The sequence below is a fragment of the Phalangium opilio genome, unplaced genomic scaffold (genome assembly GCF_054372755.1).
Source record: "Phalangium opilio isolate 3A_F unplaced genomic scaffold, DU_Popi_V2 ptg000031l_1, whole genome shotgun sequence".
Lineage (NCBI taxonomy): Eukaryota > Metazoa > Arthropoda > Arachnida > Opiliones > Phalangiidae > Phalangium > Phalangium opilio.
The window spans coordinates 3,849,259-3,921,347 of record NW_028324158.1 but is presented as its reverse complement, the minus strand read 5'-3'; the positions used below and the strand labels follow the sequence as shown (position 1 = coordinate 3,921,347).

The following is a 72,089-nucleotide window of genomic DNA, read 5'->3' as shown; positions in this document are numbered from 1 at the left end:
CTAATTTTAGCCTATTATGTTAACATTAAAAATTGCTACAATGGATTTGGTAAAAAATGAAATAATATTGAGATTTAGATTGAGACTAAAAAACAGTACTAGACATTATTAGTAACTCTTGCATGCATGAAAGTAAATGGAATTACGAAACCAGCTTTAACTTCTATAATCCGTTGTCTTATTTACTTCAATTTCTAGACCTCTGTTTTTAATTATAGCAATTAGAAAGCATAAAAAATACCCAGAAATATATATTTTTTTACTTAATCTTCATAATATTTTAGTTATTTTAATGAATTGTTTAATTAATGGTAATAAAAATAAGGGCGTGGCATTTTTACTAAAATTCACAGTTGTTGTATTCCTGAATTTAAAAATAATTACGGAAGATAGACTCACAAACCAAAAAAGTGGTTTAAAATTAAATTTTCCTACTTATTTGATTTCGTAGGTGTCGTTATTTCTTTGTTTCAAACTAATTTTTATTTAAAAAAAAAATATGTTTTCCCACGCTCATTTCATCGAAATCCTACTCAGTTTTCTATATAGATATTTACGTTGGATTAAAATTCTTTAGCTTACTTTCACTGGGCTGAAATGAATCATTATATACAGAGTGTTTCTGAAAGATCTGTCGGAAATTAAGGGGATCATTTGTACCTTGGGCGATTTTGAGTCGAAAATGTTCTGCGACATTTTGCAGTCCAGGCCACAATTTTCTAATTAAGATTGGAGTATTTTATTTATGACCAGTTAAATTTAATCAAATGTGGATGAGAGGGAAAGTATGACAATGGCCATAGAGCCTATGTTAATAAACGCGGACATCAAAGTTTCGCCAATAACTATTTAGTTTACTAGTGACTGATGGACTTGCAAACTCGCAACTGAAAGTAGTTCAGACATTTATGCTCCTTGGTTTAACCATAGCCCACTCGATCACGCGCATCACGACGCAAGCTGCTCGCGCTATAGCTAAATTACCGAGATTACACAATAGCAGACGACGGTAACCGCGTAACCGCGGATTAACACAAGACCTATTTTAAGAGAGTGAACAGTCCCAGTATAGCTACGCCAAAAAAACGGTCAACTACGGCGAAACTCTGATGACTCGCGACTTTTGGCCATTTTCATACTTTTCCTCTCATCCACTTTTGATTTAATTAAGAAACTGAAAGACAATGATTTCTAATTTAATTAAGGGTTCATCCCTAAAACACTCCAAACATAAGTTGAAAACGGTGGCCCGGACGGTAAAATGTCATTGGAGTTACATTTTCGACTCGAAATCGCCCAAAAACATCCCCCTTAATTTAACACTAGCTGTTACCCGCGGTGTCGCTCGCGTGTAATAAGAACTTCCATCAAAATGATATAAAGAATGGATAGATTTTACTGATGACTAATATTTTTGTAGCACCCTAGGAGCGAAGGCACTCGGCTTTGCCCGTCAGCCCGTCGGGACATTTTTTACTACATGCATGCGTACATTATTCCATAAAGAAGGGTTTTTAAATTTCTGGCCGCCATTTAAAAAAATGACAACAAATCGAACCCAAAAGACCATTCAGCCCGTCTATATATTAAAGGAAACCAGTGTACTAAATATTTGTGAAATCAGTTGAAACGCGCGGACTTTGTTGCATAGAGAAAACTTTTTACATTTCTGTGCGCCATTTATTAAGATGGCGGCCGATTGGTAAAATCTTTATTAGTACGCGCCTACTACATATGAGTAACGTTCCTAGAAATTTTCAGCCTTTTAGGGAAAGCGGTTTGGGCTGGGCGTTGATTATCAGTCAGTTAGTCAGTCAGGACTTTGATTTATATAGATATAGACCAGACCTTACAGAAACACCCTGTATAGTGGTTCATAACTGAACATTCAAACAAATAATTATAATCTTTAAAATTGTCCTTGTACACTCTGGTCTAATCTAGAGCATTAATGTTTATTTCTTTATAAAGGGTGTGTAAGATTGAAATTCATTTTTTCTTTTGAAACGGCATCTATTCAATATTTTGATAGGATTGTATTTTTTAGTAGGGCAAATATGGGTAATTTTTACCGTTATAAAGGGTGAGGCATTGCCAAATTATTATTAGTTTTTATTTTATTTCTTATATAGGGCTTTAGGAATGTATCGTAATTAATGGCCTTAAACGCTTAAACTAAGAAATCACTTTGAGATTGGATGAGATCGGGGCCCTGCAGTTGGTAAACGGTTTCGATAAATTTTTTAGTTGCGCTCCAATTCAAGAAATAAGTTTTAACTGAGAGGAAAGGTAACCTAGGAGTTCTATTCCATTTGAATTTAATTGCAGTAAAAGTTTATTGGTTTAATGACTGGCGATTTTAGTGTTAATTGATTCTTTACAAAGGGGGGAACCATAGCGTCGTCTGCTTGACATAAGGTTAATAGTCTACTTAGGACGGAACATTGAATAGTATGAGGATCCATAGACGTTAGAGAGGGCTTCAAAGTTACCAGTCCACCAAATTTGGTCCGTATTATTTGAAGCCATATCTGTCGTATTTGGATCCACATAACAATAATTATTCCACAGTCCACACTTAAGAAAGCAAGGTGGTTAAACAGCACACTATTTTACTCCCCACGTTTGAAAAGGGGTCTATTTTTAACCTTTGGAAATTGAATTCTAATGTTAAATTGAAAATTGTCCATAATGCTAAAAGCACAAGCTATTTTCTTAAATTTTCAAATACATAGAAGTATTTTCTCCTATTTGGAAAAGATTTTGTCTCCCTACGTAACGTTTCCTAAGCCGTTCTCAAAATCAAAACCATTTTTTCTGAGACCACGGCTGTGATATTACCTAAAAATTCTATTAACCTAATCTACCTGATTAGGGCAATCATCTATTTACTGTCGTATCTCGTCGGTATCATTTCCTACAATCTCGAGATTGGTTTTAATGGATTCTCGATGAATCGGTGATATTTTGTGCACTTTATTATTTTATATGGAAACCCCAGCTTTCTAAATATTTGAGAAATCAGAAACAGTTTTATTTAAGGATTTTTATTTTCTTTTAAATAATTTCAAATGGTCTAAAACATGCATCAGTATTAATATGGCCATAAGTTGCGTTTCTACCTAAAATATCTTTGTGATATTTGTAGTTCCATGTTATAACATGACTATATTAAGTACCTGATCTAGTTTTGTAAGTTTACAGGAAATGTATTAGTATAATTATTAGTTTTATGCAGTCAAGAGGTTAGTAAAACATGTAATAATTGATACCGTTACGAAATAGCGGGGTCATAATGTCTAAAAATATCAGTAAAGACTTCGCAGAAAAACGAGCGGAAAGTGACAGATTTTCAAACTCAATTTTTCCTCATAATATAAATCTTTGAAAGACTGGGGGAAAAAACAACCGAATTTATCGCGCTTTAGCAATAAATGAGCGTAAAAAAGCAGATTCTACAACGTTTTTTTTGTTTATCCGAACCCTTTGGGCCACATAAATTAGATTATAAAATTCCAATTTTATAAGTGTCAATTTTTTCAGCTTTATAAATCATAGTAGAGTCTTTAATTTCGACACGAAAAACGTAATTCTCAGGCTCTATTATTCTTTACACTGAAATAACTTTATAAAGAACAACATCACATGGCATTAGACACATTGAAATGTCGGATAGTTGTCATTTTCATTATAGTAAATTTCCCTTATTTTTTTACTTCGATATTAGAAGCTAATAAGACATATTATTCTTCTGTTTTCACGAAAGTGGTTTGTTCACAGTCACAATTCGTTACTAGAAGTCTGAATTTGAGACCAAACTACAGGGTTTTTATCAGGGTTCAAAAAAACCTCCAGCCCACCGGATTTTATTGGGTATTTGGGTTTTTTATCTTTAGCAGTTGCGAGCATTATAGAAATTGTCATTCAAAAGTAACTGCTTAAAATGTTTCATTAAAAATAATAAATATTATTAAATAGTATTTTTGAAATTGAAACAACTTTAAAATGAAATTATTCTAGCATTCAAATTCATCAAAATTGTAGATCTTAGTGATTAGTTTTATTAAGTGGGTTTTTTATGGTGTATAAAACCCAATAAAACCCGCGGGTTTTTTGGGCTGGTTTTTTTTAGGCCTGTGCGGGTATTGATTTTTGGGTTTCGGGTCGGGTACGGGTAGTTGAAAAAATTTCCAATCGGGTATCGGGTCGGGTACCCGGATTTCTAACGGGTATTCGAATAATTAGGTCTAGCTAAACAACCATTAGTCGGGTGCTTTTCGGGTAGCAAAAAATCATATCGGGTACTTATCGGGATGAAATACTTTTATTTGTGAAAAAAATAAGTGTCATGAAAGACTTTTATGGCGAAAAGTACAAAAATAAGACGCTAAAGGTGGAATTAATAAACTTCGGACGCAACGCAATTTAGTACAGGCAAAGGCAGGGCGTCGTGCGCAAACTTCCGCCTTTTGCGCACGACGCCCTGCCTTTGCCTGTACTAAATTGCGTCCGACGTTTATGAATTCCACCTTTAAGCTATTAGCGAGTATTGAAATAATGAATAATACTGAGCATTGTGGAAAAGTTTACTCAAACTTAAGTTCTTCTAAGTTCAAGAAACTTTGCCAAACCAATACCAGATTGTCCTAAGCCTTGTCACGGGTAATGAGCGGGAGAATTTAAATATTCGAATAATGTCGGGTATTAAGAAATTAAGTTTTCGGGTACCGGGTACTCGCACAGGCCTAGTTTTTTTAAAATTCGAATCCGGGTTGATATCAGTAGCAATAGGAGAAGGTTCATTAAAAGTGGTTTGGTTGAGTTCCTCAAGGTTGGGACCGCGGTCCCCTAACCATTAAGCCTGTAAAGAACGTCCCCTCCTAGGCCCGTAACAGTTAGCTCTGTTGAAAGCCCTAATTAAGCATAGTTTTATTCAATTGAAATATTGCAAAAGCGTTTGTACAAAACTATATAACGCAGATTTTTCATATGGTGAATGTAAATGTTTTTTAGTGAATAGTAGATAGGAAATTTTTGGTGTCTTAAATAGTTTTGGTAGGTTTTGTATTTTTGGTTCAGAATTCTACACCTTTTGGCTTCGAGCCTTAACGTAATTTGCGTGATTTTCAGGGAAGCGTCCTACCTCTCGTGTACCCACGATTCTATCACGAAAAACGTGTGAAAAATTTAAATTGCTCAATATCGGAAAGCTCAATTTTTTTCTCGGTTAAAGTTTGGCGTGTTTCAAGCAGGAAAATAAGGAAAATAATTCGTTTTAAAAATTTATATTGATGAATTGATTTAATATATAACGATCAAACACTAGTTTACATTACACGATGTTTTTTTAAAATAGTAGGGAATCGTGATTTTCATATTAGATCATTAATTTTGTTGATATGTTGTGGCGCATGCAAATTAAATTTTTATACGCTTAATTATATTGTTTTGGGGGCGGCAACAATTAAGTTTTAAATAATATTGTGGATCATAAATATTAATTTATATATAATCTATTAAATACAAAGTATAGGTTTAAATATTCTTCAGATTATTTTAATTAGAAATTAGCGGGTCGTGAGATTAATTAAAATTTATTTTATTCAGTTTTCCTTATTACTTATGATTATAAAAAAATGTAATAAGTAGATATTATGGAATTTGAACAAGTTATTCACCATGAGAATTTGATAATTAACCCTGGAGTATTTTAAATATTCAACCTAATGGATCGTAAAGTTGGAGGAATTTTAAAATTAGCCTAATAGGTCAATTAGAAATCATTTTTAAAAAAAGTGCAAGAAAATTGAAAATAGGTCCATTCGAAATAGTCTTGAAATTTTGGGAAATTTATGAATTGTCCTAAAACCTCTATTCAACAAATAATAAGTTAAATGCCATAAAACCTGTAAAATGAAAAGCAACTTGAAATAAAATAATATCTGCTAAATTCTGAGAATTTGAAAGGCTATGGAAAACCTGGTAAATTCAAGGAATTTGATAATATGCCTGAAATTTATAAATTTTAAGAAAGTGGTACTCGATAGGAATAATTAATTTATTTACTATTGTAAATTTTCACAAAATATTTTAACGATATTTTAGCCACATCGTATGATGTATATTGATGAGAAGGTATTAGTTTGACATGGGCTGTAATTTATTGTAGTATTAGATGTAGTACCGGTATGTTCCCATTTTCCCCAATCCCATAATCCCCAAAAGGAATATTTCGCCCAAAAGATTTTTTTCCCGTTTCGCCCAAGCCCGGAAGTTGAGATCTAATTTTAGCCTATATAAATTAAAAAACCCTGGAAAAAATTAGCCTTGTTGGGTTGGGTTAGGGTGGGTTAGGTTGGGTTGGGTTGGGTTTGGTCGGGTTAGGTTGGGTTTGGTCGGGTTAGGTTGGGTTTGGTCGGGTTAGGTTAAGTTGGGTTGGGTTGGGTCAGCTTGAGTTGGGTTGGGTTAGGCTAGGTTAGATCAGGTTAGGTTAGGTTGTGTTGGGTAAGGTTAGGTTGGGTTGGGTTAGGTTGGGTTAGGTTAGGTTGGTTTTGGTTGGGTTAGGTTGGGTTGTGTTGTAATCATTCAGTTTGCTTTTATTGCGTTACTTTAGATATACAGTGAAATACGCGCCGAGTTTATTAAAGCAGTGGAATGCACGGTTCGAGAGGATATTTTAAGGGAAATTAATAGCCAATGTTTCTGTTTTGGGGGAAAAATATTTTGGGAGAAATGAGTTTGGGAGAAATGGGAATTGGGGAAACTGTTTTTGGGTGAAATGGGGGAGAATCGTAGTACCATCGTCATTTACAAACGATGAGAGAAAGGTTTTAGTTGACGTTACAACTTACTTGTAGAGCTCACAGGTGTTACAATTCGTTGCATTGCTACTTACTAACGTAAGAACTAAACTACACCATGTAATCATCTTCCACACAACAACGATAAAACGGCCACAAATTCAACTATGATTAAATTCAAATTGAAAATAATCTTTATCTGGATGATTGCATCAATTAACTTTAAGCATTCAAAGTCGAGTTGTAAAAAAACCAGACGGATATATTCCCCAAATTTACTTTACCAAGATGGTATAATTTAAAACCCGAAATTATTCGGGTGTGGTAGGATCAACATTTACTTACGGTAAATTAAAAAAAAGTTACCGTAAATTTACCTTCGCATATTAGTTTTAAAGTTCAATTCTACCAGATTTAAAAACTGTAATTCAGCGTATAAAACATTATAATTTCTTCCTTTTAACGAGGGGTAATTCACTCTCAAAAATATTTGCACATTTGATGACTAATTGTTCTTCGAATTTATAATTCAAAGTTTTTCTTAGAATTCGAGGAAAGTTTCAATAGACCCTTCGTCCGCAGTATTGTCTCCTTACATAGGATTAAGTATGTGGGTACAAATAAATAAAAAATATATAGTCGAGGTTTTTCTTTTAATAAGCAAGTGTTAACGTGACTTCAGCTCGATATCTACAGGAATTTCAGGAAAAATTTGTAAACAGACTGCATTACTACAAAACCGCGGGGACTAACTCAAAACAAGAAGCGATATCTAGTTTACTAGGGAGAAGGTATAAATTGGCCACATTTCTAGCTTTATCTCCAGTCCAAACGTAGGTTCGGAGTTAATCCACGCCTCGAAATTACAACCAGCATCTCATTGGTTCTTGAAAACTCACTTGACGCTACGCGAATGACAAAAATTACGTATTTTCCGACTGAGGAGGGGCAAAATAGCCCGGCCTCCTTTTACCTCCCCTTGTATTTTGAAACGGGAACTGGGACTATGGTGCGCGAATACTTAGTCATCTTTAACCTTCTCCCTAGTAAACTAGATATCGCATCTAACGGCATCTTGCTCAAAATAAGTAAAAAAATTCACCTGAAATAACATTCTTCGAAAAACCTTTCGCTATAAAATAGTCACATTAGCACTTCGAGAGTGAGTTATCCCTCGAAATAGACCTACTCTAGTTTTGAATTAGTTTTTATCAAATTAATATCACCTTAAGGCCCGAAGAAGCCCATGGCGATGAATTACCCCCTTTATTAATCAAACGGGTTCAATTTAGTGTTTTGATTTCATTTGAAGAAAAAAAAGTTAAATAATTTCATTCGAGCTTCGATCTGCCTAAGGGTTATTTAAGTGAAAGTAGGAACTCTTACCGAACTCGCTCTTGTAGGTGTGCGACTTGAAAAGAGGGTTTTATTTCTTTGGTTGCGAAAAAGGAGTGTTAATGGGTGTTGGCTACTTCGTAATTTCACCTTGCCAAGTTTACTACCATGTTATTTCTTCGGTAAATTTTTAACTGGTCTTCCGCAAGTAATCCGGGGTTTTTAATTTTCTTTCCTAAATATATTATGGATAGATAAAAAGCGTAACTTTAAAATACTTTTAAAAGGTGCGGTATTGGATTTGATTACTTTTTCAGGCGTCATGATTTAAGATGGCCTCGGATAATTCAAAGCAAAAATCATAAAACCCTCGCACAGACCCTTAACTAGTTTAGTAGATAAATGACAAACTGGAAACATCTTTGGTTCGATTCCAAATGCATCATTTTTATTTGTGAAAATGTTGCTGCATTTTTGTAATTGCTTGTTAGTTGCAAACGTGCTTTTAGTAAATGTATTTCAAAATTGTAGTCAAAAGTGCGCCATCATGTACACTTCTTTCAAAATGAGGCTGAATGGATTCATAATTTGAAATGAGTGCTTTATTGAACTTTGAACCCATTATTTTTATTTTTGAAAATGTGGATGCGTTTTTAGAATTGTTTGCTAGTTACAGTTCTGCTTTTAGCAAACATATTCAAAATTGTAGTCAAAAGTGGGCCGTCAGGTACACATACCAGATGGTTTTAAAACGAGGCTGAACTCATTCATATTTAAGACGAGCTTCTATCATGAACTTAGAACTTTGAACCCATTACATTTTAGAGATGACTTTCGCTCCTTGTAGACTTAAGTATATAAACATATGACAAAATATGAACTAGTTCATTTTACGATTGCTATCAGAGAGAATAAAAACGGGAGCAGAGACTTGGGGGAATATGTTGCTCTAAAAAACCACGTGATTAGAAGTAATAGGCCAGATCGAGTTCCGGTACGTCTGCTCTTGGTTGAAGGCGTTAGATTTGTCATATGACCTGAAATTAACCTGACTAGTTATTCGAGACGCACTCTATCATTTTTCGCTACATCTTTTTTCGTATTATCAAAGGCCAGACCTTCCGCTCCCTTTCTTAATTCTCTCTGCGTTGTATATTTTGCATTTTGGATCTTTGCGAAGGTGTAAGTGTAACTGGGACTTTAGAGGGTTTTAAAGTATTATTTTTTTGTCTCCTGCTTCTTGAAATTTTTATTCTTTAAAAGTGTTGGTGTGGTTTTGCCGTTAGGCGTTTAATTTTCTTTTTAAAGGTGGGAAGAAATGAAAGAAAGTACTTCCTGTAGGATTGTCATTCAAATTTTTTTGTTCTATTCTTAATTCGTGAACTAGAACTACTTTAAATTACTTCAATTTAATTTAAACTGTGATTTAAGTACAGTGCAAATGGAAAGGAAATGGAAATATTAGTTCATCACCATGGGCGTCTTTTATCGGTAGGAGTTTCAGGACATTTTATATCGCAGTGCATTTACTACAGGTGAAGAATTCGACAAGAATCAATGTGAAAAAAATATGATAAGGCAATATCTACAACCATGCTACAAATATAATTCATGAAATCGAAATATAAAAGCTTTACCAACTCAATTTAATTACAGTTCGAAGCATATTTGACTGTGTTAATTTCCGTTCGCAGAAAACTTCGCTCTAGAATGTTTTTTTTTTATTTTTATTCCGAAAAAATGTACAAAATAGTGATGGTTTCAGATTGAAATTATGTATCCATCTGTTAAATTAAAAGCCATACGAGCAATCGAGCTTTGTTAATGACCTGTCCGTGAGGACCCAGACCAGTAGATATGGCTATAGAATGTATCCATCAGTCGTTAAATAGCTGAAGTCCCCGGTCTGGCGTCATCTTCACAGTGAGGCTACGCATAGTGTTCATTAAGGAATCTTAATTGATCCTACATTCTTTAATTTCATAGGTGAATATGAAATATTGATTTATTTTGAATAAAAATGAAAAAGCTTGTACAGCGAAGTTGACTTTTTTTTATTAGTTTTCTGGAAGCCTTTTGAAAGATAATGACAAATCGAACCCCAAAAGCCAATAAGCCATAAGACCCATCCACCTATATGATATAAGGAACCAGTGCACTAAATATTAGTTAAATTGGTTGAAACTCCATAGAAAATGGTTCCTACATTTCAGCTTGTAATATTTCAAGGGTAACGTCCCTGCAAATGTTTAGTTCTGCAGTTTTGGTTGGGCGTTGATTATCAGCCAGTCAATCAGTCAGTTAGGACTTCGACTTATATTGATGTAGATTGATAAAGAACCAATAGAAAATATTTTTTCACGCGTCACACTAAAATATGTTCCAGTGTGAATGTGTGATACTGTTATTTTAAAGCGCTTTATACAACTATGGATTTTAAAAATTATGTGGATCAATTTGAAATTTTTATTGATTCATTATTTTGATCAAAATTTAAACAAATAATTTAGATATCCTGCCTCACTTGGAAGTCTCACATACAATTTTCTTAAATACTCATAGACGACCTGACTATAGCTCATTTCAAAACCGTTAAATGCATTGCACGTCATTATGGCTGACCATTTTTCAAACCGCAAGTTATTAAGAAAAGCGAAGGTCTCCATAAATAACTCGAGTTTTAATCCTTACGGCGCTGCCCTTATCTTAATCCACACGTAAAAAAGAACTACCGGCATTTTTAGCTTCCTCATCAGCCTCGCAATCAGCTACGAATAATATTGACACAGTTTTCATTTTAAACTCTTTAATGTAAGACACTGGTAATCGCTGCAACGCCGAAGCGACATCGAGACCGAAAAAATTGAAAACGAACGATTAACTCTACATTTATTATGTATCAAAACCGTTATAATTACAAATTATCTATCGACTTCTACCACTATGGAAAATCCATTTCCTGTAAGATGACTGGAAATATTAGTTCCCATGTGTTATAATATAAACTGTGAAAGGGAAAACTTAAGTTTTGAGACGTTGTAGGGCATTATTTGGAGCCAATTACTTTGTCAAAATTGATGGCCAAATTAGACGCTTTCAGTCTCAGAGAAATCACCCACGGTCGTATTATTGTCAACAGACCCATTTTCGCCCTTAATAGAAATATATTACACTGAGGTAATTAAGTTCTTTAAATTCGCCTCAATATAGTGGTGGCTCTCTACATATACAAAGACAAACTATTTCACCTCAATATCCACAGATTACGCAAAGACGAACTATTTACAAAGCGTCCATTAGGATTTAGGTGGACTCAATATTTACTAGCAACAGAGGCACCTAGCGTTTACCATCCTGAGACTTTTATTACTTTTCAGGCCGCCATTTTAAAAGATGGCGGAAAATCTAACTCAAAAAGCCAGTCTGCAGGATATACAGGGTGTTTCTGATAAGTCTGCCATAAATTGAGGGGATGGTCTTTGGGCGATTTGGAGTGGATAATGTGTTATGACATTTTGCCGTCCGGGCCACTGTTTTCGAGTTATGATTTGAGTGTTTTAGAGATGACCCCTTAGTTAAATTAGCATTGTATTTCAGTTTCTTAATTAAATATAAGGGGGTCATCCGTAAAATACTCCAAAATTAACTTGAAAACAGTGGCCCGAACGACAATTGTCATAGAACATTTTCGACTCAAAATTGCCCAAAGAACGTGCCCCTTAATTTATGACAGACTTATGAGATGTCAGAAACATCCTGTATAGTACCGTGTACTGAATATTAATGCAATCGGTAGAAACCCGTGGACTTTATTCTATAAAGAAAGTTTTCTGGCCGCTAATTTTCAAGATGGCAGCGGATTTAATAAAATCTTTCTTAGTCTCTCCTACCACTTATAATCAATTCAAATTTTCCGCCTTCTAGGGCTAGAGGTTTGGGCCAGGCGTTTATTATTTGTCAGTCTGTCGGGTATTTTATAGGCTTACTAAAGCGGATGGTCAACAAAGAATGTAGTTTTTAACTTTAATTAAGTGGTTTATACAAACCTGTCAGATATACTTTCACCCATGTATTACAATATTTTCGCTACTGGTTATGGAAATTTCATCAAACTCTTGTCTTACATTATAAAGGTCGACGAAAAAGCTACAAGATAACTTCTCCGCTAATCTACTGCTAGTCTTATCGTGACTAAGACGGATTTGCCTCAATCCAAAGCTTTTAATACCACTAAGTAGTGTAAAGTATGTCGTGAATAATTTTTATCACTATTTTTTCTTTTTGGTGTTTATTAGAATATCATAGAATGTGATGGCTTATATAACACCAGTTGATGTTTTATTTGTGAAAGAGGTATACATTTGATACAGTTTTGAAACTACTTCTCTGTCACTAACATTAAGATATTTATTCACAAATTTTCTTTTGACTTCCGGAGAGAAAAGTATCTATCAAATTTAATCCGTGTGTCAATCTAGATCATGAAATAAATGTACTTCATTTATGCAGTTCACGTATAATTGGACTTTTTTGATTTTAAAGAGTTTTTAAAGTCTATATAACATTTTATTAGAAATTTGGTCATGTCCAAAAATCAGATCAGAAATGTTCCGTGTGGTTAGGACAGTCGAAGAAAAATTAACATATTCTTCAGTATTCACAAATGCATGGGTCCTATTACGTGACTAAAACTTCTAGTTTAGACCGTTTTTTATCGCAGCTTATACTTGCATAAGCTTGAATAGAAGAGCTCCACCTACATGATCCTTTGAGCGTTTCTTATTGAATTTGAAAGTTGTAAAAAATTCGTTTCCAAGAAACAACTTCATGCAGATATAATTTTATAAGTATGGGTCCAAGACTATTTGGTATTTAGTGTCTTAATAAACAGAAAAGTCTTCACGGTTTCCACACCGACGCAAAGCCGGGTAGCTTATGCTAGTATGTAGCGAAAAACAAGAATTTATTAGCTTATTCTGTAATGCATATCAAATTTAAAGAATTAACACATCATCTATAAAGCAGACCACATAATAGTGATATGATATAACTTGAAGGCATGAGTCGTATAGTCAAAAGTGTCATCGATAAGACTGAGGTTTTCACTTGATTGAAGGTTCAGATATTGAATTTTTTAAATTAAAACTTATAGACACGCTTAGGAAAAACAATTAAAACGTCCCATTACCGTATTCCATTGAATATACTTATTTTACTGGTAATCAATTTATTCCCTCTGAATTATTTGAAAAATTTATTTATCTCGACATTTCAATCACAATTAAATTCCCTCAAAACATGTTTTCATTACATTAATTATTTTCTGTAATATATTTCAAATTTAGAGAATTAACACATCATCTATAAAACAGACTACATAATAGTGATATGACATAACTTGAAGGCATGAGTCATATTTATTTTAAAAAATGTTTAGCATATTTTATTTATTTTTTTATTTTGACGAGACATGGCTTCAATTTCACTTCCTTTTATTCTAACGTAGCAGACTGATATAATATCAAAACACAGACATCCACGTAGGATATCACTAAATATTTAAGAAAAAGAAAATTATCTATACTTGTAACTTTGCCCTCGTCTTGTCATATCGCTGTGTGAAAAGGGAAAGTGACTACAACTTTGAAATTCCTTCCATAACACCCGCAAATCGACCTATATAATATTTTACCTCTTATTAAAATTTACCGCCCAAGTAAGTTACATGAAATCAAATATTCTCAAAGTAACCTTTAAGAAAATGAAAAAATAAAGTGATTAAAATATATATTATAAAGATTAATAACATTTTGTTTGGATCATATTAATTACATCATATCGGATTAAAATATTAGTCACACGGGGGATGGAAATTTGAACTTTCTTCGGCGAAAAGCCTCGATGTTGGTTATATTGGTAGTTCGAGAACGACAAGCGAGAATTGACTACACTCGGTTTTGCAGTCCATCTTCCTATTTAGTCTATACTAAGCCTTTGACAGCGCCTCACCAGGCGTCGCTTTACGAGAACCTATGACATTTCAACTACGTCACTTCAGGACAAACTCTCAGTAACCAGTGACAAACTTATGGAAATTATCTTATGAACTTATGGTTATATGCAGGTAAATGTGCGAGCAAGAATACATAGATTTCTTCAACTGGTCCTTTCTGTTTGAATTAAAAAGGAGAAGGTGTAGAAAAGGTCACAGTGACGTCAGACATAATTTATATGAGCTTAGAAATCACGTGATATCGACGCAGCTTGCGACCAAAGCGCGCCGCAACAGAGTTATCAAAAAACATCATATACATTCGAATAACCAATGAGATGCGAGGAAGGAGGAGCTGGTGGTTTAACGAAGTTTTTACCCCTTCCCCTTACCTTCAATCAGATGTTAGTATGGAATCTATGGGCGTTTAAAGATTCCAAGTAGTAATTTTGATCGGAGCCTCCGGGATGAACTAGGCCCATGCGTGTGGCGAAGCGAGAATATTTTTTTAACTAATTTAGTTCGCCGTGTTTTCCCGTTTGGGGCGCTGATACGACCGAAAAAAAAACAAAGTTCAACCCCGTGACCCTGTCGACTGCTTAAGTATTTGGGCCAAGGTCGCGGATTGTAAGTATACGTTTTTATAACTCTTACTGAATTATTTTAATTGAAATAATTTATTTTGTTGTCATCAATACCATCTAACCGAAAGGTTCAGTAAAATGTGAATAGCCCCAAAAACATTTACGTTAATTTTAGGATGAAACTTTTCTCTGTCATAAAAATTTTATGACTGACCCCTAAAATATCAACGATAATTTAAGGAAGACTCCTGTCACAACGGAAAAATAAGCCCCATCTATGGTGAAAATATTTTTCCTAACAAACTGGATATTTCCCCACATAAAATTTGACATGCATGGGCCTAGTTCATCCCGGAGGCTCCGTTTTGATGCAAGTAATTTACAGTTTGTAGAGAAATTATTTATAATTAAATTTTGAATCGAAACGTTTTTCCGAACTGCAATATAGATACAGTACCAAAAAGGGTGTTAGGACAAAACTACTAAAATGGGATGGGCGACTTTGAGTCGAAAATGTTCTATGGCATTTTTCGCCATAACCGTTTACCAGTTAGATTTGAGTTAGCGTTTTCCCTCAGTTTCTTACTTAATTTTAAGGGGTCGCCCGTTAAAAAATTAAGCTCTAATCATAACTGGTAAGCGATGGCCCTTAGGCAAAATGTCATAGAACATTTTCGACTCAAACTCGCCCATAGAACCCACACCGTTCCGGTCCTTTTTGGAACACCCTGTAGAGATTTACTATGTTTTTGAGAAATATCTATTTTCAGATTTTCCAATGTCAATAATCATTTTGACATTCTGAACAAAACGACCCTGTTGTGACGTCACATTGTAGCTATAGTTACGGTATCACACTTAACCGCTCTATCGGTAATGAGCTACAAATCTTTACCTCGAAAAGTTGACTCAATCATGACGTAATCACACAGTCACGACCAGTTTTATTTTCCATTTTAAAACATTTTTGATTCATAATTCTCAGATATCATAATGAACTTGCTTAGCTCAGTTTTCACATTATAAAATAGTCGAAACGAAGCGCCACTGTACCTTTAATTTCGTTAGAATTTTTAATATCTGATATAAATTTTCAAAAAGGTGTATTAACTTTAACATCCATTAATTTACCAAGTATTACAGAATCTACTTAATCAAGACTTGATTGCGAAGGCATGAGATCCGTAGTTCGAACTCTTCAAAACATTTTTCGCTCGTAATTTTTATGGGTTTGGTTCCGGTTTTTTAAAAGCCTGTTTCTAAGCTTTTTAATCTCTTCTAGACAGATCGTAATTGCACCAGCTTCCGGGCGGTCTTATCTAATATCCATTTATCAAAAGTTAAAAACAAAAGATATGACTGTTAATCATTTACTGTTCGCTTCAGATTACTTTAGACCGTCATATCTCGAACATTTCCTTAAGTACTTCAACAAAGTTTCATGTTAAAAATAATCGACCTATAGACCCTTATCAAAGGCGGGGGTAAAAATAGTGTCTGGCATTTGACCATCTTGTTGTCTTAAGACGGATTATTCCGTATGGGTATCCAAAGACGGAAGATATTTCCTTTGCTGGACTGGTATCTTTGAAGTCTATGGAATCACATACCCGATGTTCCATCTTAGAGTTCCATCGACAGATTCTGTATTTGTAATAGAATCCTGGAAGCGAAGTGAGATTAGACGAAGTTTGAAAGAGTTGCGAATTTAAAGATTTTATGAAAATTCTTTAAATATTAGCATAAGTTTATAAGATATGTTCCACAAGTATGACACTACCTATACTTCGTAATGCTAGAGACTTACTGGAAGATAGTTCGAGAACGACGTGAGAATTGATCGGTACACTCGGTTTTGCAGTCCATCTTCCTATTTAATCTGTACTAAGCCTTTGACAACACCTCACAATTTTCGCTTTTCAAGAATCTATGACGTCTCACCTACGTCACTTCACGGCAAGCTCTCAGTAACCAGTGACAAACTTGTGGAACATATCTTATGAACTTTTTATACAGTATTAATGATGACCGATAAACAGATTAACCCTATATTGATTTTAAACGGGCATTTATTCACTTCTAAGGTGAAATACAACGAAACACACAACGTTATTTGAATCCCAAGTTTTTATTTAGAAATATTTAATAAAATAATCTTGAGTGGCATCAAAAAACGAGTTTATAAAATGTATTAGTTATGTATCATTTCGATAGCGGTTCATCATTACTCGTAACCGCACACGTTTTCCCAGCTTCAATCAAACCACAGACACTTCACAAGACTTCAATCTTCGTCCCGCCAATCGCGTTTTGAGCCCATAATATTTTTTTTACAAATAAATTTCAAGCTATATTTTTTTTCTATTTTAACCGAAATTGCATACCGTAATAATGAATATTTCTAAGTGGAATCATAAATCCAACTATAACATTACTTTCGAGCAATGAAGTTTATTACACGAGCCATTGAGTTAGACATCTCTGTGAAATGGATGACAAAAGGGGGACTTCGGGAAAAACTGTGCTTCACGCCATGTGTTTCAGAGCAGCCTAACGGATTGGCACCTGCAAGAAAAATTAATTAGTCGTGTTTTCTTTAAAATCGTAGATATAGTTCCAAATTGAAAATTTCATTATTTTTTTAGCTTTTCGAATAAGGAGAAACACTTGTACTCTGAAAATAACTTTCATACGCTTTATTAAAGGTGTTCGTTCTTATACGTTTTATTTTTACTGACAAAAAAATAAATTATTCACAAAATTTAATATTTATCGGGTAAAAGCAAGCTAGTACGGTAAGTTTTTTGAAAATTCTGTTATACACTTCAGTGAAATTTACAACGTGAGGATTAATGATTTCACTTGGCCTTTATTATTCACTCTTATACATTTTATTTTTGCCGACAAATAAAATAAATTTTTAGCAATATTCAAAATATATCGGGTAAAAGGAAACTAGTAATGTAACTTTTTTTTTGGAAAATTCTGTAATAACTTCAGTGAAATTTACAACGTGTGAATTAATCGATTCACTTGACTTTTTTAAGGCACTCTATCTAATAAGTTTTATTTTTTTCCGAAATTTTTAGCAACATTCAAAAATTAAAATATGTCCGCTCCGCGGTAAAAAGCTAGCTAGTAACGTAAGTTTTTATAAATTCCTATAATACATTTCAGTGAAATTTACGACGTGTGGATTGATTGTTTCACTTGGCCTTTAATCAAGAGTTCTTTTATCGGGGCTCAAAATCGTAAACTTTAGATTGACCCGGAAGTCCTGGGGTGTGGTTTCATCTGGATCTCTTGGTCGCGAATCGAGTGTGTACGCGTGTAGGTTTCAAATGAACAAAAAATTTGAAGAAATATTTGGCATATGGCCAACGTACGTCAGTTTGGTAACGTTTAACAAAAGGTCGATTGTTTCATACTTTAGTCAATATTTCTTTTTAAAATGCGAATCGGGTCAAATTAGTCCTAGATTTCTCGACTTTCCCTTCGTGTTGAGTGATTGTTTTCTATTGTTCACCGTACTGTTGTTTCTTATGGGTGGGCTAGGTTGACTGGGCGGGGATTAAGGCATGATTGTAATGCACCCATATATTGGTGGTGAAAAATTAACCAAGGGATTATGAATGATTTCAATTAGCTAGATGATTTTTCTTAATGCGATATTTTTATTTTCTGTCTTTTATAAATTTTGTCTATGTCGTTATTATCATCGATGAAACCAGGATAGTCGACCTAATGCTTCGGCCAATGTCAACCGATTTTTGAAACGCGACCGTGGCGCCCCTTTCTTTCGTACGGATAAACGGGAGGACATAAAGATTGGAGAAACTAGTCCCTCGCCACCAGCACTTCTAAAAATAAGAAAGTAAGAAAACTAGAGGCCGCTAGAAGCACTACCTTCTGCAACGGTTCTGCCATGCATCTACCGGACGGTAACGGTAAACTGCCAGAGTCGACTCTCCTGGTTTGGTCCATGTCTTTATTGGCTGTCCGCTGTCTGTTGGTTTTTACTGTGCGTTTGATAGTTTAGGTGGAAGACCAGTTTTTGATATAGTTTTTTATTGACAATAGCTACTTTCGAAATAGCTAGCGGTTTCACAATAAAGGCAAAATCGTTTCAGCGGTACGCTGAAGGAACTGTAATGTCTTGGCTACAAAATTTGAGGGAATAAGGGCCTTCGGTGCCAACTATACCCAATGTGCAGCCCAATGACTTACCGAAAGTCCTCTATGAGTCCCCACGTATTTAGACCTCAAATACTTCCGTTGTTACCTCTCCGAGTGACGATGACGTCACGGAGAGGTATTACACTGGACGTGTCTGTGTGTCTGTCACCGCGATCGCAGATGGCAAATCTGAGCAAACGTTTTCGCAGATAGCAATTTTCGGCTTCTACTCCCAGTGTTAGGCTTAAGAAGTACGCGGTTACGAGAAACATTTAGCCTCCCAATGGCAGGGCTTCCACCAAATGTTCACGCAATTGCGGGTTTTCTTATCATTTATTGTGAATCAATATGCCCTAAATTTTCAAAATTTTTTAAAGAGGCATACGCTTGGATTCAAACGTCAACAATATCTATGTTTAAAATGATTTTACGAATAAAGTTTCTTAAAACGATTTAACTAGAATTAAGGTAAATTAATGACGATTAAAATAATTAATATTAAGGATAATTGTTTAATTATTTAAGAAAAACCTCTTAATTGCGTCTCGACTCGGAGAGGTTATTTTGGTTTCCCAACTTATTTTTCCTTTTACTGCCAACTCTAGAAAACAGAAGATTTCAGAGCTATTCTGTAATTCTAATTAGTTTTTTAATGACATTCTGTAATACTCCCATTGATACTAACGGGGTAAAAAACCTAACCTAACTTTACCCAAGGTTTCCTTTATCCATTAATTTTCCCACGGGTTCTGAAACTTCTTTTCAAAGTACAGATAAATAATTGCAAAACTTATGGCGTTTTCCTTTGGGTCCTCGCGGAGCGCTCCCATGGAGGAGTAAAACTAGGAGATCCTATTCTTCAAAAACAGTCTTTAACGAAGCTAGAAACTACTACTACCATTTTTATTGCTCCTTGGGAGCGCTCCGCGAGGACCCAAAGGAAAACGCTATAAATTTCCTTAATCCACAAAAAAGCTTCTATTCTGATTCATACTTCGCTTAAGGGTTTTCCCTGTGCAAGATTGATTAAAGTTCACTAGACTAAGTTCAACTCAAGAAGCGAGAAGTGAAATATTACCTTGTTGTCCTTGGTGCCAGAAACTATTCGAGTTGAGGTTATGATGGACCCCTGGTAATGATTATTACCATAAGTTCATGAGATATGTTCCATAAATTTGTCACTGGTTACTGGGAGCTTGTCATGGAGTGAAAAGTCAAAGATTCTCGTAAAGCTACGCCTGATGAGGCGCTGTCAACAGACAAAATAGGAAGATTAACTGCAAAACAGAGTTTATAGTCAATTCTCACGTGGTTCACGAACTAGCTCTCAGTAAGTCTCTAGCATTATGACGTTTAGGTAGTGTGTATTTTATAAACTTACGTTATTACCTTATATTTCTTTACTATTCTAGGCTATGTTACATTTTAAGTTGGATAATGAACGCTGTAGTATAACTTAAATTGAAGGTTTGAACGAGCCTTTTGTTTTGTAGTAATTTTTAATTAATAGTTTAGTTTTCTATTTTATTTTACCACACCACAATACACAAACCAAGTTTTAAACACAATTATAAAAATATATTAAAATTTATAAAAAATATTTCGGTAATTTTTAACTTTTTTTCAGTGAAATCAAAATGCTTCGGAAGGAATCATTTTCAAGCTCCCCCTATATATATTTGCATCCCAAAATTATTGTTTCTTACGTGTAAACAAGAGAAACATAATTGGGAATGTAAATTCAAATACTCATAAAAACATGGTTTATACACTCAAAATTCTATATTTAATTTTCTGGTGTTGAATTTTTGATGATATTATGTGGTTTTACTGAAAGTCGCTGAGAGCTTCTCTGAATGTTTGCCTGATATTAAGATCCGGATCCGAATCCCCAATCCTATTGTATCGTCTGACAACGCCGTACTGAGTTGACCTTCGAGCGTTGCTACTACTAACGTCGCGATCAGCTCCGTATTGGTATGATCCTGTCAGGCCTGGTTGTTGTCCTTGCAGTTGTCTCATGCTTCGGCTACTTTGGTAATTGACACGGCTGGGCTGGTTCGGAAAGTAATTGGGTCGACCCTCACTTCCGAAGAAATCTGTTCGTGGAATTATACAATAATTCAATGTTATTGACAAAATAAAGGATTTCGTGTTGAAATGGTACAAACATCGTTCGAAGCTAGAAACGTTTAAAAAATTATCGATAAAAAATTGTTGAGGACAACGTTTCGGAAAACTTGTCACATTATCGATGACAAACTCGTAAAAATGTGTTAAGTTAATCATTCGTGAAAATTTTCATGACAAACTTTTGAAAAATTATTGACATGACACACTTGTGAAAAATGATTAATGACATGCCACGCTTGTGAAAAATGATTAATGACATGCCACGCTTGTGAAAAATGATTAATGACATGCCACGCTTGTGAAAAATGATTAATGACATGCCACGCTTGTGCAAAAACGATTAATGCCATGACACACTTTTGAAAATTTATTAATGGCATAACACACTTAATAGCGAAGTAACTATGAATGACATTCTGATTGTGTTTGTAAATTTCAAAATTTGATTTTATTATCAATAGCACTTGAAAATAACTGGGATTCAAAATGAACAAGTTTGCTAGTTTCGAGATTGTGGAAAGTAACACTTGCAATTTAGTTTCAAATTATTTTAATGCCCAATTTCAACATTTTTGGTTTTATCTCATAACTATCAGAATCGAAATCTTATCAGCAAATATCCATTTTTTAAAAAAAATATTACTTACTTGTAGGGGCTCTCTGCGTGTTAACCGAATTAACTTGATACCTGGTTTGTTGCTCATAACTGTACCCGGGTCTCTGATAGCCAAAATCTTGAGCCATTGGTTTATTCTGATCATTCATTGGTCTGCTAATTTGCTGAATCATTGCTGGCCGGTTCTGCTGTAAACCCGGCATTTGTCTGTTATCGTAGCCTAATCGACCATAATTTCCATTCAGACCAGCAGCATTATTGCCACTGTTATCTAAATTGTAGGTACTGCTTCCGGTATTGACGTAACCATTAACTTGCGCTCTGATTGGTTGTCTGACAGGTTGTGTCAAAAACGGAGGAGGAGCTGGGAAGCTGAAAGGTTGCTGGTAGGCGTACTGGGGACCGTCCTGGTACGAAAACGTTGGTTGAACGAAAGTCTGTGGTGGAACTGCCGGCCGATACCCGAAACTTGGTTGCTGCACAGTTTGAACCAATGCGTCGGAATTGCCTGGTGGGGTACCCAATGTCTGACTGCTAACTCGACGACCCTGGCCGCTTCTTGAAGCCGAGAAATTCTCGAACTGTGACTGTTGGGCTCGTATTTGAGAAATACCTAATAGCACAAATATCCCAACCTGTAAAATATGTGAACCACGTTACCTTTTGCTAGGATGCCATAAATGTTGCTTAAGCAAGAAGAAAATAATAGAGGAGATCAATTGTCTCACCCAGATGATGGTACACGAATTGGAACTTAAAAATAGGGATCAGGCTATAACTACTTCGTTTTTATTTGAACAGCATATAAAATTATGAATAATTTAAAATTAAATCTGTGCACCCGTCAAACATTTTATAGAAGATATATCAATTAATATTTCTGACCACGGCCTTTATCTATAGGCCTCTTTGTGAAACAGATGCCTTTTTAGTTCTAGGGTGGCCAAGATTACTAGATGGACTTTGTCACAAAATGATCTTTCACGTAGAGTCCTGCAAGAAAACTTATTTGCTCGTGCCTTCTTTAATATGATAAATGGATGTACGGTTTCATTTTCGAATAGGTAAGAAAAAATTCTAGCTTGTTCATTAATTTTAAGAAAAAAATCCCGTACATAAATCATGGAAAATGAAGGTCGAACGCAGTGAACACTAATTGTTACATCGAAATTGGTTTGTTTTAAAATTCTCATTTGAAAATGGGGTTTTCCTTTTTTTTTGGTTGAATTTCATAGAAAAATAAGGCACTCAAGGGTATAGACGCTAAACGTTGTCCGAGAATCATTTGCCTTGGTCCTATTTATCAAACATTCATTTGCTGTAATCACTTGATTTATGGAAAGATTATTCTCTTTAACAAAGGTAAACCATTAACTTTAATCTCTTACAAAATATAAATATTAAAATATCGAAATAAAAGTGGCAACCACAGACAAAGTGAAAAAGTAAGAATTAGTATATTATTATTGTTATTTTTCAATCTACTTTTTCTACACTAATTCTTAATTTCCGTACTTTATTAAGTACCTGATGCAGGGAGCCCAGCGGTCCTTTATTTCCTTTAAAATTCTATATTTTTGAACCTGACCTATATTATCCTATAATTTCATGAAAAGTCCTATAATTTTGGATTAGTCGAAGTTTTCATATAGTTTAGCATGAAATGTATCAAAATTTAGCTCTTTTATTGAAATCACATTTGACTAGACACCGAATTACGTTTTAAATTAAGTTCCCATTTTCAAAGAAAAATACAATTTCTAACTCTTTTAGATGTTTCCATGCCAAAATAGGTTTATATATAAGCATTCTTTGTCCTATATTTTCCCATGAAAACTCATTTTTCTCATATAAAATCATATAATTCGTTAAAAAATTTATATTTTCCCGAGAAAATTACATTTTTTCTCCCATAAAATCCTATAATGACTTAAAGAAATTAATATTTTTCCTATAGCGCCCTGATTTGGTCAATACGTTATCTATGTATATCTATATAAACTCGACTAAATACTTCGTAAAGGTTACGTTGAAATAAATAGTTTTCGGTGGTCGTATTTTTTCCATTAATGATAAACGTATAGACTTATAATTGAATTTTCTTTTTGGTTTAACGAATCTAGTTCATGTTATGGATTACTCGTGTAAAACCGAGGGGTCGGTTATTCATGAAATCCCGTACGCTACCCGTGAAATCCGATTTAAGAAATCCGAAATCAAGGCTGATTTCGAAATCAAATAAAAAATCCGAAATCAGCAACGAAATCATAAAATCAGTAAAGAAATCACAAAATCAGTAAAAAAATCACAAAATCAAGAAAGAAATCACGAAATCAGAAGCGAAATTACAAAATCAGTAATGAAATCGTGAAATCCAATATGAAATTCACGAAATCCAAAATCAAAAGAAATCATGGGGAAAATCTCAAAATCCGAGGAAATCGCGCGAAAAATCTCAAAATGAAAAGAAATCAAGGGAAATATCGCAAAATCCGTCGAAATCACGTTAAAAATAGCAAAATCCGACGAAATCACGGGAAAAATCTCAAAATTCGATGAAATCCATTGGATTTTATCGAATTCTGAAATCAAACAAAATCCGATGAAATCAAACGAAATCCGATTAAATCAAACGAAATCCGATTAAATCAAACGAAATCCGATGAAATCAAACGAACTCCGATGAAATCAAACGAACTCCGATGAAATCAAACGAAATCCGAAGAAATCAAATTGGATTTCGAAATACCGTACACTTTTTCCAAAACGTCCGACCCCTCGTGTAAAACACTGTTACGAAATTCTTGTTATTTCCTATACCAAAAGTGATAGGTGCAATAAAGACACGACGGTCGGGTCAAAAAAGCGAAAAAACGCGTTGGCCTCTCGATGCTCCCCTTTTATTTCTTTCATACATAGGCTTCCTTCAATCTACAAATGAGCAGCGTTGAAACGAAACCTTAATCGGTGTGTACGGAATTCCCCAAAATGTTTGCCCCATTCAATGACAAAACATTAAGTTTTCTGGTTCAGATTAAATGATTGTAAGAACGATATTGATAGTGAAATGCGTTACAGGGTGTAATGATCATTGCGTAATGAAGGTACATTCATTGTATAAAATGTTGAAGGCCAATGATGCAATTAGATTATGAGAAATGTGAAAGAAAGTATTGCACCCATAGCTGGATTTTTAGATAAACATACACGTTGCATTAACCTTTTCAAACGGTAATAGAAAAATTAATTATGTTCATTTTATTCGTATCTTTTAATATAATCAAACCATTTATGGCACTCGAATAAGTTAATTACACGAAGCTGTTTTGCGTTTGCAATGACAATAGCACGCATCCCAATGGAAGGTTACGTGAATTTTTTCATGTTCTACAAATTAAAATTTCTAGGAATTAAGAGATCACATTGAACGAAAAAAAAAACATTTTAATTTATTGTTTAAAGTTATTTTTTCAAAGAGCAAAGAAAAATGTTGAGGGTAAAAATTCAGCGAGTGCAAAAAAAAAATCGAGTAATTCGTGTGTTATTTTCTTTTATTTTTTACTCGCACCTCTCAACACGCGCCTTTAAAAACCAATCTTTAGAAACTAAATTAAATTGTGATCTCCTCATTCGTGGATTTATATCTGATTATCTATATCTATATAAATCAAAGTCCAGACTGACTGACTGACTGATAATCAACGCCCAGCCCAAACCGCTTGCCCTAGAAGGCTGAAAATTTGCAGGAACGCTACTCATACGTAGTAGGAGCGTACTTAGAAAGATTTTTCCAATCCGCCGCCCTCTTAAAAAATGGCGCCCAGAAATGTAAAATGATCTTCTCTACGCAACAAAGTCCGCGCGTTTCAACCGATTTCACAAATATTTAGTACACTGGTTTCCTTTAACCTATAGACGAGCTGAATGGTCCTTCGGGCTCGATTTTTGCCATCTTTTTAAATGGCGGCCAAAACCTAAAAACCCTTCTTTATGGAATAATGTCCGCGTGAAAAGTAATAAAAAATGTCCCAACGGGCTGACGGGCAACGCCGAGTGCCTTCGCTCATAGGGTGCTACAAAAATATTATTCATCAGTAAAATCTACCCTTTCTTTATAACTTTTTGATGGAAGTTCTTATTACACGCGAGCGACGCCGCGGGCAACAGCTAGTGGGTTAATATTTCAGTAAGTGGTTTGTTTGTTTGATGGTTTTTTCTGTATGCACAGTCAAAATTTGTTACCAAATAGACCAATTAAGGATACGTGAAGAGAAACAAACTTCCAGGGGCACACGTTCATGCTGTATAATTTCCCTCACGCCGCTAGACAGCACTACAGGCAGCCCAAGCTCACTGCATGTGAGAGACTAGCCAACTCGGTCATGCCTCTAGCGGCATATCCTGGCGTGAGGGAAATTATCCTGTATGGAGGCTTGCCCTGGAAGTTCGTTTTTCTCCACGCATAATTCGTATGGGTCTATTTGACCAATCTGCATGCTCAATATCAGTAATACTAGAAGGTTTTAAAAGTTTGTTTTGTTTAGTTCCTCAAGGGTGGGTTCAAGAAGCCCTCACCATAAAGTTCGTAAAGAACGTCGAGTGCTAAACACGTAAAATTTTAGCTTTAAGAGAATCGCTTTACAAGTTGGAAAACCATAGGCAAGTGGTGGACTACCTATTTACCTAGATATGTAATTTTTGCAATTTATTGATAATCAACTGCAGAAGTTAAAATTAATTAATTATATAAAAAATAATGAAATAATATTATACTCTTGTTCCAGTTCAAAATTTCATGATCGATTTATACGCTACTACCATTTAAAACAAATACCTCTTTTGCTCGGCCAATTGTATCATGAATGAGGTGAGCAAATGATACCTCACTTAAAATAATTGATTCTTACAATAAATTATAATTAACATCATTGTGGTATAATAACACTATTTTCTACGCGCTCTAAATATTTTTTCTTTCACGGTTTCAATTTTTAAAATGCCTCTGGGGCTAAATATCGTCATTTATTATATAAGGACAAATCTTTATCAGATTCATTCAGATATTTTTGAGAATTTCACTATAGCCAGTGATTAGGAGTTCCGTAAAATCAGAAGTCAGATGAGACTAGAAGTGAAGGGCTCTAGCATTGGTAATAGATCCTGGCATTAGTGAACAAATTTGAGGGTTTTACGCCGCTTTCATCGCGCCTACACTAGAGAGAAAAAAATTGGTCGAGTTCCAAAAAAATTTCTTACCCCCTTCCCCTCAACCTAAAGCGGCGAAACACGGACGCGGGTGCTTGAATCTAGTTCGGCCGTCTACCACCGCGAGCGTCTCACGTTTTGGAGGGGAAATTCTGAAACCGCCATTAGAGGGCCAACCTTTGGTGTGTTATCAAGAATATTCACTTTCGCCGAGTGAAAAATTTGGTTAGCTCAGTACTTCTAGTCTAATCTCACTACTGGTAAAATGTATATACGAATTTCATCATCGTTGATTCAGTGAGAAAGTTTTTAATGGATTAGCCTTAAGGGTAGAAATTCCAGCTAAAAAAGAGCCAACATTAAATTCGTTCAATCGAGATCACGCCGATAAATATCCTAAAGGGGTTTAAACGCTGCTTTATTATATTTTTAAAGACATTAATTTTAACAATGGAGTCAGAATCCGACTTGAAATATTAGAATGCGATGAAAATTGAGTCAAACAGAGAAACGTAGTATTTCATTTGAAATATGAATCATCAGTGCTCTAGTTTATCTAAACACTGCAAACTAGATATTTATTTACTTTAATTGTAAATTCCTTATAATAGTAGCTATCATGACACTTGTTCCTCTGCTGTGCTTAGTCATTCTTGGACAGTTAGGCCTATAATTTCTAACAAGCGTTTTAAACTTACACCATGGCTGAACGTTTAATTAAGAGCTCTGGGGTTTTTTTTTTGACTATAATATATTCAAAAAATAAAAGTGCAAGGAAACCAATCTATAAGCAGATAAGGGAATGAATTTATTTCTAAAAAAATTAAAATTATGGTATACTGTACTATGAGGGCTGCATCAGTGACAGAACAAATTTCGGAAAAGGGTGAGGTAACCTCTAAGGTTCTATCAGAAGTGAGATGAGACTAGAAGTACTGAGCTAACCAAATTTTTCACCCGGCGAAAGTGAATATTCTTGATAACACACCAACGGTTGGCCCTCTAGTGGCGGTTTCAGAATTTCCCCTCCAAAACGTGAGACGCTCGCGGTGGTAGACTGCCGAACTAGATTCAAGGAGCCGCGTCCGTGTTCCGCCGCTTTAGGTTGAGGGGAAGGGGGTAAGAAATGTTTTTGGAACTCGACCAATTTTTTTCTCTCTAGCCTAGGCGCGATTGAAGCGGCGTAAAATCCTCAAATTTGTTCACTAATCCCCGGATCTATTACCAATGCTAGAGCCCTTCACTTCTAGTCTCATCTCACTTCTGGTTCTTTCTATCTATGAGAACTCGAATATTACTTACAGAGAAACATAAGCGTAAGAGGTAATAATAATGTAAAAGAGTAATTCGATTTCTCTAAACATAGATACGTAAAGAAATTCAGGATCATTTCTAGCTCTATCCATAGTTGCTTCTGAGCATTATAACCTCCAATTCCGACACACTGGCTCTTCTGTATGCAATATATGAATTTGTCTAGTACAAATCCATTTGCTTCCCATTAAAATCTCAGAAATAAATTTGGGAAAAAGAGACATTTCACGATAAAAATAGGGACCAAAATTTTGGAAACAGGAACCAGAAAGGGTAAAACAAAATTACATCTTTAATATATAAACGCGTCTTAAGCTGACACTTTTTTTAAATATTAAGTGAAGTTTCCCCCAATTTTCAACAAAATAGCGAGTTATTTCGGACTTTTACAGATATTTTGTTTAGACTGACAAGTTTTTGTTACTTTTTTACGGAAACGGTTATTATTCTAGATATCTCCCTTTGACTTACTACTAAATAAATGCTTTTTACTGTGGTTTTTGGAAAATCGGGCGATTTAAGGACCAAATACTGATTTTAGGGTAGATTGAGGACCTTGCAGAAAAATAGGGACTTAAAAACGAATTTTTAAATAAAAAATCAGGAGACTCAGAATCAAAAAAATAAAACCTTTTTTACATATTTATTATCCTAAGTTGGAATTAAATCTGTTTTTCTCTAGTGACTTAATCGAGAAACTCTAGTCGCGTTACCATACTATTTCTTGTAAAACACTCAAAATTTCCATATCTTAAAGAAGTATAATCATGATTATTCTTCACGAAAAAATGCTGTACAATAAAATCATTAGAAACGTAAATTTCCGTTAAAAGGAGAAACACCTTTAATTCAATGGCATAACGAAAGAACAATGCCTTTCAAGTTTTTATTGCGTATAGAGAAGGATTGAAAAATAACTTTCGCTTACCGCTGTTGTTATTGAATGCATTTTCACGGTGTTTGTTTGCTTTGATGGTATTATTTATTTTTTTACTTTTCACTAAGTAAAATAACTTTGCGGTTTTGCTTAGTATCTCTCTGACGCGTCTATGAATGAAAATGAAAGTCTATTAGGCACCGGATTCTTTCGGGATCCTCTTTTATTGCTTTCACATGGGAGGGTGTCGCGCTAAATATTGTTCTCAAAGCGTATATGCTGCTAGTCTCCAGACTGGGCCATAACCCCGATCAACCCCGAAATAGCTGAAATATATGCCACCGCCACCATACTGAGAAATTTCTATTAACGCTTTTTATCATACGGAGAATGTAGTGCGAATAAACACGAGGATTCGAGAAGCTGGATATTTGCCACTTTGATGCTTTTGATACTCGAAGATCATTGACGGGTTAATATTATGGACCACAGATTTATATAATGATTCAATTCCCAATAGAGAGTGCACTGGTGTAAGACAAGCATCTGGGCAACAATATTTGAGTGAATAAAAGAATTGTCGGAAGACTACCCCATATTTACCATTCGTCATCAACTGTACAAACCTCAAATACCTGGCTTTTTAATTACATCCTGACCGACGACCTACAGCTTCTATTTGTCTTGAAATAGAAACCATAAAAAAGTTTTTGATGGGTCTATGACTCTGATATTTAAACATTGAATAGATCTTTGAAATAGTTTGTCAAAATGTTTTGTTAAATTCTTTAGTTATATCAGGGATAGATGTAATTTTAGAAGCAGGAGTGGAGAACGGTTAGTATTTACTTCTATCCAACTCATAGCCCAGTATAAAGCCTCTGCCTCCAACACGTAACGAAAATTTTAAATTATCTTATTGGCTCACTTAAACTACCTTTTTATAACGTTGTTGACGGGGACGGCGAAAAATATGTAATTTTATTTTACCTCTGTCGCTACGACCCGCCTGTTCTTTCATACCCCCCGTCCCGGAGAAGGGGGGTCCGGGACTTTGACGCGCGCCCAGATTACTCTGTTCTCCATTCCTGCTTCTAAAAGTACATCTATTTCTGGTTATAAGATTTTGAAATCGTTTTCCACAATTATTATTTTTAATTCTTTAGTTATATGGTTTAGAAAATAGATTTAAGGAGGTTTTTTCCCTCTTGTTATCTCTTATTTCAACAGAGATTTTGATAATTTTTCGAGGCAACTGATTTAGGAAAACGTTTCGTCACTATTGCAACGAAGTTTAGATACCATTTTAACCATGTTCCTGTATATTTTGCGCCTTTCAATTCAGATATTAAAACGATGACAGCTTTTAGATATAAAGTTCTGAGGGATTGTAAATTGATAGCAAAGAAAATAAATAATTTTAAGAATTATTGCACATAAATATTTAAAGAAGTAACTTATTTCAAAAGTCAGAAACTGTCCAACCCCAGTCATAAGTGATATCCAGGGTGAACAGTTTAGGCAGGTATACACCCTCCTCCTGAAAATGGGTGCACATTTCCCTAAATACCGTAACAAAAAAAAAGAAATAGAGAAAGGTTTCTGTTTTCAAGTTTTAAAATAAATGAAGAATTTTTTGCAACCAGTCGTAATTTACGGAGACAACTCCCTCCGGAACTGAAACTTTTACTTTTTTTAAAAAAAATTACAATATTGGGCTTTGTTTTAGTTTAGGGCTCATCCTTTCTTATTTTCGAATCTTTTCCATTACCCAAAATTTCCTTACAGCTTATATAATATAGGGTGTTTCTGATAAGTCTGGCATAAATTAAGGGGGATGTTCTTTGGGCGATTTTGAGTCGAAAATGTTCCATGACATTTTGTCGTCCAGGCGACTGTTTTCGAGTTATGACTTGAGTGTTTTTGGGATTACCACTTTATTAAATTAGCATTTTCTCTTAGTTTGTTAATTAAATTAAAATACCCCAATCTTAACTTGAAAACAGTGGCCTGGACGGCAAATGTAACGCCACGTATGACATTTATTCATAGTGTTGTGGGTTGTACACCAAGCACCCAATACGTTATTAAAGGTTAATTATCACATTGGATAGCGTAAAAATTAATATTTCTCTAAGTTAAAATCACTGCGTTAAATTAGAAGGGGAATAATAGAAGAAGGATGACACTATGTATCCTCTTATTACTATAGTTATGTAACGTCATTCTTCCCAGGCTAACCCATTCTGATTGCTCTCCTGCCCATCAAACTTCAGATGGGTATCACAGTTTCAAAGTTTATTTCGCTTAAGTGTCATTACAATAGTTAATGAGGAAGGACCAAGTCTACTTATGGCCCTCCTTAAATTTGTGACATTAACATATAGAGAATCGCACCGTGGGATGAATTCTATAACTGTTAGGTATTAAATCCTCAGCAATCACCCACAAACCTTGCCTTGACGTGGGACAAAAATGCACAAGACCATCTTGGCAAATAGCTAAACGCTAATAGAGCAATGATGAAGGAACCATTTATCGCGTATGTCACTCTGTTTAGTAACCATGCTCCTAATGTTCTGAGTTACAATTACCTCGCTTTGTGGTACACTTCTCTCGAAGAAACGTACTATATACTTCTGATTAAACGTATAGAGACATGGACTGACGTGTTTCAATAGCTACTTTTAAAAATCTATTTCTATTACACCGGCCCCAAATATTAGCCCTATTCGGGTTAAAAAGGGCAATTTGGGCGTGATTTATATATTGTATTTAAAAATCTTTGCACGCTACTTATAGTTTAGCATGCGAGTATACTAGGTCATTTATTATTACATCATGTATAAATATTAGGAAACTACTCAAACTAGTGTGAAAGGTGAGAAAAACAAAATAAAAAAACCCCTCCTCCCAGTTCAAAAGGCCAATCAATATTGGGAAAATACCTGGCTGAAATTTATTCCAGACGCACGTTAATTGTTTTTATTACTTGAGTTGTATTGAAAGAAAATCGGTCGTTCTATGCTAAGCATTTATTACATATATTATAGATACTTCGTCAGATAGAATTTAAATTTGCGGTTGTAAAATATTTTTTTATGAAACTATAAATCATCGAAGTTTTAGAAGTGGGCAAATTTATTGGAAGTTGGGCGTGGGTTTTACATTGTGTTTCAAAAAAGGGGTGGTATTCTCAAAATACCGGGAGTTCTACAGAATATTTAGAATCAAAAAGGTTCCATAACCTTTTTCAGTCCGGGCCACAGTTTAAAAGTTTTGATTGAGTTTTTAAATTTAAGCAAAAAACATTCCCAAAACACTATAATCATATAACTTTTAAATGGTTACTGAACAAAATTCCCTACATTATGTTCGACTCAAAATCAACCACAGAACACTTTTTCTTTGAACCTACCACCCTTTTCAACACCCTGTATTTAAAACATTATGATTGGATCACTGTCAGATTTAAAACTAAACCATTGTTAAGCTGATCCTATTTTTCGTAATTTATTATGCTGTATCAATAAAACTGGTATTTAAGTTTCAATAACACAAGACGTATTCTGTTTAGTCTCTTATTAACTTTGTTTAAGACAAAAGTTTCTAAAATAACCAACATCGAACTTTATTTGGGATCACATTTTAATCAATTAATTTTCAGGCTTTGTCTCGTAATTTTTTAAATTATGGCGGTCTAGTCGGCCCTTCTAGATAATAACCCACACGCTCCCGTAATGTTAACGAAAAAAGACACATTTTAGCCTTATAGGCTACCATAGAAAAAGTATTGTTTTTGTGGTGGTCCAGCAAATCAAGTAACAAAGTTACTGTTCGGAATTCTTTCAATTTAACTAGCAACTATTGAATGTACTTCAGTTGTTTCATTAAGAACAATTAAGTCTAAGAATTCTATTTTTATTAATTTATAAATTATGGTAAAACCGTTATTCGCTGTTCAAAGTCAGTTTAAGGCAAGTAGTCCACTTAGCCTTGCGTAACCGTATCGTTACCGTTTTAAGTTCGTAAATCATCCGAAAGAGGGCGCCCATTACCTAAGTCCGAAGGCATCGTTTAAGAAACGCTATCAGATGGCGTTCTGTACGTATTTCGATACGTGACGTTACGTTAACGGTACGGTTTCACAAGGCTTAGTGGACTACTTGCTTTAGACGTTAGCACGTACGAAGCTATATTGATGTAAAAGATTGAAAATTGAAACGCTGACGAAATTTATGGAATTATTCAACTTAAAACATGAGGGAATATCCCATTAAGTTTAACGCTGTTTGGCGACAGTTGTATTTTAAAATTATAAAAGTAGCCTAATTTGAATATAAGGGTTAATTATCATAGACAAGAAAAGCGGGCTCGCGACCGCCCAAAACGTGAGAGAAGAAGTGTCTTTTACAAACACGGTATCTTCCGATATGACACCATTTAAATGTTAGAATAAACACACCCAGACTAAGCAGTTAACGACGGATCAAAGAACCAGTTTAGAAGATAAATATGGATAAAATAATTTAGGTTTTTACTTATGAATATTGTTCGTTCTTAAATTATTTAGAAGATATTTACAATACGTTATTGGCCTTATGTTTTATTAATCAGGTAGTATCCAAATGTACCTAAATGTAAAGTAGTAATACTCTCCCTAATTATTTCTCTGTCATTTATGTTTATGGCTTCGGCATTGGTAACATAACGAACAGTGGTTGAGCACCAGACAACAGCGCAGAAAGTCCCGCCTATGAGCCGAGGAAATGATATTAATTACCATATTATTACTACCATTACCAATATTAATGGTGTTTTACATGGTAAAAGTTGTGAAAGCGTTACTAACAGACAGATTAACCTCGTATTTTTCTTAACATAATTTGTTTGAAAAAATTAACATGTCCCTTATCTTTTAAGCAAATTTCATTTTTTACCCAAACAATTAATCTGACCATTTTATACCTTAAAGGTTGGTAATATTTTTAATTGCTTAATGTTTCTGAGCGGTAATATCCTATTGGATAGAATCCCGTTGGATCGAATTCAAATTTCTAAAATTGTAGCCAAATTTAAAACAATTTATAGCCCAAAGAGCGATTTTCTACTGAATGGGAATATTTAAATGGAAGAGCTTTCGACTGAATGGGATGGGTTTACACATATAAAATCATAGCGTTTTCCTTGAGTTGCCGGGCTCCAGTAGCGCAATGGATAAAGTGATTTGGATGATCGAAAAAGTTAAGCAGCATCGAGCGCCGTCAGTACTTGGGAGGGAGATCTCTTAATGGTAAGGTTAGATTACGTTAGGTATGGTTAGGTTAGGGTTAGACAATTTCCAAAAATGGAAGTTATTTTCTGAAATTTATTGAAGAATGTTATTGGTGAACACTAGTGATCGTACGGGGAACCCGAACCCGACCCGGGAAGTCGGGGATCCCCGGCTTTTTCCAACCCGACCCGACCCGACCCGGCCAGTCAATTTTGAAGTCGGGTTAAAAAAAATTCGGGGTGGGCCCGTAGTAGAGGGTAAGTTATTATTTACGGTCGCGCTTTGTGTTGCAGTAGATAGGAACTCGAATCTGAGTAGGGCGAGCTTGAATATTTAATTTTTTTCTGTCTCGAGGCTTCGAAAGCCAGTAGAAAACTGATATATTTCGGCAATTTCATGGTCGTCCGTCAAACGCCAATGTATTAATTGTGTGTTAAGTTGCGAGCAATTGATTTCAAAATTGAAAAAGTGGTAGAAGAGTTTCACGAGTACCAGAAACCCCATTCAGCCACTGCCAAGGGCAAGGACAATTTGGAAACTTTACAGATGGAAGACGCACCTGTTCTGGGACAATTAGTTACCCCAATCCCTTCCACGACGTTATATCAGATAGCAATGATATGGCAGAATCGCCTACTATTGGATTCATTAAAGCAGTGATAACTTGGAACTAAATTACAGAAAATAAATTCCTTACATTACATAGTACATAGCTACTATGTATAATTTTTTAGAATATGTTAATTCCATTTATATTATTAAAAAGGAAACCCCGACCCGACCCGACCCGATTTTCCGGGTTTTTTTTCGCAACCCGACCCGGAACCCGACCCGACAAAAATCTCACCCCGTACGATCACTAGTGAACACATATTATTTGCTGCAGTATCAAGAAGTTTAATAAGAAAATCAATTTTATTTTTAGGTTAGGTTAGGTTTGGTCAGGTTAGGTTAAGTTAGGTTAGGTTAGGTTAGTTTAGGTTAGGTTTGGTTAGGTTTGGTTAGGTCAGGTTAGGTTTGGTTTGGTCAGGTTAGGTTAGGTTAGGTTAGTTTAGGTTAGGTTAGGTTTGGTTAGGTTTGGTTAGGTTAGGTTAGGTTTGGTTAGGTTAGGTTTGGTTAGGTTAGGTTAGGTTAGGCTTGGTTAGGTTAGGTTAGGTTAGGTCAGGTTAGGTTTGGTTAGGTTTGGTTTGGTTTGGTTTGGTTAGGTTTGGTTTGGTTTGGTTTGGTTTGGTTAGGTTAGGTTTGGTTAGGTTAGGTTAGGTTTGGTTTGGTTAGGTTTGGTTGGGTTAGGTTTGGTTAGGTTAGGTTTGGTTAGGTTTGGTTAGGTTTGGTTAGGTTTGGTTAGGTTAGGTTAGGTTAGTAATATTTTATAAATCATTTAACAATGTTACGCCTTTTCCAAAATATTGAAATTTAGCTTCATTGACTTCTCAAATAATATGCCTTTTCCAAAACATTACTGTTATGTTAGGTTAGGTTTGGTTTGGTTTGGTTAGGTTAGGTTAGGTTAGTAATATTTTATAATTCATTTAACAATGTTACGCCTTTTCCAAAATATTGATGTTTAGCTTCATTGACTTCTCAAATTATATGCCTTTTCCAAAACATTACTTCTATGTTAACTTAGGTTTGGTTAAATTAGGTTAGTAATAATTTATAAATCATTTAACAATGTTACGCCTTTTCCAAAATATTGAAATTTAGCTTCATTGACTTCTCCAAAAATATGCCTTTTCCAAAACATTACTGTTATATTAGGTTACGTTTGGTTTAGTATTTTCTGCAATAACAAGAAGTTTAATAGGAAAATCAATAGAAAAATAGGATTGAAAGGAAAATTCATGATTGGAAAACCGCCCAAATTGCGGTATTCGGTCTAATGGGATTCGGTCGAACGAGACATTCGATCCAATGGGATTCGACCCAATGGTAGACAATCTCTTTGAGCCAAAGAGAAGTCAATTCATTTAACATAAGTTTATAAGATATGTTCCATAAGTATATAGTTCGATAACGAGGAGAGAATTGACTACAAGCGGTTTTGCTAAAGATGTGAAATTACCGTTATTTTTAAAAATGGTAATTTACCGATTAAAATTTTGAAATAACAAAAATTACCGTAATTTATGGTATTTTATATTTTCACAGGCTTATTACCAAGGTAATTTACGTAACTTACCGGTAAATTACCATTTTAAAATTACGGTAAGATATAAGTCGGTAATTACACGGTATTTGGTAAATTACCGGTAATTTACGAAAGGTAAATTACCGACTTACATCTCTAGACCGTTTTGCGATCTATCTTCCTACTTAGTCTGTACTAAGCCTCTTGACAGCGCCTCACCAGGCGTCGCTTTACGAGGATCTATGACGTTTCACCTACGTCACTTCATGACAAGCTCTCGGTAACCAGTGACAAACTTATGGAACATATCTTATGAACTTTAGTAAATGAAGAACCGACTTGCATTTGTTTACTTCTTGTTTTGGAACAAGCATCAAAAATGTATTGGAATACAATTTGTTCTATTCTAAGCAACATGTGAACTGTGAGAATTATTCAATCATGAGTGTGACAAAATTTATTTTCCAGACAGAAGTCACCATTGGTTTCATTTTTTTTAATAGAATTCCACTTCAGGTAATTTCTCTTCGACATATCAATAGCCCAAAATACTCCATTAAAACTAATGTATATTTACCATACCTGAAAGTGAAAATAAAGGGGCAGCTGAAGGGCATAAGCTCTTAAACCCTAACCCAAAACAATCATAATGAGACCTAGAAAGTTTAAAAAACTTTTTTTTCCAAAAGGCGTTTTCTACTTTCTAACACACAAAAATAATGATCAATGCAAGAAAAAACAGTGCCCTGGGTCACAGTGGGGAGGGGAGAGATCATTCCGTTAATGGTGTAGTTCATTACAAAACGATACCCTCAAAAGAAAACCAAACCATCTTGCAACCTACGCCGTTAAGTGACTCCCGGAGGCTCTAGGTATTGTACGTGTAAAATATTTGGTCCAAATTAAATCTTTTACTTCGTTTTTGAGAAACTCAGAGTGACACTACAATTCTACAGATACTGGTAATTATTTTAAAATTCCCGTTAGGGAAAGGAAGATAAATGTTAGTCTAACGGACACTGATGTTGGGAACGTCCAATTTTCAGTTCAATAATTCCTAAGACAATTTTGGCTTGGCAACCGTTAGGCACAAAATGTGTTCAACACATTTCTTATCGTGAAATATACATGATGTAAAACATAAGTAAAGTTAGTGTATTATCAATTCCGTTTTAGGTAAAACTACATAATTTGTAGAACTTTCCATGGCTACCATATATTTGGGCACAATATACCTTAAGTTTCTGTTTCGCTGCCTTGGAATCTAGAAAATAACATATTTACAACTGCAAAATCAGTGCGATTCCATGGAATCACCAAAAGTACCATATTTACAACTTCAAAATCAGTGCAATTCGATTTAAAAGGGGATAGGCAACCCTCGGTATTAGTCCATACAAGGGGTTTGAACCATTACCTTCTCTGCGCACTCTCTGGACCCAAAACGCCTAAAGCGCAAGCGCTGAAAAGCGAGATGGAAGGCAATATTTTACCCACGTGTTTTTCCTTCATAGCCAAAAGAGGCTTATTCCATGGAATAGCCCAAAAATAGCAAAATTTTCAACTTCAAAAATGAGTACAATTTTATCCCATTGAAAACACATTACCCAGTTAGATTTTGAACACTATTGAGTGCCATTATCTTTGAGAACTGGGCAAGTCATCACACTACCTTGCGAGAGACTGTAATGTTCTGCCACGTATACGTAACCCCCAAAATATTCATAATTTGTAACCGATGCACATGTACTGTACTAATTTGTGATGCTTCGAAGCTTACGAAATACTATACCATCGATAATAAACGTGTTTTGAAACGAAACTGTTGAAGCAAACCAAGGTTCTCAACGACTATGATATTACCCAATTTGTCGTTGTCCTCAAAACGATAAACATTATCAGTTTATCACTGCAACGTAATCTATACAAATTTTGTTCATAATACCAAATACCTTCCTTGGCTAACATTGTGACTCTTTATACCCCAAGGCTGCCAAGTGGGCTAATTTCTCCCCTAATTGGGGACCTTTTATGGGATCGTTGCTAGCCATAATGAACTTTGGCGTAAGGTGGATATGTCAGCTGAGATTCACAAATTTGGACAGCTGTAAATCGGCCAAAACCGAAAATAATTGGGCGGAATGCTGAGGTTAAAATATAGATAAGTAGATTTTTGGGCTTCTTCGAATTTTAAGGAACAGTTAGCAGACTTAATGCGTATATTGGAATATTTTCGTTAATATTAAGTTATTAAAAGCGGAAAACCATATCCTTAGATAAATAAAAATTAATTGGAGATAGTTTTATCATTGGTTTTATTTCGAAAAAGGGATTGGGCGAAATCGAAAAGTACTTTTCTGGCTAATAAAAATACTAAATGCATTGTTTAACATTTTTTCTTTATAATTTAGAAATCCATTTATATTCTTTACTTAGTTATAGAAGTTACTGTAACTGTAACGTTGTGAAATTACAGTCATATATCGTAGATTACGGAAATGTTTCAGTAAAAAAAAATTATCTTTTAAATGTTCTCGTCAGTCAAGCAGAATCATCGAGATAGTCTGTGATAATCGAAATCTCGGAAGACAAAATGTTTCTCCGGCGCTAGACGTTCGATATCTGCTTTTGAGGTGTGGTACGGAGGCGTGTCACGTTCACGTTATTTGATAGTAAAGCCTGGAGGACTCGCGCAAACTGGTTACTGAGCCAGCCGAAGAAAGTGAAAGTGCTTAGTGATGCCCCACTTTTGTTATTTAGTCTCATAATTTTTCGGCAAAAAATCCTTCTGGCCGGTCGTTGAACCATTTCCCGTTTAAATATGGTGGCTGTTCAAGGGCAATCGTGATTAGAGTCGTAGATTAATTATTCAATTTCTTAATGGTATCAAATTTACACCCGATTTCATTAATTTTATTAATTATATTTCAAACACTTCACCAAATGTTAAGAGTTGTCAAAATAAAGAATATCAGGTACTGTTGATTTCAAGTTTCGAAATAAACTGCAGTCTCTCACGGTAAGGTGATAATGTCCATCTTCGGAGCTCACCCGCAAACAGGTGTCTTATTCATTAGAACTCTATCACCCAGTAGACCATTTCAATAACTACTTGTAAAGAAGCTGGCACACAGCCCCGGGGAAGTCGCCATCTTACGTTAAGTCCTCCTCGCCGAGGGGCAACTCCAGGCGGAGCCCGAGTTCTTTACACGAAAGACGTCAACCAGCTCGCACTGTCTCTAACCTAAGACCATTGTCTTTAAGGGCTTTAGCTCTAACGGTGCTTGTATCTTTGCTTCTCTGCAAGAATTAATGGAATGATCTGTTACAAGAATGTACCACACTCTGGAATGCTAGATGAACTTAAAGCCCTATAAGCTTAATTCGAAACAAATGAAAATGAACCAATTGAAAGGCCTACTCGGCGCATGTGCCGCCTAAAGAAATGGTTTGAAGAGTTTAAAGTTCAAACTACTAACTATTTAAAACATTACTACCTGGTGTGAAATGAGGTCGTGAAACCCGTGACGTTATACATTAACGAAATTCATAATTACAAGTATTTTAATAATAGAAATATTTCTCTAGTACAGTATAGCTAGTTACCTAAATTATTAAAAATTAAATTATAACTTAGAAATTAGGAGTTAAAAGTTACTTTTGGGAACTATTTCCCGGCATGGACATTTTCGCTGACCTCTAGTAGAACGCTTCTAAGACCTAACAGTCCTGAAGTAGAAGAAGACTTTCAAAGCCAGACATCATGCAAGCTAGAATCGGGATCAGAGTGTCCACTACTGAATGATAAGTATTTCAGAATGATATCAGACGGTTGACCTGCGTCAGAAAATTACTAATTTCACGACGAACGGATTATGACAGAATATGAAATAATTATTGGTTTAAATTTTAACTAATAAATCTACTTTGAAATCTCTCAAAAGGAATTCGCTATAGTTACATAAGCAAAACATTAAACCTAAAAAATTACAAAGCTTCATGAGTCAAGGGTAAAATGGAGTATGGTGTATTACCACCTTGTTGTCTAAAGAGGGAACAACCAGGAAATGGATCCAAAGACTTTAAAATATTACTTTGGTGGACTGGTAACGTTGAAGCCCTTTCTAACGTCCGTGGTTCACACACCGGATGTTGAGTCTTTACCCAAATATTAATCAGACGATACTTTTGAAAGCCTCTACTGCAGAGCTTCAAAGGATCTCATTTTAAGTGTAGTTCTGGATCGAGTTCTTTTTAATATACTCTCCGGCTTTCACTCTTCCCCAAGAACCGGTTTTTTATAAAGAAATCTTTCTCTCAATAAGGAAAAATACGTAACCCGATACAAGAAAAATAACAATTAAATTCAGATACGATCAGTTTGCCATCTGTCGTTTCGTGCGCCGTATAAATGTTTGATATTCATAATTGAAACCTTTAACCGATAGCAATCACCCACCCTTCCGCAGAGCCTTATCAACACCGCAAAATGCTAATTTATCCTTGTTGATTTTCTCTTATAATTCAACCCGTTGAAAGTGCTTGTTGACGACTTCAAAATATAGGTCGCGGTATTTTCGTAATGTCATAAGAATAAGCTTAAGAATTATTGTGCCAGCGAATTTTTTAGCCTAATGAGATGCTATTTAAAACAAGTTACGCGTATAAACACGTTTAGACTAAACATAAACCTAAGTGAAAATCTCGAGTTAAATTCGCGTGTACGTTTTTTAATCTCAATTTAGGCTTAGTGAGTTAACAAAAACACTTTACCATCTAAAAGTACTATGAATGAGAAAATTCTAGTGAAAACGTACATGTTTGAAGGTTAACGCAGAATACTCAACGATTAAAGTTGAAATGCAACCTTAAACTTTTTTAGTTAAAAACCATAAGTACTGATAATAATTGACGTATCAGGTAATTATTTGCCACTTTAAATTAATGTTCCACTTACTGATGGTTTATGGTGTGATAGTTCAGGTTAGGTTAGGGTTAAGGTTAGGGTTAAAGTTAGGTTAGGTTTAAATTAGGGATGTGTTTATGTTTATGTTAAGGGTTAGGGATATGTTTATGTTTAGGGTTAGGGTTAGGGATATGTTTATGTTTAGGGATATGTTTATGTTTAGGGTTAGGGATATGATTATGTTTAGGGTTAGGGATATGATTATGTTTAGGGTTAGGGATATGATTATGTTTAGGGTTAGGGATATGATTATGTTTAGGGTTAGGGATATGATTATGTTTAGGGTTAGGGATATGATTATGTTTAGGGTTAGGGATATGATTATGTTTAGGGTTAGGGATATGTTTAGGGTTAGGTTTATGTTAGGGTAAATTAGGGTTATGTTAGGCTAGATTAAGGTTATGTTAGGTTTTGGCTTAGAATAGGTTCAGTTGTGGGTCATGATGCCGTCTTTTTGATATTTTTTTTAGTAAATTAAAGGTGGAATTCATAAGCGTCGTGCGCAAACGTCCAGCCTCTTGCGCACGACGCCTGCCTTCGCCTATACTAAATTGCGTTCCGTCTGACTTTTATGAATTCCACCTTAAATCAAGAAAATCAGTAATGCAAATGCTAACCTTAAATCCAGCTTAACCTTTTAATACCAAAGTGTATTTTCTTTCATTTCGTAAAACTTGTAAACAAAGTAAGGAAACAATTAACATTTGTGACGTTTTTAATGCATTCACTATAGTGAGAATTATATTAAATTATAAATTTAAAGATGTTATCCAAATTCTAGATAATTGTTTTACTTGCGGAATTCTATATTTTTAGTTTGTAAAAATAATAGCTTGCGCTTCTACTTTAAGTTAAAACAGCTGCGTAGAGGGATAGGAGAAACTTGTAATTCCATTGCGAGTAAAAGGTTTTGAAGTCGGATTGTAATGGAACCGTCAGCATCGCCGGAAAGGATAGAATTCCGCAATTTGTCGCCAACCCCGACAGTAAGTTTTAATGAGTCTGGACTTGGAAAAATATTCTTGTGAAATTTATCGTGTACGCCAAGCTGAAGGGAAGTTAAGGCATTTTTTTAAAAATTCTTGTTTTTTAATTCTAAACCTACGTCTGCGTTTGTTTTTCTCGCGGAAATACACAGACCTGTGTATTAGATAAAGGGTGTTTCGGATAAGTCTGCCAAAAATTATTAGACCCTAAATAATGGAAATGCTCACACTTGTGGAGTAAGATATATCAGCCTTCAAAAGTCTCCAATTTAAGAACGTTATTGAATCTTTATCTAGAACAAGTGTACTTTTAAGTGTGTATGCGCTTCAGGGTTCGAATTAAAAATCCCATCCCAAAAACCCATGGGTTGTATTGGGTTTTAACCACCATAAAAACCCACTTAATAAAACCGATCACTAAGATCTTTAATTTTGATGAATTTTAATGCTAGAATAATTTCACTTTAAAGATAGTTTAAGATATTTGTTGTTTCAAGTATTATTTAAAAATATTTATTATTTCTAATAAAAATTTTTAAGACTCTTATTACTAAGCAGTTACTTTTGAATGAAAATTTCTATAATGCACGCAACTGATAAAGATAAAAAAACCAAAACCCAATAAAACTTACCCGGTGGACTGGGTGTTTTAATAATAAAACCCGGGTTTTTAAGCCTTGTAATAACTCCACATACGACATTTTTTTGGTTATTGTGACCAATGTTTGAGAGTCCATATCTTCGCAATGAAATTATGTAGACCAAATCTCCTTTGACAACTTCCGATCAGTTTCATGGCAGACTTATCAGTCTGACTGTCTTTGGTTAGGAGGGTGTGACGTTATGATATGTTTTAAGTGACTATTACATTTATCGCAGACTCATCATAAACCCCCTCTGTTATAAAAATAATGGATTATAAAATTGTTAATTTTTGTGATGTTGTTTTGATTTGTTCCTAAGAAATATAGTGCTCTTTTTTCATTATACTTTATTAGCTGGTAAAGTTATTTGAACAAATGGCTTTTGCAAAAATTTAAATACTACATTTACCGATAGCCAGTGCTGTTGGAATCATTGGTTTTTCTAAAATGACTATATTTGGGTTTCAATTACAACACCGTACCAAATTTGAAATTTGAGATATTTGGATACGATGCAAATTGGAAAAGAGATCTTCCTACTTTGATTGCAATGATAGAATGTTTTCTTCGAGATTACGATAGTCAAATTTCTAAGTGTTGACGTAACTTTATTCTACTCTTTCGGTCAGATCAGAGAGAATTTATAATAGGGTGTGGAAACTGAGGAATATTATGTAGCTCAAAAATCGCGTGATCAACAAAACTGGCCATGTCTATTTCCGGTACTATTTTTTGTGGCCCCTCCTTCTAGGGTGGGTCTAGAATGTTGCGGGAGGGTCTAGGGGAGATGGACACTACCTTTTTATGGAAAGGGAAACGTCTGACTTAAAATAACTCCAAATGGCGCCAGTCGCACTCGAAATCACGAACCCTTATTGGGTAATTGTACAACCAATAGTGATTGAGGGCAAACTTTAAAATTAAAGGAGATTCATGTGACTGGAAATTTACCTGGCTAGTTTTAGCGTCGCAGCATTCTTTTTTGGGCTACATTGTATTTAGCACTGTCAAGGGCAAGAGCTTCAACTCCCTATTATAAATTCTCTCTGGTCAGATACAGGGGCATCGGGCAAATATTGATTTATATTTCAGGCCGTAACTGAGAGATTAAATAATCTTTTAATTGAATTACATAAATGAATTATAATTTACCAGCAATTTCAAAATTTTAAACGTCAGACACAAATGTGATTAGGAAGCCCACGCACGATTTTCGTCGCTACTCGATTCGTAGTTGAAGTAAACATAATTTTTTTTCTACGAAAGTAAACCATTAACTAAACAATAATTTGAAATAACACTAGCTGTTACCCGCGTCGTCGCTCGCGTGTAATTTGAACTTCCATCAAGATGTTGTAAAGAACGGGTAGATTTTACTGATGAGTAATATTTTTGTAGCACCCTAGTAGCGGATTCATTCGGCGTTGCCCGTCAGCCCATCGTGCAATTTTTTTATTACATTTCATGCGTACATTATTCCATAAAGAAGGGTTTTTAAATTTCTGGCCGCCTTTTAAAAAGATGGCAACAAATCGAACCCAAAAGACCATTAAGCCCGTATATAGGTTAAAGGAAACCAGTCTACTAAATATTTGTGAAATCGGTCGAAACGCGCGGACTTTGTTACATAGAGAAGATTTTTTACATATCTGGGCGCCATTTATTAAGATGGCGGTGGATTGGAATTTTTTTTAGTACGGGCCTAATACTTATGAGTAACGTTCCTGCCAAATTTCAGCCTTCTAGGGCAAGCCGTTTGGGCTGGGCGTTGATTATCAGTCAGTCTGTCAGTCAGTAGATTTAACTGATAGTTCAGTAAAAACACCAAAAGTCCCACCTAATAATAAAATTTTTAACATATTTTAAAGAGAATGTCGAATGCTAAAATTATCGTTAAATCCAATAGATATACAGAGTTTTCCGAGAAGTCTTCCATAAATGGTGTGTTAATAGGGTCAAACTGAGTGGAAAATGTCAAATAACAAGAGCTGAACCTTCTACAACATATAGTTGCGGAGATATGGGTTCCCAAACATTGGTCCCTAAAACAAGGCAGTAGGAACATTTTATCAGCGTATACGCACACTTCTACACACTTAATAATACACTTCTGTTGGATAAAGGTTCAATAACGTTCTTAGTTTGAAGTCTCCTGAATGCTGTTATGTCTTACTCGACATATGGGACTATTTCCTTGTTTTAGGGGCCAATGTTTGAGAACCCATATCTCTGTATCTAAATGATGTAGACCTCAGGTTCTATGACAATTTCCACTCAGTTTGACCCTAAGAACGCAACCTTTAATTTATGGCAGACTTATCAGAAACACTCTGTCTGTAATTTATAAACATAGCAAAACCATTTAGTGTAAACAAAATAAATATATAGTATAGTCAAAATATATTTTTGGAAATTATATATCTGGCCATCATTTTCCAAATTAAACTGATTGCCAACGTCTAGCGCAAACCGTTCTTATTTAGAAAGCTAAACGTTTCGAGAGAATCGAGGAACGTTACTCTTAAGAATTGGAGACAATAAGAATTATTTTTCGAATCCGCAGCTATCTTGAAACTGATTTCAATAGCTCCTCGGGGTTAAACATATATGTCACCACAATTGAAAGAGGCGGCCGGATAGGTGAGAAATGTCCTAACGGGCAACGCTGGGTCAAGACTTCAAAGTCTGCCAACTGTAATGTTATCCCATAAAAAGCTGAAAGCTCATCAGATGAGGTGTTATTTGATGGGTTATCACATTTAACCTTAGACCTTAGTGAAACAATGCCTTGATTTGCCTTTAAATTGTTTAATAACACTACAGCTTACACGTACACGTTTTCACAACATAGTAGTTGAACACAGCCCGGCATTATCTTTCTATTGTTCAAAAATGTTTGGATAATCGATGTATTGATAAATATAATTGATTTAATATACAATTAATGAGGATAATTTTACCTTAAAACTGGTAAATATATCTTGGACAGTGAATAAAGATACCATGCTCTCGTATTTAAATTTTTTTTTAAAACAATTTACATGTCATTTTTCTTTACCCATAGATTGAGGAAGTCAACCACCATAGGCCCGTCAATAACAAGGACACTGCAACCTCTGCATCTAAATTAACCCACAAATGCGACGCATTCAAGGGGATATTTCTAGCAGCCCTAGCCGGGTTTATAATCTCGATAAATTCCTTGGTTATTAAGAGCCTATACTCTATGAACTCGGCCGAACTAACGCTTTTCCGTTACATCAGCTCCATCGTCTACTCGATACCATTCCTTTTCTTCAACAACGTTAATCTCGAACTTAAAAGGTTTGCTTACATCCTGGCATTCAGATCACTCATCAGCGTCTGCTGCATGTATCTAAGAATAGTTGGCAATCAAGCTTTAGTTTTGACTGACTCTAACGTAATCGCCATTTCAACCCCCGTTTTCGTGGCCTTTTTCGGACGTGTGCTATTGAAGGAAAAAGTTAATCGTGCTTCTAGTATCGCTCTTGGATTTACAATTTTTGGTGTGGTAATTGTGTCTCGCGTTTGGACTTTTGCCGGTGAAGCAGATTCTGAAATCGTTCTTGGTACGGTTGCGGCGTTCGGGTCAATAGCGTTGGCGGCAATTTCTATGATTATTGTCCGCAAGATGGCAATTTCCGGTGTCCACGCCTCCGCGATCGTGTTCCATCACGGATGGATGTCCGGTTTTATCGCCGTTGGGTTAACGGCGGCAACAGACGGTTTTGAATTGTTGGACTGTGAATGGATGGCTCTACTGAGCTCCTACGAACGCTTAGTTCTGATTGGTGTAGGGACATTCATGGCGCAAATGTTGATTAATACAGCCAGTAAATTTGAAAAGTCGTTAACAGTGGCCCTAGTTAAGTCGTCTATTCAAATTAGTATGGTTTTCGTGTGGCAATTTGTATTTTTCGATAGAGTGCCTTCTGTTTTTAGTTACGTAGGTGCCTTTTTAGTTTTACTAGGATCTTTTACGTTATACTTTGCTATTTGGGTTAGTACGTGGGAAGACTGTTCTAAATGGAAGAAACGGTTTCAGTTTCTTATTAAATAATCAGGGTACCTTTAATAGTGTTTATGTCTCATCCACAAAGGTTTTTTTAAGCTCATAGTTGAGTCAACCATTAATTAAGACATTTCTTTCAAGTGATTATAGTAATTTATGTATTTAATACAAACAGGTGAATCAAGATTGCAGTATGATTTAGTACACCAATTTTGTTAGGTCATTTGTCACTTATGTTCATACCGTATAATACCAGTATTCCTTCGTTAATAAGTTGGAGCTATGTTACCCTGTCTTTGCAATTTTAGACAATAAATACTAATAAACGGGGATACCTGTTTAATTATATGTTTTTGGTGGTTTTCATTAATGTTTTTATCCATTTCACTATACTAAAAGAAGAAAAAAAGTAATAATAAGAAATTAAATAAATAAACACATGTGAAAAGTTCATGTTTCTTGGATAGAATAAACACTAAGGAGAAACACCTTCGTGAACATCATATATGAAAAGGTGACGTGAAACCGACGTGTGAAACATTCTACTATATTCTAGAAAACAGGACTGTATTTCGTGGTCGTAGACGACACTCGTTGTGTTCTACGATAATTTCCCTGGCACTCTATTGGGTGCATATTAATGATATTATTGAGAACAGATTTGATTAAATCAAGTTTCTTATTACGTTGCAACTAGGTGTTTTTATAAATATTTCCATATTCGGTTCGCTATGGGCATTGAACCAAAATAGAAAAATGTGTAAGTTTAAACTGCCAATAATTTTCCATAATTGCTTTTTTATTCTGTACTAAAGGTTCTTGCTAATTTGTGGGCGAGGCAACCTAAGAATTATACTTATCCACCAATTAACCAATTATCGTACTAAATTGGTACGGGCGACTAGAGAAAACTACTGTTTTAATTCAAACGAGGTGCTTCCGTGATGCACGCATTCAGTAATACGTCCAGTTTAAAGTAACATTCGGTGCATAGCCGCTGTAAGTTGCACACAACGTTTTCTCATCTTTGGTTCATGGGCAGAATTAACTTTTGAAGAGAGAGAACTTACGCCGTATTTTTCAAAATTAAAGTACTTTTTGAGTTCTAGTCATTGTTGAAATGTCGTTGTATATGCCAATCGACGGTATAAATGGCAATTCATCCCTCCGTCAACGTTTAAGTGGATTCATTTACGCTGCTTTGTCATCTTTGTGCCAAGTAGTCACTTCGACCATCCTAAAGCACCTCACCGATTACACCACCTTAGAAGCCTCCATGTACCAATCTTTAATCATCACCATCTTCTGCATTCCGTCTCTCATCTTCGAAAGAACTAAACTGACTTTATGGAAATATTTTTGGTGGATAACTTTGGCTGGCATTTTGGTCTCGTGCCGATTTCTTTTGAAAAACTTCGCCTTCAAATCGCTACCCTTATTGGAATCAAACGCCATTTTCGCTAGCCACCCAATATGCGTTGCTTTACTATCTTTACTAGTTTTCGCCGAACCCTTCACGAAAACAATGTACGTTTCGCTTGCCACTAATTTTATCGGAGCGTTATTAGTGTGCCACTTTTGGAGTTTCGGTTACGACAAAAACCGTTTATACGGTACCAGTGCCGCCATTTTGTCTATTGTGATACAAACAGTGTTGCAAGTGATTTTCAAGAAACTGACCAATCATTTGGATTCAAAACTGATTGTTTTTCACATGGCGTGGATGAGAACCATACTGCTTTTATTTATGAATGAGGTACTGAACCATTTTCGCTTACCGCGACTTCCAGTTTGTTCAGCGAACCTACTAGTATCGGAATCTGGTTTATTTATCTTGTTGGGTGTGTTATCGCTTAGTGCGCAAGTTCTTCTCGCTATGTCCATGAAAATCGAAAGCGCAAGTACAGTTTCCGCGGTTAAATCGGTTATTACATTGTTCGCTGTTTATGTTATACAAATTGTTATTTTTAGTGATATGCCTTCTGTTATTACTTGCGTTGGGGCACTACTTATATTTTTGGGATCATTGGCCATGAACGTTGAAAAACTAATAAAACGTTTGGGTATACGTGTTTTCATGGAGTATGGCATAGAAAATAACGAAAATTCTAGATTAACAAAATAAATGTTTTCTGAATAAATGGTGAACAAAATACGTGGTAGCGAAAGCACATATAACGAAAAGTCTCGGATTATAAGGACCATTATTATTATCAGAAGTGAGATGAGACTAGAAGTACTGAGCTAACCAAATTCTTCACTCGGCGAAAGTGAATATTCTTGATAACACACGAACGGTTGGCCCTCTGGTAGCGGTTTCTGAATTTCCCCTCCAGAACGTGAGACGCTCGTGACGGTAGACGACCGAACAAGATTCCAGCACCCACGTGCGTGTTCCGCGGCTTTAGGTTGAGGGGAAGGGGGTAGGAAATGTTTTTGGAACTCGACCAATTTTTTTCTCTCTCGTTTTAGCGCGTGGGAAGCGGCATAAAATCCTCAAATTTGTTCACTAGTGCCAGGATCTACTATCAATGCTAAAGCCCTTCACTTCTAGTCTCATCTCACTTCTGTTATTATTATTATAAGGACCTTAATTTATTAAATATTATTAAATATTTCTTATTTTCTAATTGGATGGGCTATAATAAAGATGAAAAACCATTCCTGTTCTTCAGACGTGTAACGGTTTTTTTTTTTAATATTTGGGGGTAAGAACGTAGCTCATGTTATATGAAGTGTAGCATTCGCTTGAAGGGAGGGTGAAGTGCTGGTATTACTAAGAATATTTTTGAGATGTAACGAGAGGGTAGTGTTCACAGACCAATCGAGTTGTCAATGGAACTCTTAAGAACGCTTGAATAAATCATTATTTAAGATTTGAACGTCTGTAGTTGCTTATCAATAAATAGCGATAGCAACATATTCAGGTAATTAATTTAGTAGAGAGCCCTCGTCTCGACTCTGAGGGGTTTATTTTGGTTTCTCAACTTGTTTTGTTTTATAAGAACAAGCTTAAGAATTATTTTGCCAGCGAAATTTTAAGTCTAAAAACAAGTTATGAGTATGCACACGTTTAGACTAAACATAAACCTACGTGAAAATCTCGAACAAATTTCGCATTTAGGTTTTATAATCTCAAATGCATGAGGCTTAATGAGTTAACATAAAACTGTACCACCTAAAAGTAATACGAATGAATTATAGCGAAAACGTTCATACATGTATAGATGTACATTTGAATGAATTTATGAATAATATTCAACAATTAAAGGTGAAATGCAACCTTAAAATTTCATGAGTTAACAAAAAACTGTACCACCTAAAATTAATACGAATGAATTATAGTGAAAGCGTTCATACATGTATAGATGTACATTTGAATGAATTTATGAATAATATTCAACAATTAAAGGTGAAATGCAACCTTAAAATTTGATTAGTTTAAAAAACATAAGGACTGATAGTAATTGACGTTTCAGGAAACTATTTTCCACTTTAAATCCCTTCATAGGCAAAGCTTAGAAGCTTAGACGCTTAGAAGCTTTGAAATTAATGTCCCACTTACTAATGGTTTATGGTGTAGGGTTAAGGTTAGGTTTGATTATATCATGAGTTAATAATATGTTAGCTCCCTATAAGTTACTCAGGCAATTCATTTTTATACTCCAGCGTTTTCTCCCGCGCCGCCGGCTTCCCAATTATATGCGACGCTCTGCGGCCGCCACGTGAACGAAAATCTTATTTGCTCTTCTTTCCGGGTTTTCCCCGGAAGCGCGTGTAGTGGAAGCTAGCCAATGATATCGGAGCTATTTAAGCAGCCGAATATTTTGCTCAGTAGCCTCGGTTAAAAAACAGTTAGAAAAAGAGATCAGTGGATTGGATTTAGCTCAGTTGTATAATTTTCTCGTTTCAAGTCACAATAACAACTCTTATCTTTAGCATTCTTTATCAATATCGGCAAATTGCTTTGAGTTCCTGCATTTTTTGTCTCAGTACTGATACAAACGCCATGATTTAATGTTAAATTGTTAAAACATAAACATTCACGACTAAAACACTCCCTTGATGAAAAAGCAGCCGACGACTCGAGGTCGAGGAGCCGTACGAGCGGGACTTTTTTTCCGACAAGAGAGAGCGTAATATTCGGATTTTTTTCCCGCGCGGGCGAAATGAGAAGAAATCGCTGGATACATTACGCCTATGGAGCCTGAGTAACTTATAGGGAGCTAACATATTATTAACTCATGATTATATTAGATTAGATTAGATTAAGGATATGTTTATGTTAGGGTTATTTTAGGTTTTGGCTTAGATTAGGTTGAGTTGGGGGTCAAGTTGCCACCTTTTTGCCATTTTTTAATAAATTAAATCAAGTAAACTATATGACATCAATAATGCAAAAGGCTAACCCTAAATTCATCACAACCATTTAGTACCGTTCTATAACGCCTTGAAGTGTATTTTCTTCCATTTCGTAAAATTTGTAACCAGAGTTATGAAACAATTAATTTTTTTGACGTTTTTAATGCATTCACTTTAGTAACGATTTTTTTAATTTTCAAACTAAAAGGGTAATCCAAATTCATGAAAATATGTGCACTTTAAGTTTTTCTTTCAGCATTTTATATTTCTAGTTAGTAAAAACAATACCGTGCGCTTTTACTTTAATTTAAAACAGCTGCGTGGAGGGTAGAGAAACTTGTATTATAATTGCCAGTAAAAGGTTTTAAAATCAGATTAAATTGAACCGTTAGCATCGCCGGAAAGTATAGAATTCTGCAATTTTCCGCCAGCCCCGACAGTAAGTTTTAAATATTCTGGACTTGTAAAAATATTTCTGTGAAATTTATCTTGCACGTTAGGCTGAAAGGTTGTCTTAAACTTTCCGGCTGCTCAATATTCTTCCAACCAAAATATTCTTCTAATCATGGATGTCTATTTCCTCCCTTATGCTGCACAAATGTTCTTTGTAACCCGGGCAGAAATAGTCTTCCAATTATTGGCAAATTCTAACGGGTGTTCAAAAGTTCTATTAAACCTTGGCAGAAATAGTCTCCTTATTATAGATGGCTATTTCTGCCCGGGTGCTCAAGTTACAACAACCCTTGATATAAGGAAAATTCGGCTAATTCCCTTTATCTCAGTATGGGATTAACCATAAGCTGGAATATGTTTCAGGTCTAGAATACGACAGGCTTAATGGCTAGAATTTCACCACCTTCCCTACCTCGAGGAAGTCCACCAAACCACTACTAAGATTGACCTGGTATTACTTTAACCAACAAAGCAGTTCTCGATCTTCTCGCGAGCGAGTTGGATAAGGTTCGATTGAAGTTGTATTACTACCTTGTTGTATGGTCTCTGTTGACAAATTACTAATAATAGCACTTACATTTAAAATTTAATATTTTTATGATATTTACATATATTTATGTAAGGTAACGATGTTTACCATAAATTTTTATATATTTATCATCAATCGTAGAAAACAAGATCGTGTGTGGGTATTGGCGCCGATAGTTCTATTCTTAGGTTATTTGAAGCTAAATTCCGATACTTAAAGGGAGGCTAAAGTGGAAAATCTAGTGTTTTTAACGATTCTTCTACATATTATAAGATCAATCTGCGTAGTGAAACATCTAGGAAATATCTCCGAATTATTTAAAATTAAAATTAGGTTGAGATTTTATGGATAATTTGAAATAAGCACCTCTGACCAATTGCGTAACGCCCTGCCTTCTTGTTAACAAAGTTCTCGTGACACGCTCCATGCCGAATGAAATTTATCGCGAGATTTGCGCGCAGAAATAGAGGGATTTAGTTTAGTTCTACATAGTCTGCCATAATGAGCGGCTATTTCTGCCCTGGACCTGGGAAATAGACACTTCGGTTGTGGCCTTGTTTTGATTTTGTTCTTTAGAAATACAGTACTAATTTTAGTCATACCAGGGAGGAGGAATGTTGTAAAGGAGTGGTCTACGCACGTTGTAAAAAGAGAGAGAATTCTCGCAGATTCCGGGTTAGAGCTCTGAGACCTAACAGAGGCTCTTTTTTTTCAGGCGCATGCGCGATTTTTTTCTCCAGACCGTCGGCCGCTAAAATTTACTCTCGCGTGAGTCGCGACGTTGCGAGTCGTTAGGCTTAGAAATTTGAAACTTGGTTTTTTCTCTCTCTAACGTCAGTGATGACGTACTGGCGCACCGCTGATGCGTAGTAGCTACTAGTCGGCCTCGGGTAGATCTCTCTCTCCAGACCGCTAAATGGAGACCTCTCCGTAATACCTTTGGCCACTCCTCTACATTCCTCCTCCCTGGTCATACTTTATTAGGTGGTAACGTTATTTGAAACATTGGATTGATTCAGTAATACTTCCAATTTAAGGTAACATTCGGTGTATAGCTGCTGTAAATTGTACACAACGTATTCTCATCATTTGTACATGGACCGAATTGACTGTTAAAGAGAGAGAGCTCATACGCCATATTTTTCAAAATTACAGTACTTTTTGTGTTGAAATGTCGTTGTATATGCCAATCGACGGTATAAATGGCGATTCATCCCTTCGTCAACGTTTAAGTGGATTCATTTACGCTGCTTTGTCATCTTTGTGCCAAGTAGTCACTTCGACCATCCTAAAGCACCTCACCGATTACACCACTTTGGAAGCGTCCTTGTACCAATCTTTAATCATCACCATCTTCTGCATTCCATCTCTCATCTTCGAAAGAACTAAACTGACTTTGTGGCCATATTTTTGGTGGATAACTTTGAGTAGCGTTTTGGTCTCGTGCCGATTTCTTTTGAAAAACTTTGCCTTCAAATCGCTACCATTATTAGAATCGAATGCCATTTTTGCTAGCCACCCAATATGCGTTGCTTTGTTATCTTTAATAGTTTTCGCCGAACCCTTTACGAAAACAATGTACGTTTCGCTTGCCACTAATTTTATTGGCGCGATATTGGTGTGCCATTTTTGGAGTTTCGGTTACGACAAAAATCGTTTATACGGTACCAGTGCCGCCATTTTGTCTATTGTGATAAAAACGGTGTCACAAGTGATTTTTAAGAAACTGACCAATCATTTGGATCCAAAACTGATTGTATTTCATATGGCGTGGATGAGAACCATACTGCTTTTACTTCTGAATGAGTCGCTGAACCGTTTTCGCTTACCGCGACTTCCAGTTTGTTCAGCGAACATACTAGTATCGGAATCTGGTTTATTTATTCTGTTGGGTGTGTTATCGCTAAGTGCGGAAGTTTTCTTTGCTATGTCCATGAAAATCGAAAGAGCAAGTACTGTTTCCGCGATTAAATCTGTTATTACGTTTCTCGCTGTATATGTTATTCAAATTGTTATTTTTAGTGATATACCTTCTGTTATTACTTGTGTTGGGGCACTACTTATATTTTTGGGATCATTGGCCATGAACGTAGAAAATATTATAAAGCGTTTGGGTATACGTATCAGCGTGGAGTATGGTATACAAAATAATGAAAATTAAAATTCTAGATTGACGAATTAAAAATTTTCTTAATAAATGGTGAGAAAGGTTCACAGGTTGGTAGCAATACGTGGTACTTTCAGTACAACTAAAATCATTAATTTCGGACGTCATTAAAGTATTGATTCTGCTTTAGTTCAGATGTAAAATTATGCACTATATATTCAAATTAAAATCTAAATGTAAAATAATACTTGAAAGTTAGTTAAAACCATAAATAACTTACGAATCTAAAATAACGACATTCATGTATGTGTATAAATTAAAGTACTATTTTCTTAAATTTTTATCATAAAACGAAATCTTGTAGATTTATGAGACTTTCTGGTTCTGCTCTCCCTCCTACAAAAATTCAAAGCATGTTGGTCTTAAATTGTGTGGAACCCAAATTCGGGTTTTAATAATAGGGCTTATCTCGTAGAGGAAAACCTGTGCTACGCCATTATATCTGCGTTTAGAATATATATAAATGTAGTAAAGCTAAACTAAATTGTCAACACCCCTTATGAAATATTAATATCAAATATGTTCTTGGCATATCGATCTATAGGTGCTCAACTATTAAAGGTAACGAAACGCCGAAAAATATTTTCTACATTTTATTTTACACTAAAAAAACGATAATATTAAGATTTGTAGGATTACTTAACATAATTTTGCAAAGAAAATAAGCAGGGGGTATGAATCAAGTTATAGAAGCTGGTATTTATTTTAGTTTTGACACAAGGTATCTCGCAAGAAGAATTTGACGAATTGCTTAACGACGAACTTTTTCGTTTTCCATATTATGCTTGGATGAGGTTAATATATCTAGGTTTTATTCTCAGAGATTTCACTGGTTTTTAGCCACATCGTACATCGTAGATATACGATGAGGCTATTAGTTGGTCCCACGAGCATGTGGTGGTCGTGGTGGTGGGTGTGATGGTAGTGGTAGTAGTTTTTCGCGATTTGGAATGTGGTCAGAGTTACCCAAAGAAATGGTTATGTCAGAGCTAGCCGAAGAAGTGGTTACTTTATGCCTTTGGCAGTATTAAAGTTTTTGTTCGTCATTGAAGGGAGAGTGAATGTGAGAGAATTGGGATGAGGTGATATTTTTCGTTCGTGTATTTTAAAAGGATGGGGATTAAAATAGTAAGTTTAAGCATTGCATTTAATTGTACAGGTAAGGTTAAGCTTTGTGAATTGTGGTTTACGTTTGCTCGATATATTTAAAGCGAGAGAGAGAGAATGTTAGTATTGCCTTAATTTAATGGAAGGTTTAATACTCCCTTTAAAATTCCGGTCACCCGTGGACAATAAGGGTTTCACGTTTTCAATCCCGCTCCCCTATTTCAAAATTCAAAGAAATCGAGGGGAACTTTTAAAAAGCAAAAGCACGTATTTACCGACGTTATATTTTGAATAGTATTGTTACGGTGTTTATTATTAGAATTTACGTATATTTCTCCATAAATCGAGAAGAATTTAAAAAAAAAAGTACTAGCTTGTGGCCCCGGATATTACAATTATAACATAAGTAAATTTATTGAAGTAAGGATTAGGGGGTTAAAATTTTTGTTAGGGCATCGAGGGGCTATTCACTGTACTTCTTTTAATGGGTATTTCGTTTTACCGCTGTTAAAGGATGCGCATCCTGAGGGTACTCACTCACGTTTTCCGTTCGTGTCACACTATAATTATAACTGAAGTAAACAAGTTGGGAAAACCAAAATATTACCTCTCCGAGTCAAGAGGTCTACTACTACAAACTTATTTACCTAGATATGGAATTATTTCTCTTTTTGAAGTAAAAATTTACGACATATTGAAGCAGTATTTCAAGCATAGCGAATATACAGTAAAGCAGGGCTCTCGAAGTTGGGGACGCAAGCTAGATGGGGTGTATCTTTTTCCCCCCCTTGCTTTGGCTTCCCGCTCGCGTTTTTAACTTCACACACGCTAGCTTGGGTCCTCATCGATGCGGAGTATCACACCTCCTCGGTGGTGAGAGCTGGTTAACCACTACGTTGTGTGGGCTAAGCGGATACGCGCCCTTCCCAAGCCAAGGTGTTGAGGCATCGTGCCGAGGGCTGCATGGTACTGGGGAAGTAAAACTTCGGTATCGCTAACGATCCCCTCGGGGCACCGGGCGACACCCCGTTGTATCTAGCCTTCCACCCGGGTGGGGGACTACCGGGTGGTGACCTTTTACTTGCCCCCTTACTCGTGGGATTCCCATGGATAAATCAAATCAAAACAACTCTAACACTACCAAACCTACGGTGCAGGGGTCTGCTCAAGGCAGAACCCACACTGATACCACTTCACAAGGGCTTGTATCCAGCGATACTCGTGCCGATTTATCGGTGCGTGTGTCTGGCAAGCCCTCGAAAAGTACCGTGCGTCGTCGTCTCAAACGACGGATTGCTCGGCAAAAGGTCAAATCGGGGTCTGAAACGGTCTCCACCGCCGCTGGGGGTGCGATGGCTCGTGACAACCCAATGAAGAGGCCCAGAGCGGAGGATTCGACTCCCTCACCAAGTACCTCGCAGGCGGCGTCGAAGAAGGCTAAGTCCTATAGTGACGCCGCCAGCTCAGAAAAGATGGCCATTGTCAAAAAAGGCTATCCGACGGCGGTCATCACGGAGGAAGACGTGGGCCCAATTCAGAAGGCGATTCTAAGGGCGCTGGATGGGATACCTTCGGGGAGCCCTCTACCGCGCCTTGCGAACTTTAGCCTGACGACCGGGGCCCTAGTATACTCCTGTGAGGATTCGTTCACTGGGCAATGGTTGAAGGACAACTTAGCCTACTCGGTGGTGGGGGATGCGGTGCTCTCAGTAATGAGAGCTAGCGAACTCCCTAAGCCGTTTAAGGTAATGTTCCGCACCAAGGACCAGATCACCAAGGAGCCGGCGGTGCTGTTTCGGCGCCTAAAGGTCCTTAATGCAGGTTTTGCCACTGAACGCTGGAAATGTATCCGGACGTACGTGGACAGGGCCGTACGGTACTGGGTACTGCTAATTGATGGCTCCTCATTGGAAGCCATTAAGAATGCTGGTTTCGTGGGCTATACTGGAGTGGACAAGGGTTCCTTCAAACTCCTTCAGAACACGGAAACCACTAAAACCACTGTAGCCGAGTCTGCGGCGGGGGGTGGGACTAGCGAGATGGGGGATCTCGCGGAGGAGCTCTCTGGTGTCGCTCTAGGCACAGAGGGGGAGGGGGGGTGGCTCATTCGGAAGTCTGTTCTTCCATGGATGAGTCCACCCTACTGGAAGAATCGGATGGGACCCTTCGGGGTTCAGCCGATGAGCGTTCTAGTGGTCCTGGTGAGGGGGAGGATCTTGGGACTGGGAGCTCGCCTGTCGGGGGGGGAGGTGCCATTAGCCCTCTCGGGACCAATGAGGTGTAGCTAGGTCCCTTCTGAACCCCTCTCTTAGGGACCATGGGGACGCTACGTGCAATTCAAATCAACTTGCACCATAGTAAGGCGGCCTCTGCGGTACTCTGCAGGAGGTTTGCTATAGAGGGTCTTGATCTGGCCCTCATACAAGAACCGTGGATTTGCCATGGCAAAATCCTCGGTCTTGACGCGGCGGGGTCACTATTCTATGACCAAACTGCTGCTAGACCTAGGGCGTGTATTTTGGTTCGGAGGGATCTTTGTTGTATCTCTCTACCGCTGTACACGTCCCAGGACACGGCGGCCGTGAATCTAGTCCTGGCCACTGGGCATGCCAAGTTGACTATCACGGCTGCCTCCGCATACTTTGCCCACGACGCGGACTCTCTCCCGACAATTGAGGTGATCAATTTGGTCAATCAATGTGAAAAGAGAGGGGACAAACTAATCATTGGCTGCGATGCCAATGCTCATCACATCACGTGGGGCAGCTCTGACTGCAACAAGAGGGGTGATGATTTACTAGAATATTTAGTTGGTTGTAAACTCTATATTCTTAATCAAAACAATGAACCTACTTTTGTTACTTCTAATAGAAGGGAGGTCATTGACCTCACGCTAGCCACAGAAAACCTCGTGTCTTCCGTGTCTAACTGGCATGTGTCAAATGAACCGTCTCTGTCGGATCATAGGCACATCTGCTTTACTGTCGCGATTACTTCTGTCCCGGCGGGGACGGAGATACGCAACCCAAAACGGACTAATTGGGCCGGCTATAGGGAAGACCTAATCCTACGCTACGGAGGGGGTCACACTCTTAAACTTACTTCACCTAAGGATCTTGATCGGGCTGCTGGTGATTTACAGTGCTCCATCATGGAGTCGTTCCACCGGAACTGCCCACTTAAGACCGTCAACCGCTCGAGGCTTGTCCCTTGGTGGAACGCGGATCTCAGCCGGCTTCGTAAATACACGCGCAGGCTCTTTAACAAAGCCAAGCGCACGGGTGACTGGGCTGGATACAGGCAGTCCCTTAACGCCTACAACAGGGCCATTAGAGCTGCTAAGAAGGACTCCTGGCGGACCTTCTGTGAGCAAATCTCCAATGTCCCTGCCACGGCTAGGGTCATGAAGATTCTAGCGCACGACAGCACACATCGACTTAATGCTATTAAGCTACGGGAGGGTGTGTACACTAAATCTGGGGCTGAGACTCTCAAGCATATGCTGGAGGTCCATTTTCCTGATTCTACTTTTATTAATCCAACAAACCCTGACTCTCTCTACCCTGTCCTGCACAGGGCTAAGAGGGAAGACTGGCTTGTAGCCAGACAGGTTGTCACGATTCCCAAGCTTCGGTGGGCTGTCAACTGTTTTGAGCCCTACAAGTCTCCGGGACCCGATGGGGTCTTCCCTCTGCTTTTGCAGGAGGGCTTAGACCACATCGCCTCTCCGCTATGCAAGATCTACAGACTTTGCATTGCTCTCGGTCACATACCTCGTGACTGGAAACGCTCTAGGGTCATCTTTATTCCCAAGCCCGGGAAGGCTTCCTATCTCGAGGCGAAAGCATTTAGACCCATATGCCTGACCTCCTTCTTCCTCAAAATTCTGGAGAAGTTGGTGGACAGGTACATCAGAGACGAGGTACTTTCGGTAACTCCTCTCTCTTCTTCACAATTTGCCTACCAAAAAGGCAAATCCACTGAGACGGCCCTTCACGGCCTTACGAATTGCCTGGATAGGGCATTCGAGTTTCAGGAAATTTCACTGGCTGTCTTCCTCGATATCGAGGGGGCCTTTGACAAGGTCTCTAGCTCGGTTATTACTGAAGCTGTTGAGAGATTTGGCATCAGCGCCACTCTTGGCCGCTGGATCAAGTCCATGCTTACCGACCGCGAGGTGTCGGCGTCCCTCCTTGGGGACTCTCTAGGGGTGACTACCAGCAGGGGCTGCCCTCAGGGTGGAGTGCTCTCCCCCCTGTTGTGGTGCCTGGTGGTGGACGAGCTCCTGGGGAGGCTCGGGGGTGCTGGGGGCTGTTGCTGCTTCGGGTATGCGGACGATGTAGCGATAGTCTTTACGGGGAAGTTCCCGGATACTGTTACCGCGCTTATGAGATCTGCTCTCTCTAGCGTGGAGCAATGGTGTCAGGCGGTTAACCTCACCGTTAATCCTGATAAAACTGTCCTTGTTCCTTTTACGAGGAAGAATACTAAGGATCTGTTCAATGATATCTCTTTCTTTGGCCAGGTCCTGACAAAGTCCTCCGAGGTGAAATACCTGGGGGTGACTTTTGATTGTAGACTCACATGGAAGCCGCATCTTGATCGGTGTATTAAGAAGGCCAAGATGCTCTTCTGGAGGACCAGGAGCTCTGTCGGCCAGACTTGGGGCCTCAACCCCAAGGCTGTACACTGGCTCTATACTGGGATCATCAGACCCATACTATCTTACGGGGCACTTGTCTGGTGGACAAGGGTCCGGCTTAAGACGGTGCAGGCTGCCCTGCGCAAGCTTCAAAGGCTTGCCTGCATTGGTGTTACGGGGGCCATGAGATCGACCCCAACTGCTTCCCTGGAGGTGCTCCTTGACATGCTTCCTCTTCATCTCTTCATTGAGGAGGAGGCTGTCATGGGAGCCTACAGGCTCAACATTAGTGGCTGTTGGGTTCCAAGACTTTGGGATTACAGCCATACGAAGCTCTATCGGGAGTACGCCGCACTTGAGCCGTCGCTTACGATGTGCTCTGACAAAACCGTTACCAGTTTTGATTTCACTAAGCCATTCAGCATCCACTTCCCCAGTCGGGCAGAGTGGACTAACCTGCTGCCTCTTGGCACTGGGGGTGAAACCATTTGGTTCACCGATGGCTCCAAGACTGATTCCGGCGCTGGCGCCGGCTATTACTGTCAAACCACAAGGGTCGGCTTTTCTGCTTGCCTGGGCACCTTCGCTAGTGTGTTCCAGGCTGAAATTGCCGCGATCTGTTATTGCGCAGATTACTGTATTAACAAAGGGTATACCGGACGGACTGTGAGAATTTATTCTGACAGTCAGGCTGCCCTGAACGCTCTGAACCAGTGTCAGATTTCTTCTCAACTGGTGCGTAGCTGCCTCGACCTGCTAGCGCGACTGGCATCCTGCAACAGGGTTCTGCTGTACTGGGTGCCAGGGCATAGCGGATATTATGGCAATGAGCAAGCCGATAGATTTGCGAAAAGGGGTGCGGAGGCCAAGCTCTTGGGGCCGGAGCCGGCCGTCCCCATCCCCTACAGGCACGTCAAACGGTGTCTGCATGACAGGTTGACTGTCATACAAAATCAGCTCTGGCCCAGCATGGAGGGCCAGAGACAGACAAAGTTGTTTGTCGATGGTCCCTGCAGGTCTCGTGCTAGGGACCTAATTTCGCTCGGCAGATGGGATATTAGGCTGGCCACCGGTCTTTTGACCGGGCATTGCCGGCTTAATAGGCACCTCCATCTGATGGGTTTTGCCGACGACCCTCTCTGTAGGTCGTGTCAGGAGATGGAAGAAACATCCGCCCACGTACTTTGCGAGTGCGACTACTTCGCCTCGCTTAGATTAGAATATTTTGATTCACACATCCTGGAACCCTCGAGGGTCTCCTCTCTCACGGTGGAGCGAATTCTTCGCTACGCTGCAGCTACAGGCCTATTCAAGGCCTGATTACGAGGATGCACAATATGCCTTTGGCATCGGTGCTAGGGCGCGTACCCTCCTCATCAACAATAATAATAATAATAATACAGTAAAGCAGACGAAATTTTACATCCAATAAGGATAAATCTTGGACACATGGAAATCAGTCAATGGGGAAAAGAACAGGAAATGAAGTGTATAAATTTTGGAGATATATAACCTTTATGTGTTCGTAAAGACCCAAATGTCTACCCTGTATTCTGATAGCTACATTCACAACTGGTTTGCAGTGTAAACACTATCGTCTCGTCTCACCTCAACAATATTCTTAGTTTGCCAACATGAGTGTTAACGTTAAATAACACCAAAGCTAAATCGTAGCCAGACGCACTGATAGTCAATGCGCACCATAAAGAGAATAAAAACTCTGTAGCTACTACCCGTTTACCATTAGCCCTTTTATTAATCTGATTCCCACTATGATCTTTTCTTCTATAATAAAATCTTAACCCGATTATTTAAAAGTGTATTTAACTTTCGGCTCACTCTGAACCGTTAATGTCTCTTCATTTCAGACACGAAAATCAAAACCCAAAGTTTACTACACCTTGGGCCTCAATTATTTACTCTTTCTTTCATTACGCCTATTGCGGATAATACTTGATATACCCGCCGGTCTTAGCTTTCATCACGAAGTCACTAAACCAAGGATTATTCTATATACAGATGTAATATAGCTTAAGTAATATATAAACAGCCATTTCAAATAACAATATTAAAAAAAATCTTTGGAATATCAAAATGAAACAGAGCTTTAAGGCTACAAAAGTACTAAATGCATCATAATTACGAAAAATATTTCCACGTAGTCACTTTACATTATGGAAAAAGGGGATATTAAGGTTCTGTATGATTTCTTAACACATCAACGCAAGGCTAACTGCTAACGCGACGCACTAGTGTAACAATGGACGGACACACACAGACAAAAACATAGACTGCTTTTTAACTCTTTCCGTATTAATTTTGAGTTGAGAAACAAGATTATCTTAAATATTAAAATAAATATAATTAATATTAAATATTTTCTTCTTTAGTTGTTCGCCTTATTGAGCGTTACATCGTTTTGATAAAGAACAATTAAACATTCTTGAGAGACTTGACCAATATTGGCGTTTGAAATGAAGCATACGCCGGTTGCTTCGCCTTACTCAAATAGGTAGTATATAAGGGTGTCGAACTACAGTTAAAGGCAAGAACAACCGCAAATGCGAAAACCTTTGGTAGCCGATCCTACTTTAGGGAGGCTAGACGTTTCTCGTAACCCTAACTGATCTTCGCGAATGTCTTAAACCAAACGATGACGATGGAGTTAGAAGCCAATGAGACAGATTGGTGTCTATGTGGAATAGACGGAAGACCAGTAGATGGTGGTGTTTAGAAGCCAGTATGTACAGTCTGGTGTCCAAGTGGGATGGACAAAGACCAGAAGATGGTGGTGATTAGAAGCCAGTATGTACAGTCTGGTGTCCAAGTGGGATGGACAAAGACCAGAAGATGGTGGTGATTAGAAGCCAGTATGTACAGACTGGTGTCCGTGTGGGATGGACAAAGACCAGAAGATGGTGCTGTGAGAACTCGAGTAGAGGTGCCGTTTCCGTGACTGTGAATGCAGTTCGGAAATGGTGAACACGTTTGCTCCGATTTGGAAACTGCGAACGCGGTCACGTGGGTGTAACAACAGACACACACACACACATGATCGTTACAGAACCTCTCCGTGACATACGTCACTCGGAGAGGTAAAAAGGATAAAGCCAACAGTCGTGGGCAATAGTATCATGTTAAGTGCAGCAGCTTTAAACAATTTTGCCTTGGTATTTTGCTTTGAGTATATTTATTAGAGTTCAAGAGGAGTTTCATGAAATTTTATTATATGGCAGCCTGGTATCCTTTTAAATATTACTACGTGGTGGCCCATTTCTAGCAGCTAATAGAAAACAGCATTAAATAAAACATCTCTTTCACACGTTATATACCTCGATTAGAAAATGCTTTTTTATTGGTTTTTAATAACTGGGATGTCGATATCTACCTTTAGAGACTAACAATTTACCTTTGTGAGTCACGTACAAAGAGTTAGCAGGACGTCGTCTAAACATATTAACAGATACTAGTAACGATATCTGGTTATGAATGCGGGATACTAATAGTTAATATTGACGTGGCGGAGGGAGTGAAAACAATCAATAGGGAGCCAGTTATTTCGCTAATAAACTTCGTGTTGTTGAAATTATTGAAATATAATAACTCTGCATTTGGGTCGTGTTTGCAAAATGTTGTCACGCATGAACTTCTATGCGTTTACTACATAGCCACAACAACTACACGAACTACTACTACTTACTCTATGGAAATATAAAAATGCTAATTGAGAAACGTTTGTAAAACTGGACTGCCATTTAAAAACGAAAACGTTATCTAATCGTCTAAAGTCGTACATTCGTACATTCTGTTTTATATAACCCTAGATTCTTGCCTAATTTGATATGGCATATTTTTTAAACCTATTAGATCCAATCTTGCTATATTCTACTTTTAAATCATCTACTATCTGCGTATACCAGTAGACCTAGTTAATATTTGTAAATAAAAATGCCTAATCTCTATAAAATTTCTTTGGAAATAATTATAAAACGGAGCTTCTTTCATGCATTACTAGTCTTAAACCATCACGACAAAGCCAATATCCTTGCACAGATGCTTACGCATCACGGTATTGTTTCAAAAAATAGTGTCCTTTTATCGTGGGCGGAAGCCTGGCGATTTTAGTTGTCTCTTTCACGTAGTGTAACAATACACGCATAGTCTAACGAACGCCTGTATATAAGTTTATGTTCGACGATAGGCCTGCGCATAAGTTTTTGTTCAATGAGAGGCCTGCAAAGTCAAAAATCTAGAGATTAACAACTGAAACGTCATCAAGCCTGTTCATTGTAATCTTCAGGCGCCATTGTGGAACTGTACATTGTGTATCATGTAGTTACGGGACAATGCCCGCCAGCAACAGCGGGCACACATCGGTAACCAACAATCCTCGTGAAACTTAAATTCAGCCCTCGGAATAACGGTCGTTGCCCTTAGGGACACTGCCCGCGGTCGCTTGAGCCCGCTATATCTGGCATGCCCACTCACCTCTAACAGACACACACGATCGTTACAGAACCTCTCCGTGACATACGTCACTCGGAGAGGTAAAAAATTTCAGTGATAATTTTAAAACAGTAGTGCATCGAGGGGCTATTCACGCAAATTTTCTGTTCCTGTTAAGTATGGCACGATGTGACTGCTATTACGAGCCCTTGGGTCGTCTTGTTCTTTACCGAGCTTATCAAAATTCTACAGGGCGATAAGAAATGAAGCCCGCTTGTAATGTTAAACGGGGAAAATATGCTTAGATTGCTATAGAAAAAGCATTTTTATTTTTAGTTTTTTGTTTATGGCTATGTAATTAATGTCGGAGCCGATACTTTTAATACTTTTAGGGTTGTTCCTCCACTGGGACAAACATTTCAAGTCATGCCAGTCAAACTTATTGTATCATGTCGGCTATTAACTTGTGTCAGGGAAAATTAAATCTATCCCTGCTTATATTTTGCGTTGCCAACGGTCTTAGTGGTACAAATATTTGTTTTTCATATCGAACCACCGGTTTTAACCGTGCTTGGAGCATTTTTGACCGGGTCACTAGTAATGAAGTTTGCCAAAATATTTGATATGATATCATCGAAATCGATATTGAGGTTATATTTTTCGAGGTCGAATCACTAAAAATAAATATATGAAGTGTAGTCATTTTAGGGCCAATATTAAACTACTACACGAATACGGGGTTAGTGTGGACATCTCTTCATATACAAAGCATAAAAAATAGAGATAATAAAAACCAAAGACAGATAATATAAACAGAAGATAATTTTTACTAGATAGTCTCACAAAAATCTGCTTCTTAATTTTCTTTGGATAACATTAAGAGACCGGACGGTTGTAAGACGAGTAGGGTATTTCAAAGTTCAGTTTGATGGAATTAAAATATCCACCATGATTTTTTTATCGAATTTCACAATCACATCTAGAACTTTATTTTAATTTCGTGAGATTTTGAAGTTTTTACGGTGATTCATCGAATACATTCGAAAATTGTTTTTGTGATCAGATTTGAGATTTATCATAGAGCAAAAGGATTTCCGATTTTATTATAAAATAGACAGGGAGGGGGAGAGCGAGAGAGTTTGATTTTAAAAACGAGATCGTAGCGCGCTACTAACTAGTGTAAAAGTTCACACATTTTGCTCTACAGACGAACAGGACTGTACGTGCAACGTGTATCATCGTACATACAAGCTTACGGTGGCGCTACAGTGGTTGTGAATTAATGAGTAAATCAGAACTGAATTCCGCATCTACCGTTTCAGTTTTGGAAGGTGACGAGTTACGAATCGCACGTAACTTCAGAAGCATATTATTTCTACGCAAACAGTTCATTTTGAAATAATGACAGCGAAAAATCATGACGGTAAATCGATCGAGGGTCATCGTTTCATGGGGTTAATAGTAGCAGCGATATACGGCGGCCTGCAAGTTGTTATACAAATTATTGCCAAGTACTTGCAACAGTATAGCACGTCGGAAGTGAACTTATACCAAACGGTCATCGAATCTATAACAGTTCTCCCGTTTCTCATAGCAAACGGGACTGAATTTGTTTTCTTCAAATTCGTAATTTTGTTGATAATTCGCAGTATTTTCGCGTCATCTAGATTCTACTTCCGTGTATTCGCAACCAAGTCATTACCCATTGCAGAAGCGAACACCTTGTACTTCACGAGCCCGACGTTTATGGCAATCTTTTCCAGAATATTTTTGAAGTACCGCTTCAACAACGCCATTTACCTTTGTTTCGTCGCTAACTTGGTTGGATTTCTAATGATTTCGCGTTTATGGTTGTTAAATATCGATGATGTTGATAGGGCATTCGGTTTAGCGTCGGTTTTATTAGCCACGATTATCAACGCGCTTGGCGATGTGGTCTTGAAGAAACTCACCAACATGGACATGCCATCAATGTTGGTCGTCTTTTACGTGTCGGCGCTTCGCAGCGTCTATATGTTAAGTGTAACTGAATTGCAAAATGGTTTTGAAGTTCCCCGCATGCCCAAATGCGATTATTTTGATAATGCATTGATTTCCGAACCAGTATTGTTATTTATAATGTCAATATTTACCTTGCTCGGACAAATCGCGTGCGTTGAAGCCGTTAGAATGGAAAACCCAAGTACAGTGTCGGCCATTTCTTCTTCAGTAATGTTACCTTCTTTTCTCATCTCGCAAGTCATCGTGTTTGGACAGATTCCCTCCGTTCAGACAATAGTGGGAACTTTATTCATTTTGTTCGGATCTCTAGTAATTAATTTCTCAAAAATAATCGAGAAAATGGACAGTAATTCGAATATTAGAAAGATATTTAAATTTTTGAACGATTAATATCAAAAGTCTATTTGTTTATCATACCAGGATTCTATAGCCATATTGCAATGATCTCAATATGGTTGATTATTTTTAAAATCTTTTATGTTTTCCTTCGGACATTTTGTGTGTATATCTTAAATTTCTTGTCAAATTTGCCTTGAAATTTTCAAGAAATATAATAGCAGAGTTTAAAAAAGGAAGACTAGCTCTTTTAATTTGATTTATATCATAGATTTTCATATTTTCACACAGACCACAAAAGACCTTGTTTTGCAACAATTCTAATGACGTTCGTGTCCCTGTCCGGCCATTCCTTTTTTAATTTTACACGGAATTTTATTCCGGTAAAATTTAAGAAAGGGCACCAAACTCTTGTCCCTGTCCCTGTCCCTGAGCCGGACGCGTCCGCGAAACGAACGCTTACGATGAGAGAAAGAGAGGGAAAACGAACGCGAACGATGAGAGAGATCGCTAGCGTACGCGATGAGAGAGACGTAGAGAGAGAACTGCCTGCCTGGTATATTAGTGAGAGGGGGCATCCCGCTCGGAGGGGAGAGAGAGGAAAGAAAGGTAGTTTATATCTCGCGGGCTTTTTCGAGTGAAGGGAAACAAGATGAAAATTTTCGTGCACTACTGCACTTTGTGCGCGTGATACATCAGAGATTATGCTGGATGGTTAGGTTAGGTTAGGTTTCGTAAAATAGAGGGGACAGTTTAAGGTCATAGTGATTTCTGGTTTAGGAGATCCAAGATTTTGTTTTAGATACATTATTTGATTCGTATGGTTTTTAAAAATTATACTTTAGTGGGGTGCACAATTTAGTTTCATTAATATTATTTGAAATGTGACGTTATTAGAAATTAAGGGGTTACACGATTGTGTTTCAGAAATGTTTTTAGTTGTACGATTTATTGGAGATCAACTATACGGGGGGTCACGTGAGCCGTGTAAAATTACTATTAAGGCCCAGCCCTTGGGCCATCTTGTTGCAGGCAGTTTGGAACAAGAATGCATTTTTTAGTAGGATAGTAGGTAAAATAGTAATATTTCCCCTAGTCGGAAAAGGAAAATAAACGCGGGGAATATGGTCTGATTTGCTACATAATGCCGACTAGTCCTAATAATACTAAAGAACGAGGAACTCATGAAAAAGAAGTATGAGAAGAAAAATATTAGTAAGGTTTTTTATTGGGAGTGAAATATTATCATGGGAAAAGAGCAGAGATCTGGGAAAATATCAATAAATATTCGAATATTTGTGAATAGACCTTATTATAAAGCGAGAATTATTTATAATTATAATTTTAACGACAGTAGCTTATCCATTAAATAGCAATAAAATATGCATATTCAAGGGAAATAATTCATAGTTCCTAAAGTTTCAAATGACGTTACGAATAACGTTTCTTAAAGCAATTTACCTAGAATGAATTTAAGAAAATTACTATAACTAATATCAATTATATAAAAACGTCTTGGTTTGGACCAAGGCCGAAAAAACAAACGATATGTGTGAGGTTTATCAATTGACTGAAGTTTCAGATATTGAAATTTTTTCTAGTTATTTTTATACACTCAATCCTTAATCAATATTTAATTCAATCAACTGATTTTACTGTTAATCGACCTAGTCCCTCTAAATTAATTGAAAAAATTACATATCTACGCTTTTTCAAGAACAATTACATTTTCCGAAAACATTAATTTATCATGTTGAGGATACAGTATTGAATATTTGAAATGTTCTACTGGATGTCTAAAACAAGCAAGCGAACTTTGGCATAACTCGAATGGAAAATGTAAATATTTGATCGTGGATGCCAAACAAGGGTGTTGCGCGAATTTATACATTTAATTTCGTATATCGAAATGCTACATTTCTATTGTCGCCTCTTTGATGGTAAAGTTGCACTGGAACTTCCTTTTCCGTACTTAAGAATTTCTTGGTCATAACTCGGTCTATGGTAATATTGGCTGAGTGTGTTGCGACGGCTCAGATGACCCATACACTGAAACCACTGGTGATTATAAAATGCCATATATTGGGAAAATAGAGGAAGGGAGGGGGTATCGGAGTTAAATGTGACCTTCTTGGCATAACTAGTAATGAATGATTTGTTTAACCATATTATTTCCGCGGGAAATGAATATAACAAGTCTGCGAAGTATTTCTGTTTATGTGATCTTTACCCTTTACCACACAGGATAAACTTTGTTGCTTTGTCTTAAGTAGACGACATTCACTCTAAACGACAGTCTTATCAACAACTTAAAACAGATTTAAACTTCTTTTGGTGCAAACTTGAAAATTTGTCAAGCCAGCAACAATTAAAACTATGTCGGTCAAGATGCTCACAAGTTAGTGAGTATCGACACGAAATCCCTTCAAAATAATTAATTTCATGATAAAATGTTTTCGGAAAATGTAATTGTTCTTGAAAAAGCGTAGATATGTAACTTTTTAAATTAATTTAGAGGGACTAGGTCGATTAACAGTAAAATCAGTTGATTGAATTAAATATTGATTAAGGATTGAGTGTATAAAAATAAGTAGAAAAAATTTCAATATCTGAACTTCAGTCAATTGATAAACCTCACACATATCGTTTGTTTTTTCGGCCTTGGTCCAAACCAAGACGTTTTTATATAATATCTGTCGCTTCAGTCTTAATGTAATTAAATTTTGAGTAATTATGTTTTCTTTACCGCTTATTATTATGTCCAATTACGATGGTCAAAACATGTATCTAGCAGGGCCCAAACGTTGCACCTTCCGCGTGTTAGGCGGACGAGATAACCACTACACTACACATACCTGGTAATACTGAGATTCCTAAGAGATCTAGCTTATTATTATGTCCAATCACGATGGTCAAAACATGTATCTACCAGGGCTCGAACCCGGGACCTTCCGCGTGTAAAGCGGACGTGATAACCACTACACAATGAATACTTGGTTATTCTGAGTTTTCGAAGAGATCTAGCTTATTATTGTGTCCAATAACGATAGTCAAGTCATGTATCTACCAGGGCTCGAACCTGGGACCTTCCGAGTGTAAAGCGGACGTGATAACCACTACACCATAGATACTTGGTTATTTTGAGTTTTCGAAGAGCTCTAGCATTATTATTATGTCCAATCACGATGGTCGAAACAAGTACTTCTGTAATTAACTAAAATTAACATACTTAGACTTAATTGTTTCTGATTAGACTAGCCGATCGCACACCCTGAATACTTAATTGTTAAATTAAGAGTATTCCGAAAAGTAACTTCGCTCTAGTTTTTCAGTTAGAGGTGGTTAAATATCACGAAAAACCCCATGTTAATCTCCATAGGAAAATTGGTAAAAGCATGTGAATTTTGATTTAACGTTACAAAAGAGTATCAAGTCATATCTACAAGGGCCTACCGGCCCTGTAGAATTATATTATTTAAGAAAAACGATGTAGTTGAGGTTATGTTCCTAAATTCGAATAATGAAATAAAAGAGTTAAAACTATACATTTCATTGTGAAATTAATTCAGGCCTCACACCGAACAGTTAAACCCACACATGAAAATGCCAGAGCTTTATTTTATATCTTTGTAAATACAGGCTAAATGAACAACTAAGTAAAACACTTTTATTAATTAAACACATTTAGTCAAGATCAAATTAATACATAGGTCGAACAGTGTATTTTGAATGTGTTTTAACTCTGCCAGTGACGATGACGTCACGGAGAGGTATTACAATGGACGTCCCTGTCTGTGCGTTTGTCTGTCACCTTCTTTCAGTTGTCAAATCGGAGCAAACTCGTTCGCAGTTCACAGAAATTCAGAAAATTGTATTTCATTACTATAACTATCTCAATTAAGCATCAATTATTAATCAGTCCTTAACCCTTCATTAGATATCGTGTATACACCAATCTGAACTTAGTGGCTTCTAACAACACCACCATGTACTATAGTCATCTGTCTAAATCAAATAGACTTCAATCTGTACTTATTGAATTCTAACAACACCACCATGTACTAGTCTTCTGTCTACACCACAAAGACACCAATCTGTACCTATTCGCTTCTAACAGCTTCATCATCATCTAGTCATCTGTGACTGTCTATTCCATGTAGACACCAATATTTCCAATGGCTTCTACTCCATTATCATCGTTAGGGTTAAGAGTAATCGGCAATCGGCTAGGGTTACAAAAAACGTCTAACCTCCTCCGAACAGCTTGACTTTCGTCAAAGGTTCTCGAAAATAAGGTTTTTCTTATCTCAAAAATTCTTATCTTATTTACATAAATAGAGAAAGATGTATAGACTAGATGGAAAACGTCAATAGCGAAGTTTCAATTGATTTAATATAGTGCGTCACTCTTAGAACTTATTCAACAAACTGTCTACAGCTTCTACTCCCTGTTAGCTTGTGCTAAGACATCCTAACAAACTTAACATTTTTGTTTTCAATATAAAATGAAAATATGGTGAAGATGATGCCTTTATATGTTCTGTAGCTATAAATCTGTTTCATATCGTTATTGCAAGAACATCTTTTGATATAGTATTTGAAATAGGAGAAGTGGTAATTAAGCTATACTACATTTATATATAGTCGAAGGTAAGTAATGATTATTATCTTTTCCGCCATTGATGTCTTATCTGTTAGTACTAGACTAAAAATTAGTTAAAAGTCTGATCGGGCAATAGCTACTGGTCTTAGGTTCCCTTGTGCATATTCTTATTTGTTGTGGCCAGGGAAAGATTTAATTTTAGAAGCAGGAATGAAGAACAGAGTAATCTGGGCGCGCGTCAATGTCCCGGAACCCCATGAAGAGGTGGGTCATAACGACAGAGGTAAAAAGGAATTACGTATTTTTCGCCGCCCCCGTCAGCAACGTCATCAAAACGTAGTTTAAGTGAGCCAATAAAATTATTTGAACTTTTCGTTAC

General features: G+C 36.7%; 5 protein-coding genes and 1 non-coding gene across 9 annotated transcripts; 4 read left to right on the top strand and 2 right to left on the bottom strand.

Moving 5' to 3' along the window:
* The first annotated feature begins 40,777 nt into the window (after positions 1–40,777).
* On the top strand, positions 40,778–47,389 carry LOC149690094 (solute carrier family 35 member G1-like). 2 transcript variants are annotated; one of them, XM_089869599.1, is made up of 3 exons: positions 40,778–41,355; positions 42,253–42,387; positions 46,096–47,389. In XM_089869599.1, exons 2-3 carry the CDS (start codon positions 42,328–42,330, stop codon positions 47,110–47,112), a joined length of 1,077 nt encoding a protein of 358 aa, XP_089725725.1. In that variant the 5' UTR covers positions 40,778–41,355; positions 42,253–42,327; the 3' UTR covers positions 47,113–47,389. The 2 variants fall into 2 exon arrangements, with proteins under 2 accessions (XP_089725725.1, XP_089725726.1); XM_089869600.1 differs by lacking the exon at positions 40,778–41,355 and having other exon boundaries at positions 41,990–42,387.
* A 795-nt stretch (positions 47,390–48,184) lies between these two features.
* On the top strand, positions 48,185–49,189 carry LOC149690093 (solute carrier family 35 member G1-like). The gene has a single exon (XM_089870477.1). The coding sequence runs from the start codon at positions 48,185–48,187 to the stop codon at positions 49,187–49,189; it is 1,005 nt and encodes a 334-aa protein (XP_089726603.1).
* A 4,390-nt stretch (positions 49,190–53,579) lies between these two features.
* LOC149690092 (solute carrier family 35 member G1-like) lies at positions 53,580–54,569 on the top strand. The gene has a single exon (XM_089870476.1). The coding sequence runs from the start codon at positions 53,580–53,582 to the stop codon at positions 54,567–54,569; it is 990 nt and encodes a 329-aa protein (XP_089726602.1).
* Positions 54,570–60,343: 5,774 nt separating this feature from the next.
* Positions 60,344–61,215, bottom strand: LOC149690091 (uncharacterized). 3 transcript variants are annotated; one of them, XM_089869609.1, is made up of 3 exons: positions 60,981–61,215; positions 60,781–60,925; positions 60,344–60,703 (listed from the first exon to the last, which is right to left on the bottom strand). In XM_089869609.1, the coding sequence occupies exons 1-3, from the start codon at positions 61,094–61,096 to the stop codon at positions 60,692–60,694; spliced, it is 273 nt and encodes a 90-aa protein (XP_089725735.1). In that variant the 5' UTR covers positions 61,097–61,215; the 3' UTR covers positions 60,344–60,691. The 3 variants fall into 3 exon arrangements, with proteins under 3 accessions (XP_089725735.1, XP_089725733.1, XP_089725734.1); XM_089869607.1 differs by having other exon boundaries at positions 60,359–60,925; positions 60,981–61,213; XM_089869608.1 differs by having other exon boundaries at positions 60,360–60,910; positions 60,981–61,212.
* Positions 61,216–66,171: 4,956 nt separating this feature from the next.
* LOC149690090 (solute carrier family 35 member G1-like) lies at positions 66,172–67,161 on the top strand. The gene has a single exon (XM_089870475.1). It carries the CDS (start codon positions 66,172–66,174, stop codon positions 67,159–67,161), a length of 990 nt encoding a protein of 329 aa, XP_089726601.1.
* Positions 67,162–70,165: 3,004 nt separating this feature from the next.
* Positions 70,166–70,238, bottom strand: TRNAV-UAC (transfer RNA valine (anticodon UAC)). The gene has a single exon. It is a non-coding gene; the product is annotated as a tRNA-Val (tRNA).
* Positions 70,239–72,089: the final 1,851 nt, after the last annotated feature.

Excerpts from the sequence above, each read along its gene's own strand:
- LOC149690094 (XM_089869599.1), top strand. The coding sequence starts at position 42,328 with ATGGAACCGTCAGCATCGCCGGAAAGGATAGAATTCCGCAATTTGTCG. Across the intron at positions 42,388-46,095 it reads ATTTGTCGCCAACCCCGACA|ATTGAGGAAGTCAACCACCA; the intron begins GTAAGTTTTAAT and ends CTTTACCCATAG.
- LOC149690093 (XM_089870477.1), top strand. The coding sequence starts at position 48,185 with ATGTCGTTGTATATGCCAATCGACGGTATAAATGGCAATTCATCCCTC.
- LOC149690092 (XM_089870476.1), top strand. The coding sequence starts at position 53,580 with ATGTCGTTGTATATGCCAATCGACGGTATAAATGGCGATTCATCCCTT.
- LOC149690091 (XM_089869607.1), bottom strand. The coding sequence starts at position 61,096 with ATGCCAGTCGCGCTAGCAGGTCGAGGCAGCTACGCACCAGTTGAGAAG. Across the intron at positions 60,926-60,980 it reads AAATTCTCACAGTCCGTCCG|CCTGGAACACACTAGCGAAG; the intron begins GTATACCCTTTG and ends CGGCAATTTCAG.
- LOC149690090 (XM_089870475.1), top strand. The coding sequence starts at position 66,172 with ATGACAGCGAAAAATCATGACGGTAAATCGATCGAGGGTCATCGTTTC.